The 72,089-nt window shown below is 40.6% G+C and overlaps 2 protein-coding genes across 2 annotated transcripts; both read left to right on the top strand.

The window, feature by feature from the left end:
- Nucleotides 1–16,348: 16,348 nt before the first annotated feature.
- On the top strand, nt 16,349–58,409 carry LOC124134753 (glutamate decarboxylase 1-like). Its single transcript, XM_046499793.2, has 15 exons — nt 16,349–16,490; nt 30,535–30,750; nt 32,020–32,256; nt 34,093–34,183; nt 34,574–34,680; nt 35,140–35,255; nt 37,486–37,565; nt 38,125–38,296; nt 40,339–40,403; nt 44,527–44,605; nt 49,316–49,465; nt 51,010–51,059; nt 53,101–53,155; nt 53,810–53,899; nt 55,127–58,409. Exons 2-15 carry the CDS (start codon nt 30,537–30,539, stop codon nt 55,304–55,306), a joined length of 1,686 nt encoding a protein of 561 aa, XP_046355749.2. The 5' UTR covers nt 16,349–16,490; nt 30,535–30,536; the 3' UTR covers nt 55,307–58,409.
- Nucleotides 58,410–59,367: 958 nt separating this feature from the next.
- Nucleotides 59,368–68,475, top strand: LOC124134702. Its single transcript, XM_046499723.2, has 5 exons — nt 59,368–59,491; nt 59,822–60,010; nt 65,136–65,216; nt 65,404–65,500; nt 67,191–68,475. The coding sequence occupies exons 1-5, from the start codon at nt 59,437–59,439 to the stop codon at nt 67,960–67,962; spliced, it is 1,194 nt and encodes a 397-aa protein (XP_046355679.2). The 5' UTR covers nt 59,368–59,436; the 3' UTR covers nt 67,963–68,475.
- The last annotated feature ends 3,614 nt before the right edge of the window (nt 68,476–72,089 follow it).

Here is a 72,089-nt window from a genome sequence, read left to right as displayed (position 1 = left end):
AGTTTCAGTCAGGTTTCATACATTGCAAGCAGTCCTCAAACACTTCCTAGTCTCTGGTAACACATGTTTCGCGACTGAGCTGTCGTGGGCTGTCGCTAAATGAATTTATATATTAAAGTGCCATTCGCCTAAAATCTCCCCTTAAATTTCACTCTAGTGTGAAATTATCCAAGGATCAAATCACTTCCTCCAGGATATTATCAATCCCCCTAGGATCAAATCACTCCTCTCAAATTTCACGCTGGAGGGATTCTTTCCTAGGATCAAATCACTCCATCTGGATCAAAACACTCCCTTCAGAATATAATCAATCCCCCTTAAGATCGAATCAATCCTCCCAAATTTCACCCTAGAGCGTCTTGTCCTAGGATCAAATCACTCCTCTCAAATTTCACTCTAGAGTGATCTTGTCCTAGGATCAAATCACTCCATCTGGATCAAATCACTCCTCTCAAATTTCACCCAAGAGTGATCTTGTCCTAGGATCAAATCACTTCATCTGTATCAAAACACTCCCTTCAGGATATAATCAATCCCCCTTAAGATCAAATCACTCCTCTCAAATTTCACCCTAAAGCGATCTTGTCTTAGGATCAAATCACTCCTCTCAAATTTCACTCTAGAGTGATCTTGTCCTAGGATCAAATCACTCCATCTTGATCAAATCACTCCTCTCAAATATCACCCAAGAGAGATCTTGTCCTAGGATCAAATCACTTCATCTGGATCAAAACTATCCCTTCAGGATATAATCAATCCCCCTTATGATCAAATCAATCCTCTAAAATTTCATTCTAGAGTGATCTTGTCTTAGGATCAAATCACTCCTCTCAAATTTCACTCTAGAGTGATCTTGGCCTAGGATCAAATCACTCCATCTGGATCAAAACACTCCCTTCATGATAAAATCAATCCCCCTTAAGATCAATTCACTCCTCTCAAATTTCACCCTAGAGTGATCTTGTCTTAGGATCAAATCACTCCTCTCAAATTTCACTCTAGAGTGATCTTGGCCTAGGATCAAATCCCTCCATCTGGATCAAAACACTCCCTTCATGATATAATCAATCCCCCTTAAGATCAAATCAATCCTCCCAAATTTCACCCTAGAGCGTCTTGTCCTAGGATCAAATCACTCCTCTCAAATTTCACTCTAGAGTGATCTTGTCCTAGGATCAAATCACTCCTCTCAAATTTCATCCTTGAGCGATCTTGGCCTAGGATCAAATCCCTCCATCTGGATCAAAACACTCCCTTCATGATAAAATCAATCCCCCTTAAGATCAAATTACTCCTCTCAAATTTCTCCCTAGAGTGATCTTGTCCTAGGATCAAATCACTTCCCCTTCAGGCTAAAATCAATCCCCCTCAGGATCAAATCAGTCCTCTCAAATTTCACTCTAGAGTGATTCTGTCCTAGGATCAAATCACTCTCTCTGGATCAAAACACTCCCTTCAGGATATAATCAGTCCCCCTTAGGATCAAATCACTCCTCTCAAATTTCACTCCAGAGCGATTCTGTCCTAGGATCAAATCATTCCCCTCTCAGGATCAAATCACTTCCCCCGTAAAGAATGCTTAATAAATATTGATTTATTTAGAAATGATATAACTCAAAAGGGGTACTACATGCCACAGTAATTACCAACAGGCGGTTACCGTTGTAGCGCGTGTGTATGTGGTCATTCACATGTTGACGAATAATGTTTTCCTCATATGAAATACATTGTTTTTAAGTTCTAATTTGGAAACTAGCTAAATTAAATTAAAGTAACATTCTTCAGAAAAAAATTGAAAAGTAACTCATCTAAAATATTTACTCATTACATACATATATATTTAAAAGATATCCTTATATATATAAAGTAGTTTACAGTTAAACAAATTATAGACAATGAATTACAGTCCTGCATATTTGAATGGCGGTATGTTACAACTAGTTTTAAACATAAATTTGTAACACTATACTAGTAGTTATACAGTTAAAACAGGCAGAAGTCCGTAAATGGTATTACGCTTAAATTTGACAGCATTGCATATAATCATATATATACTTAAGAATATACTAGTCAAAGTGGGGTCAAATCAAACATTAGAAACATTGGGAGAGTTGGAAAAACAGTTGGGAGTAGTGACCATTTATAGGAAGGATCGCAAGAATCGCAAGCCATCACCTTATTGTTATTCTAAACGACGGACTGATTCGATTTGAACATTTTTTCATTAAACACCACTATACAGTTAACACATAAAATTTAAAAGTAGTTGAATTAGACAACAACTCTCGAGTGGCCCGATCCTCCTACACCGGCATCAACTCGGCCTGCCATCCTCATCACACGCTGTGACACAACTGATTCAGAGCGCTGATATACAAAACTCATTCTTTCGCTCGCTCTTCTTTGCTGATGTCAAATTTGTCCATATATAATTGAACAAACATGAACAAACCCTTTTATGTAAGAAAACCTGCTCAGTTGAAAATTGTATTTGTTTTTACTGATTGACTTGATCTCGATTAAATTTAGCAACATCCTTATGACCAATGATACGGAAAGAATTGTATAATGAAGTAATTTCCTCACACTGTGATAAGGTGATTTTACCAAATTTCAGTTCAGGGCCCACTTGCACAAAGCGATCTTAGCGCTACGACTATTGTAAGCATATGTTACAGTATGGGAGTTACGATCACCTTAGCGCTAAGATCGCTTTGTGCAAGTGGGCCCTAAGTTTATATTTTTACGCGATGTTATCGAATACGGGCCATATAAAGTAATAAACGCTTATTGACCTCTGAATTTGACAAAATATTAAGTTAACTATGGTCCAACTAGCCTGCTGGCTTATACACACAATAATAAATCATGAGTGAGTGATTTTTTGTAACGCCTGTTTTGGTTCAAAATTGTTTCTGTTGCTTCAAAACGTGTCAGCTTGATGTGGGAGGTTACAAACCTAAAACCATTATCAGAGCCAATATGTGATTCGATCCCCGGTCACAGTCTACTGGCGTGCCTAGAGGACGCAACTCTACACAGCGAATCACGTATTTGTGAAATGCGGACTTAAACGTTTCTAACATTTCGCAGTCATTGCATCGTCACTTCTACAGCCATCTTCCTTGCTTAAACACCCGCATTGAAGGTATTTTGTCCATATCCGTATTTAAAATAGCGAGCGAGTCTGACCACCCGATCCCGTTAGTCGCCTCTTACGACAAGCATGGGTTGCTGAAGATCTATTCTAACCCGGTTCTTCAAGGGTCTATTGACATCATGAGCATCAAGCTACGCAATTCGAATACGATGACATGCAGCAACCAAGTCAGCAAGCCTGATCACCCGATCCCGTTGGTCGCCTCTTATGACAAGCAGAGTTATCTTTCACAGAAGGCCTGGGCTACTGAAGACCTATTCTAACCAAGATCTGCACGGGTTTATGGATCCATTAAGTCGCTTCCTACGACGGGCAGAGGTTGGTTGAATCCTCCGGACAATAACTCCTTCTACACCCGCCAATGTTTTGTTCTAACAGAACTCCATCACACAGAAGGCTAAATAGTATACAGAGGGTTATCAGAGATCAAGCAATTGTTGAAAATCCATTCACTTAACACGTTCCATAGTGACTAACTATCAACCCATTACGTTTCCTCACGTAACTCATTGTTGCGTGTATATTATAACACCCCACGTTCGATTGCGTCAAAAGTATGGAATACGATATTCGTCTTAAATCGGACTAGAAGCTGTTGGCAGATCGTTAATTCAGTTGCACACGAAAACCCCGACCCTATCACTAAAGACAGTTGGATTTACAAATTAGATTTCAAATGTATTTGCACACCATGCAACAAAGAAACCACGACATCTAATCTCAGAGCTTTAAGAAAAGCACTCAAAGAAAGATCAAGGTCGTATCAAAGACGGCATCTTCCTCTCTGCGGCCGTCTAACACTAACCCACGCATCGCCTCCTCGCTCCGTTAATCGTCTGCTTCAAAATGCAATATTGGGTATTAATTTTTGACCTAAGAGCGATTTTCGATTTTCTAAGGATCAAGAGGCAAAGTGTCCAAACTCTCAGACTATCCTGGGACTTAATAGACGTTTCAAAAATCAATTGGACGGGCCCCACGATTGTCGCGATCGATTATGTGCAAATTTCGAGCTCGTTACCATCGTCACAGCTGCTGCTAATGGAGAGAAAATGCCCCTTTCCCCCCCCTCACCCGGGCCTTCTGTCATGGGGAAGGATTTAATAAAGCACCTGTCTATTAATTCGATCTTAATACCCCTGTCAATGGAGATCGCTCTACTCAATTAGCTTCTGTGCATACAGCAAAAATAAAGTGACGAAGATTTTCCAATAATCGGTATCTCCATTGTAGGGACAGTCTCAAAATCACAAAACCAATTTGCAAAATATTGCAGTGTCTTACTTTTGATATGAATGTTTAAACGATCGAGTTTTCCTCATGATACAACCATGTATGATTCAAAGAGAACCGCGTGATAATATGCTCAGACACACAAAAATAAAACACAGTTGGGTCGCAACGGATGAGTTTCTGGGATTGTCAGCACCAAACGTGCGCCCGTGCTTCACGAAAGGGGTAAATGTCGAAGACCAGCATCATTTTTGGTTTTTCTCCCAAATCAAGCTGACACGCCGTAATTTAGCTGACATGTTGTTCAAAGCAGCGTTTCAGAACTCATTCACTATTAAATGGGCGATTTCAACCCTGATGTATATGTTTTTGTCTTCCTATGATAAATACTAACTGACAGTCAGTAGACCGTACACTGCCACATCGGCATCTTGAAGACCAATTGCGGTATTTCTGGTTACCAAGGAAATCTTAAGTGGGTTATCTTTAAATTGAAAATGAAATACACTGTATGAACGTTCAATTATATTTAGCGTCCTCTGCATATCTGTAGTTTTTATACGTCCCCTAAATGTCTATTGCCAAAGGACAACGATGTGGTAACATGTGTCTGTGTAAAGTAATTGCGCTAAGAACTTCTAATCTGGGACCTCATTACAGCATCAATTACAAAAAAGAAAATATCTTCTTGCGTTGGCAGTACTTTTCAATAAAAAGGTACATTCTTTCAGCTCAAAGAAGTAGCCCTTTCGACGCTTTTTCGCTCGTCAAAGGAGACCATTTAGTTTTACCGATTACGGTTTACATGTTGGACGTGTGTCATACGTATCTGTGCTATTCCACTGGATGCCCACTTCGATGTCCCTCTAAGTACGAGTGAGTGAGTAAGTTTGGTTTAACGCCGCTTTTAACAGTATTCCAGTTATATCGCGGCGTGTCAGCTTAATGTGGGAGGAAAGCCCGAAGTGATGCAGGTCTCAGACGTTTACCACTTCGGTGAAACCCACGAGCACGGGTATGGTGCTGACAAACCAAGAAACATAATCGGGGCGAACCGGGATTCGAACCCACAATCATAGGTTTCTGGCGTGCCCAAGGGAAGCAACCCTTCACAGCGAATCGCGGCGCCTTGGACGACTGGGCCACAAGTTCCCCCCTCTAAATACGAACACACGCTAGATGATACATGGCCTGCCCTGCACAGCGAATCGCGGCGCCTTAGACGACTGGGCCACAAGTTCCCCCCTCTAAGTACGAACACACGCTAGATGATACATGGCCTGCTACTTTCCCTCACTGGTCATCCCCGATATAAAACCTCACATTACAAACAATGCACAATAGTGTCTCGATGTTTGATAACATTTTGTAATCCACCAATTACAAATATATGTGTCGTACTTAAGTGAAATATTATGTGTTTAGATTTTGAAATAATTAAACGAACCGACCAGCCACTACACACAGATTACACATGTGTGTGCGATATTACACATGTGTGTGCGGGATTATCTTTCGCTTCACTAAACGGATTATCTTTCGCTTCACTAAACCTAGTGCAATAATTTATTGATCATGTATTGGTATTGATATGATTTGCCGGATTCCGGTTATACTTGGTCCACAGCAAGCTATGTTGTAGAGGCGAGACAATGGAATCGGTTGTAATGTATTTGATCACAGTTGTTGTTTGGACCTAAAATTTGCAATGCCCGGCGGTTTATATATGGCATTCTTTTTATAGTGAAACTCGTGTGAATTTTAAGCAATATATTTGATAAACTTAAGCAAAATTGCAATTAACCCAGGGGATAGATATCTGAACACATATCGATTAGTTTGAAAATCGATATAATCCAGACACTAATTGCTAGGTGAAGTCAACACGGAACTTCGCCAAGCAGCCTGTACTCTCTTTGTCAAAAGTCTGATGTTCCTTCAGCATATGTTTCCGTCACTGTTCCAATGTGTCAGTTTCTACCAATGTGACGGTAATTTAAGTGTCCGTTTACAATAGTACTGGTAGCGGCATTCGATAATTGTGATACTACAAATAGGAGAAATACTAATTAGTACAAATCGTCTTCAGGGGCAATGCATCGAGTTGAACGAATGTCGACGTCACCCTGCATTCGTAGTGAAGGTGCATTTAGTGGCGATACTGGATCTAAACTGACACTTGGTAACAAAGATCCAGAAGTGATATTGGATCTGTTATATACACCGGGTCTAGATCATGACACCAGATCTTTGGGGACATGGGATCTTGTAAAGGCTCTCCATCTGGTAGTGGCACTGGAACGCGTTGTTACACGCTGTAACTAGATCTCGAGGTGACCCGTACGTCACTGGATGCTAGAGGCTAAACATGATGTAGAGATATGGACATTAGAATTACATGTAGAAGTGACACTGGATCTTGTAAAGCACTGGAACTAGAGGTGGCACTGTTCTAGAGGTTCCACTGAATATATCAGTGACACTGGATCTTGTAAAGCACTGGAACTAGAGGTGGCACTGTTCCTAGAGGTTCCACTGAATATGTCAGTGTCAATGGATCTAAAAGTGCCCCCGAATACATCAGTGCCACCGAATCTAGAAGTCTCCTTGAATATATATCAGTGCCACCGGACCTACATGTGAAACGAGATCTGAAGGCGACATTGGATGTACATGTAATAGTGATACTTGAGCTTATGAACTCTGGATCTAGATATGCCCCTGAATATATCAGTGCCACTGGATCTACAAGAGCTACTGGAACTAGAAGAGCTACTGCATCTGTCAGTGACACTGGATCCAATAGTAAAGAGGTCTTTGCTTGCCGGAAAAGGCGACAATGATTGTCGTAAGAGGCGACTAACGGGATCAGGTGGTCAGGCTCGCTGACTTGGTTGATGCATTTCATCGTATCCTAATTGCGTGGATCGATGTTCATGATGTCAATCACTTGATTGTCTGGTCCAGACTCGATTATTTACAGACCGCCGTCATATAGCTTGAATATTGTTGAGAGCGCCGTCAAACAACTATCAATAAATCAATCTATCAATCACTACCGAAATAGGAGCGACTTGAATTTTCTTTCAAGCCTTGGCAATCTTCAAGAAGATATTAAGTTGGCTTTCACAATCAAGTCAGCCAATGTTCATATGAGAGTGATTCCCGGGTAGAATAGGTCTTCAGCAACCTATGCTTGCCGTAAAAGGCGACTATGCTTGTCGTAAAAGGCGACTAACGGGATCGGGTGGTCAGGCTGACATGGTTGATGCATGTCATCGATCCCAATTGCATGGATCTATGCTCATGATATTAATCACTGGATTGTCTGGTCTAGACTCAGTTATTTACAGACCGCTGTCATATAGCTGGAATATTGCAGAGTGCGGCGTTAAACAACAAACCAACCAACCAATCATATGAGAGTGATTAGGGTACGAAGGATGGTCGCTGCCATGTGGCTGTAATAAATGTCATGATCCCTGCCGCGTATATCTTTCTTCGCGCCCTTTGTTCTGTCTTTGTCTCAGGTCAGAGGTCATCAGGTTCCTCTTCCTTTTGACCGATATTTTGACATACGCAGACCGCCTCCATAACGATATTATGATTGTGATCCCTTAATTGTAGCAGTCTGTTCGCGATATTTTGGGCCATACTTGAATAACTGTCAACAATGGACATATGGCCAACAGGTTGGTGGCAGTATAATGAGTCCTGGCTACCGCAGTAAGTGGAAGTTACTTCAAGGGATGCTAAGATCTGCAACACGTTCTAACAATTGACTGCCTTGGATGACATGGTGTTCGTATATGAATATGACACTGTAAATGGTTCCTGAAATTTGAAATATGTTGGGACATTTAGGAAACCTGATTTTTGTCTGAGAATGTTACCTAAGTTCAACGCATCAATTCTCTTGTTTGCAAATTCAGGAATCTTTTTTTCTGATTTGGTTGTGGCTGTTTCTGCTTTCTTCTTTATTTCTGGTCAAACGCTACACATCATTAATATTGTCAGGGAACTATGCTCTCTAGTCGATACTGTGAGCTATTATTGTGTGTAGACCTGTCCATCAACACAAGTTGCTTGCGTTGTTTGATTTCTTTCATCAATACAATGTAGAGTCTTCTTCTTACCTTGTGGAGTCCAACTGGTTCCTTGAGGAGGGTCAACAAATCTTCCAAATCAATAGTATCATTTGGCCTTCCTCCTTTCTTGTGACCATGACTGCGGTGGCGTCTTTGGGAAGCCGGAAACTGACTGAATACATTGACGTTAGCAATTTATATCTATATGGCATTTATGTGCACAGTCAAAATCTTATGATTTTCACGGGACATCCTATAAAGTCGACTGCATTTAAGGCTGTTAGATGGAGAACATATTTTTCTCCAATATCCGAACTTTCATGCCAAGGATGTAGTACACTATTAGGTGGTAAGATATTAAGACATTGAATCCTGTAACAGATACTTTGCTGCATCCATGTGACAAGATAATTTATTTTCAAATATAATATACAGAGACAGTGAAAACGCACATTCGATGGTTTTTAAATATTTGTCCAAATAACCACAAATAATTGTTCTTGGTATTTAGGCACAACACAACAGTGTCGTCCTACGGGTTCGAATCTCGAATTATTGGAAGATGGACTTTAACACAAAACCACATCTTTTTATATTTCGAGTTAAAGTTGAATATGCGTTTTCACAGTGTCTCGGTATGTAATGGATAGTGTTATCGATGCAAAAACTACTTCGATAAAATTGGTCTCAGGATCCGATTAATATTCAAATGAGGTCAAGCAGAAATACGTTTTTAAAGCTCCACACATCGATGCAATGTTCGCACTGTCAATAAACTGTTGACTAACATTCCCAAATGAGTTTAGATAGTGGTTCACCATGTGTGTCTGATTCTGCAGACAAACACGGCTGCAACTCATTTGGCACTGTGTGAGAAATGGGGCAGTTCACCCAAACTCTGTATTCATATGCGATTTCTAAAGTTGGGCCACTTTACGTCTTAACCATCGATTTGGTTAAGAATGATCTTATATTAATGATAAAGAGGTTATCACCCCTGGTATGTTTCTGTATCATAAATATCATACATAAAGAATACAATTCTTATTCCTAATATGTGATATTTAAGATACGGAAACACACTCAGCTAATAATATCTATTTATACGCTTAATACAAACAGTGGGAATCGTTAAAGTAGCTTTAATTAGTGTGGATCCCGGGATATTTTCCGCATTAGATACATTAAACTACACAATATCAATTCTGATTTATATTAATATCTCTGAACTTTGAACTTATTTTACAACGTAAAAAAGTGTATGTATGCGTTCTGTATGTAAAGGCTCAGGTTATTTTAATTCTTAGAGAGGATAGTAGATATTCTGGCAATGTCCTATCATGACAGAATTCAACAATAATAATATGTAAAGAATGTCTATATAAATGTTCAGAATTTTTTGGGGATGAAAATTGATTGTGTAATACTTGGCGTTTATTTATCCTCTCGTTGTTGTAATATAGGCATGCGGGACATGTTCTCTGAGGTAAGTGGTGGCATCTTCGAATTCGTTTTCTGGCTGTGTTTGAATTTGAGAAACAGCGAGCACTCACTGCAATGACAATTCCTGACTTTATTTTGACAACTAAAAGAAAAATCAAGGAGTCTATTCGAGACATTATTTCCTGAAACCAGAGAGAGGGACAATAGTAGCCTCTTACTGGTTCTTCTCTGGCGTGACATTATTATATTTTTAGAAGATCAGTACGAAATATAAAAATGACGCGAAATACAAGCTGCAATACACGTTGTTGTCAGTATTCAGATTTTTAGGCACATACTCATTGACAATATTTGTATGAATGCCAGATATATCCTTCCTGATGCATTCACGGTTCGTGTGGTTAAAATGAGACGCTTCAAGACTGTATTTAAACAACTTGAATGACATATAGAACGCACAAAAGAAAGCGACTGTAATTATTGAAGGCGACAGAATTGACAGTTCACCAATCAATGAGTCAAGTTATTCCGCGTTCGCTTCTGCAAACACTCATCAATGATGATCCCCGTTACCAAGAGGTCAAGACGTGTTTTCCACCTCACTTTCCAGTTTTATTGGATGGAATCTTTCAGAACTTTCGATGCAAAACCGGGAAGTTAAATTTACCAACGTTCTTACAATTTTTTAATTATCCCCTAGAGAATTGTAAGATATTTAATCAAAATTGTCAAATCGTGATGAAGAAGGGTTAGGAAATGCCTGCTAGACATAGGCACACAGAATATGAATTCGATCAAAAAATGTGAACGATTCTCGACAATACAATAATGATTGTTAATAATTAAATTATACAAGAAATAATTAATATATCCCTTTCTGATGAAGAATGTGATGCTTCATAGCTTCGTTGTTACAGGTTTAAGGGGTGTGGAACAATAAATACGTTCATACAATGTACCAGCACAAGATAACCTTTGTCATGCATGCCCAAATGATAGCGGTGCTGGAATGGTCTCATTTGGTGCAATAGAGAAATAAACTAAATACGTACAACGTAGACCATGAAGGTTTACGGGACAATAAAAATGTAGCGACACAAACCATTTCTTAGGCATAATCTTTTTCAAAGCAGAGTCCATTGTACCATTCCGACTATATCATGTGCTTGTGATTATGAATCACTATCAAATAGTGATGATGCCAGGTGTTCGCAAAGGCTCTATTGACACACCAAAATTACGAAAATCAGATACATAGTTAACGCACATTCCTTCAGCAGAGTTCTTTTGGACATGGAAAGGGTTTTGTCGCTTTTATTTTCACTTTCGATATAGTTTCGCAATATCATGACTTCGATTAAAACTACATGTACACCCAAGGCCGTTAAAGTTCATCAATCATGTCGGAGAAATGGTTGCATAGATCCTCTTGCTTCTTCAGAAGTGAGTGTCCCCTATTTCACCATCCTCCACCGTCTTTGGATACTCAGCCTCTGTCAAGAGTGATGGTCAGGGGCAACCGATCGGACAATTTATTCAATTAAAGCATCCTACTGACACGCGAGTGACATGCTGGAAATGGCACCTCACCTAGCGTGTAATATACACGTCGCGGCTCTGACAGGGTATGATCAACACACTGTCACTGCACATCACAATCTAGGATTCTTGACAACCTGTATACTGGATACTTTGAATTATATTTAGACTGCGTTTCCTTTTTCCATGGAATATACGTGCAGGCAGTGAATGGTGATTGAATTAGAAAAAAGACTTTGGTAACAAGTTGCACAGTAGTACTTAACACTTTAAGTAATCAATGTGGAATTAAAAGAGATATAATGTGTTTAATGTGTCCCAACTGGGTGGATTCGCTTATCCTAGGTTAAAGACCATGATTATGCTGTTATGATCCTTGTTTTGAAAATTGACATACCTTTGCATGTGTTTGTGACGGATGCCACCTTTTCACGAACACATGCTATCATCACTAACTGATAGTTCTTCATAAACACATGCTTATGATATATTCTGAATCATACACTGGACTCGTTTTGGAGAGATGTCTTATGATTATGAAAATGTTTTTTTATGCTTTTTGTTGTCAACACCTTACCTGGTTTCCCCAATGCGCTATATACGGTTACGATTTTGGACCTGCCTTGACATATGTGACCGAAATACTGTGAAAAGCATCGTTAATGTTACATGACTCACGTTGAACACGGACTTTATCAACAGACCTTTCTCAGATTTATTGCACTAATCCCACGCTGACTTACATAATGTATGCTACCACATACAATTATATGTCACGTAATCTATTACATCCTTAAATGACACTTCACATACTTTCCCTGGTTCTTTTGGACCCCTGAAGATTCCGGGTTAAAATAGGTCTTCAGCAGCCCATGCTTGGCGTAAAAGGTGACTATGCTTGTCGTAAAAGGCGACTAACGGGATCGGGTGGTCAGGCTCGCTGACTTAGTTGATGCATGTCATCGATCCCAATTGCGTGGATCGATGCTCATGATGTCAATCGCTGGATTGTCTGGTCCAGACTCGATTATTTACAGACCGCCGTCATATAGCTTGAATATTGCTGAATGCGGCGTTAAACAACAAACCAACCCTGGTTCTTTCATTGGAGGTTCTCGTCTCACTCCCATAAAGACACCGACCCGTGTAAAACGGATTAGAATAGGTCTTTAGCAACCCATGCTTGTCATAAAAGGCGACTATCCTTGTCGAAGGAGACGACGAACGTCATCCAGTGGTCACCCCCGCTGACTTCTTTGATGCATGTCATCGTTTCCCATTTGCGTAGATCGATGTTCACTGGATTGTATGGTCCAGACTCGATTATTTACAGATTGCCATCTTATAGCTGGAATATTACTGAGTGCGGCGTTAAACAACGAACGAACAAACAAACAAACAAACAATCAAAAAGAAACCGCTTACGAGCATGCATAAACACTCCAATCCCTGTAGATGTCCAAAGAATTTAAGGAATTATTATAACCTCTCTTGTGCTCAAGTTGTAAACACGGGGTGTTTATTACGATACTTTTCATTTAAAACATTAGATATTTTGGAATTATTGACGAAATTAAGGAATCACGCCAATACGTAAGAATTCTTCAGTTTTCAGGGAATCATGATTTTGTACGTTAGGGTAAAATCCTGTCTCCATTGGGTTTCGATTTTTTTTAATTCGAACCAGATCGCGACAATTTCATCAAACATTTGTTAAATAGATGTGAACATTGGTTAAGCGCAACGTATTGGCATTAGAGTTTGACAAATGAATTGGAATGCAGCCAGCATTTGAAGTTAGGTAATTGAATATTTCTCGCTCAAACGAATAACTGGGGGCAAGATTCCGCTTTGAGAACTATGCACTGAAATTAATTATCGAAGAAACCTACACACTATAGGTTCTAGTATGCGAGGAGGACGAGGTCACAGTTGACTCAGATGATCTTATCGATCTGTTACTCTTGATGACTGGGGAGGACAGCAGCCTATGGAAGCCTGGCCGAGACAGATTAAACTGTTGAAAACTATGGGGACGTGTGACGATATCGAAGGCAGGAGAAATCTTTCCGGAAGGTCATGACTTCATTTTCGCAAAACCTTCGTGAAATCTATGTCTTGACCATGCGATTATTATATCACGTCTATACCAGTCTTGGGACTTGCGGACCATACACCACCCTGGCATTTCTTTCAGAAATACGAAACTCAAGCTCTTTCGCATTAATTGAAATAGTTCTGGTTCTGTTTTTTGACATCAGAAATAGGGACATCTGAAAAGGACACCACGAGGGAAAATGAAACCGGCCCTTCTGCAAGACGAGCGTTCACTTTAACCACACTGGACCCTGAGAGATGTCACACCTTGTCAGTTGGTTGGTGAGCTCTATCAGTTAATGGCCTTGGTTCTTGTCCCATTACGGCTCTCCTTGCAAAGTCTATGCCCAGTTGCTGTCACCGGTTGTAGTTTTGTACTGAAGCAAGGTGCAATGGAGCAAGATAGTTGCATGAGTGAGTGAGTGAGTTGGATTTAACGCCGCTTTTAATAGTATTCCAGTTATATTACCTCGTGTCAGTTTAATGTGGGAGGAAAGCCTGAAGCGATGCACTTCGGTGGAACCCACGAGCACGGGCATGGTGCTGACAAATCTAGAAACATAATCGGGACGAACGGGAATTCGAACCCACAATCATAGGTTTCTGGCGTGCCCACGGGATGCAACACGGCACAGCGAATCACGGCGCCTTAGACGGCTGGGCCATCCGTGCCCCTAGTGGCATGAGAACACTGATATTGTGGGTTCGTTTTCTCACATGATTTCTCACAATTTATAAATCCCAAATAATTGTGTCTGGACCAGGCAATCCAGTGATTGACATCATGAGCATCGATCCACGCATTTTGGATACGATGACATGCATCAACCAAGTCAGCGAGCAAGCATAGTCGCCTTTTACGGCAAGCATGGGTTGCTGAAGGCCTATTCTACCCCGGATCTTCAAATAGTAGTAGTAGTAGTAGTAGTAGTAGTAGTAGTAGAAGTAGTAGTTACAGATTAAAATATACATGCATCAGATAGGGTGGGGTATTCTACCCCGGATCTCAAATAGTAGTAGTAGTAGTAGTAGAAGTAGTAGTAGTAGTAGTTACAGATTAAAATATACATGCATCAGATAGGGTGGGGTATTCTACCCCGGATCTCAAATAGTAGTAGTAGTAGTAGTAGAAGTAGAAGTAGTAGTTACAGATTAAAATATACATGCATCAGATAGGGTGGGGTATTCTACCCCGGATCTCAAATAGTAGTAGTTGTAGTAGTAGTAGTAGAAGTAGTAGTAGTAGTTACAGATTAAAATATACATGCATCAGATAGGGTGGGGTATTCTACCCCGGATCTCAAATAGTAGTAGTAGTAGTAGTAGAAGTAGTAGTAGTAGTTACAGATTAAAATATACATGCATCAGATAGGGTGGGGTATTCTACCCCGGATCTCAAATAGTAGTAGTTGTAGTAGTAGTAGTAGAAGTAGTAGTAGTAGTTACAGATTAAAATATACATGCATCAGATAGGGTGGGGTATTCTACCCCGGATTTCAAATAGTAGTAGTTGTAGTAGTAGTAGTAGAAGTAGTAGTAGTAGTTACAGATTAAAATATACATGCATCAGATAGGGTGGGGTATTCTACCCCGGATCTCAAATAGTAGTTGTAGTAGTAGTAGAAGTAGTAGTAGTAGTTACAGATTAAAATATACATGCATCAGATAGGGTGGGGTATTCTACCCCGGATCTCAAATAGTAGTAGTTGTAGTAGTAGAAGTAGAAGTAGTAGTAGTAGTTACAGATTAAAATATACATGCATCAGATAGGGTGGGGTATTCTACCCCGGATCTCAAATAGTAGTAGTAGTAGTAGTAGTAGAAGTAGTAGTAGTAGTAGTAGTTACAGATTAAAATATACATGCATCAGATAGGGTGGGGTATTCTACCCCGGATCTCAAATAGTAGTAGTTGTAGTAGTAGTAGTAGAAGTAGTAGTAGTAGTTACAGATTAAAATATACATGCATCAGATAGGGTGAGGGTGGTCCTGACACCTGATCCTGATTGCACGACTCCGCCTTTATCATGAGCCTGATTCACAATCAAATATATTGCATGAGAAATGCGTCACAATTAGTAAGGCCCTCTACATGTCAACCACAAACCTTTTACAACCTGTTATGTGGCCTTGCATCTTGGTAGAAAGAGCATGCTCGAGTGTTCCTCAAATCCTTTTATTGATATTAGAATCCACATGGAATTAATTCCTATTGTCTTAAATGCTCTTTGTGAATACAAAGAAAGCCCTCCCATGATTGTATTAAGGACAATTGCTAATCTCTGAGACGGGGATTTGGTGGTATAATGCTGGACCTTTAGCATCAACAATGTTACGAGCAGTACACTAAAAGAAATAATCACCAAAACGCCGAAACTATTGATGAGAACGTTTACCATATGATGTAATTTATGTAACACCCCCAATCATCTAATGCTTTAAATGTTACACCGACAACATCAGTATGCCATTATACGACCATTACCAATTGAATCCCACTCTCTGATGAACCAAATTCATAAATATTTATGACTGGATTGAAAAATCGTTTAAGAACAACTAAAGCACGCAGAAAAGATCCATGATATGTGTGAATTTTATTTTTTGTTAAACACATACTTAAATGACATACGTGCTGAATCAATGTGAAAAATATACGATATAATGAGAAAGAACATAACACGTTTTTTTATCATCTCATAGAAATATTGAACGTGTGGGTGTTGCAGCTGACGGCTTTAGGTGTGGCCCCAGTGGATCTCCATACATGAACAAATCGTATGCTGGGATGGTGGTGGGTTCCACTTTATAACGGGAACACAAGCACGATCGAGAAATCGGTTTGAGATTTCGACCCCGACTCCCTCTGGTGTCGCAGAGAGATTAGCACAAACTTTAGCCACGGCACATTGACTGCTTTCGGGGGGAGAGGTAGGTCCGCTTCTTTGTTGTCTGTAGACGGTAGTGTGCATTGACATGTATGTAATTGTTCATCCCTTGATCAGTTGTCAGTTTATGTTCTGATAACTCGTGGGGATGTATTAAAACAAACATTCTCTCACGTTAAACAATGAGTGGTGAGTCTGCCGAAAAGTTCCGGATTTTCTTTATTGATATTATAGAAAATCACTTATTTGTCTTTTTTTATAAATTGGTGAAAAAGCATACTCCACAAATTTTGAACATTTTAATTGCAAACATCTTCACATAAAAGAAATATAGTTAAACTTGTTAAATAGCAGCAGGAAATATGGCGACTACCAGGTCGCCTTTGACCAAATGAATGTCACTTTTTACCAGTTTATTGAACAACAGTTCTTGTTCGGAATTACGTATGCATTACGTATGCATGAATTACATGTGCACTCGATCTGATGTCTGTTGGAACATCTGTTTGTTAATGTAACGAATGAAATTACTTGTGCATTCAGCTCTTTTTATAAGCTGGCCATTTGGCTGTATGTAGAATGTGACGTTTCGGTGTTGAAACATTCCTTGCTTGATAACGGTGTTAATTTTTCCACCGACACGTCGCATTTATTGAAATAAAAAAGATTTATATCCATAGAACTATTCCCCATGTTCATCCTCCCTATGTACTATGACATATAAAGAAGGTCATCATTTTGATGTCATTCCTTGAATGCACTTGGAAAGTTCTTAAGTGAACGTCACTGTTTATTTGTTTCCTCAAATGCAGTGATGTTTGTATGCAATATTCCTTTATCATTTACTTTCAGTTCATATATAAAACTGTTTTTTATGAATACGCAGTGTTCCAAAGGCTGTGGTTGCTGTTCAATATGTTGCAGTATTTGTGTATTATCAAGTGTATTATAAACTACACTTTGGGATTTGTATCAAACCAGTGTGTCAAATATTATAAATGCCATCAGCTGCTGTACCACTGTACCATTGAGGGTACTACTAATCATGATGGTACTAATTTTGCACAATGGGTACCACTGTATATTATATATGATGTTTTGGCACTTTCGTATCCAAACGGTCACAATATCAAGAATTAGCCTGGGGGAATTAGCTCGGGATCGGGCACCACCTCCAAAGAAACCAAACAAAGTGTCTATGGCCAGCTCCTATATTGGGGATTTCTTGACAGTCAATTCACATCTAAAATAAGAAATATTTTTACATATAAAGTACAAAGTGATGAAGAGCATTTACAGTTTTCACAAAAGAAGCAGTTATCACAATAGTGTGTGATATTAAACAATGATTATACATAAGAGTGTAAGTTTCATGATAAGCAAACGTGCCGTGAGCTTAGTGATAAAACAACCAGTTACAAATAACAATATTAAAGTCAGTCTACAAAGAAACCTATGAACAAAGCTTACATAATCTCATGTGACTCTTATTTTCAGCCACTCCTAATTATGATTACGCCTTGCTAAATGGCACTGCCATATGGTATATCTTATTTACGTTTTAACATAGTTAAACCAAAAATCGGTATCAAATGTACGCAGATTTCAACATAAATAACAACGTGTGTTGGCTGTAACTCTGAGCATATATCATTCATTTGTTATGCCGGTATATGTTATACTTAAAGGACATATCTATCATTTATCTAAACTACCGCAACAAACAAAATACATCCGATAGCATCCACATACACCGAGTTAACGGTGTCGTGCCGGGTTAGCGAAAATCCAATTTTCCCTAGTATCAGTAAAGCGAAAACCCAAGTTGGGGTAGTTGTCCTACGAAAGCGAAAAATGAGTAATTGCTATAAAAACACCGGATTACCGTAGTTTAGATTAGCGCCCGTGCTGTTCAAACAGAGGAGAGGAGAGGAGATTTACTAGAGAGTCGTTTCGTAAAAAAATAATACAGTTGGATGTTTAAACACAGAAGAGATGATCAGTATCTTAATTGAATAAACAAATAGTTTCTTGGTTGATATGGGTTATGATACCGATGGGTTTAGAGGAGAGTCGTTTCTTAAGAATACATACAGTATGTATTTGATGGTATATATAAAGAGTGCAACTTATTTATCTATGTGGTGTCACATATACACGGACGGATCTTCAGATCCGACCTCCAAACACACAGGTTTCGGAGTCCATACCACACAACCAACTAAAACCACACAATCCTTCCGACTCCCAAACAACCCCTAAAGCCCCCTCTTGGGTTGCACACACCACTTTCGCCCCCTTCGGAAACACGTTAAATGGCCTGGCCGGGCCCGTGTGCGAAATACGCATCAGTCGGAAAGCGCACGTTAAATCTCCAAAGTAAGTAGGTAAGTAAGTTATCTATGTCCAAAATGGCTAAAGCACAAGTTCGAGTCACCATGGTTGATACCGTGCGAGGTGGTCAGCTCTTGTTAATGCTCTGAAAGACAATCTCGTCAACAACGTCATCGGCGACGTTGAGTACACAGATCACGTTGGTGACCTGATCCACTTGGAGTGAATGACTTGAACACAACTTGTATGCCAGTGCAACCTCAAATTTATTATAGAATGTATTTCTGTATTTACCATTATATTTTAAGATATAGTTATTGTTTTTGTAGAAATTATAATGTACATCTATGAAATATTAAAGTATTAGAGTTATTAAATTTGTTAAATGTAAAGTACTTTTGTGCAACTATACTATACTTCAGCATCTAATAAATTACTACTGTAATTACGGTATACGCATTTCTGTGTTTTTCTTGTAATTTGAGAGTCCCGGTACAGCAATACCCCGTGTTTACTGTAGCGTGACCAGTCTTACTGTAGCTTCACGAAAGCGAAAAGATTTTAGAGTTCAGAACCGAGTTAACGGGCCCATTAACAAATGTCCATTCACATTACTGAATGGGTTCATTCTCAGGACGACGACCCCCTGTGTCGTATGAAAACAAACTAGCAAAAAGTGAGGTCGTCGTCCTGCGATATTTTTTATCCGCAAATATAGTTGAACAATGGGTATCGAGTGTTATTTTAACAACTCGAGCAAGTAAAAAAGTGGAAATGGATTTGAAACGAACGAATGGAAGACAGTAAGGATGGAATATTGATTTATTTACAAATAATTAGAATGTATACTGGGGTAGAATGTACAAGATGACGTAAAAGTCATGGGCAATTAAGACAGTTTGAGAAGATGAGACACTGAGTCAGCAAAGAAAATTACGCTGACTTCATTCTGGATCAGTCTGGTCTTCAGTTGATCGATTCTGCCTTGTATATCACAGAACTTCTTCTTTTTTGGTGGGAGACGCTGGCCGGCCTGGTACTGTAGCAGATTACACTCTGTCTTCTGCTGTTCAGCTCCTAGAAATCTTATCAGCTCAAAGATGTTGGGGTGGGCTTTGCCGATGACTTTCTTTAAGCGTCCATGCCATCCCTCCAGGTGGTTATTGGTGCGAGGGCTGTCGTTGTTGAAATGGTTCCAAGGCTCCTGCTCTGTCTCAACCCATCTTGTTGGCGACGAAGGCGTGGAGGGTGTAGAGCTGGTAGAAGAGACGTGGAGTCGCGTAAAAGGTTCCATCTCCGCAGATGGTGTCGGCTGCACACAGAGATCCAGTCATTCCTCTTCCTTTTTCCAACTCGGTAGGTGTAGCCACCAGTACAAAGGTATCTACTGCCGCGTGCAGTTGGAAGAAACGTGTACTGTACCTGCGCGTTTGCCATATCGAGAATGATGACAGACTACCTTACTTACTTACTTACTTACTTACTTACTTTGGAGATTTAACGTGCGACAGACTACCATTTTTCGGAGATTTATAACAGAGTAACTGTTGAGTCAATCAGTTGAGTAAATGGTACTCACTAGATTATCAAAATCGGAGTTCACCAATTCAGTGAACTCATTTCAGTTTTTGACACTAAAATATAACCAAGGAGTTAATCCCCTCCTAAAACACCACCACACATCAAAAGCGTACCGGTGGTCGTCGTCCTGCGAATGGAAAAATTCGAGGGGTCGTCGTCCTGAGAATACCCAACTGAATGGTATAATATATGGATATATGTACATTTTAGGCATTGCTCGTAATGTTGACATGTTTGCTGAAGCTGTGTTACAAATGCATTATGCTCAGACCTAAATAAGTACAAGAGAGTTACCTATCTTGTTTGGACATCGCTAACAGATTAACTAAATGATTACATGAATATTATTACTGATTTTAGCTCTGCCTTAGTTGTGCTATTAGCATAAATATGTTGGATGTAAATACATCCTATATTAGCTATAGACATTAACGCTTTCTGGCACACTAGTTCCATCAAATAACTCTTATAAACAATGATTTAAAGCTCTCTGGATTATGTTTATTAACAAGTAATACATGCAATGTATGGTTCATCATAATATCCTTAGATTAAAAGATAATGTACATACCTCATGTGATATAAAAAGTGTGATGAAAGTGAGGGAGTTCGTCTACATTTACAAAAAAATTCACATATACAAAATAACTCAATCACACTAAAATATCAACTCGCAGATAAAAATACACAGCCTGCTACAACGACACCCGATTGTTAACACCTTATTTCCGACTCGGAACATGTTTGATATTCAATATATGTTATACCGTGGAGTTAATACTTAAACGATAGTTTTGTCTAAACCTAACACACAAACATTTGACAGATAAGTCCGTGAAATAGATACAACCAACTTAATATATTTGCCCTTATACATGGTCAATAACATAAGATTAAATACCTTTACAGCTGATAATATTGCTTCATATACGATACAATTTATAAAACAATTAACTTATACATTTAGAGAAATAATAAAGTGAAAATGACTTACCTTCAAAGAAACCAAACAAACTGTCTATGGTCAGCTCATTTATTGGAGATTTCTCGACAGTGAGGTACCCCCGGGGCTAGCCAGTATATATATACTCTAGACACCTTGAATGGTCACGAATTAACTGCATGTTCAATTATCAGCTTGATAAGAAAATTTGAGTTCGTGCGCCGAGAATAGGGATTAAGGCTTTCCTAAGAAGTTTGACCAAGTGATGTCCACATAAGTTGAATAATAATTGATGAGTAGTCCGAAAATATTGATATGAGATCAGCAAACGTGTGCCAAGCGTTCCTTGCGATAGAGGCTGAGACGCGTACAGACTTTTATATAAATATTGAGGAAAAAAAGGACCAATTTTACAACTATGACATATACATAAACCACTGACAGTTCCGAACCTGTGCGACGTCTAGACATATAACATTTTCTATGATTTTTCTACTCAAAGGCACCTTTTACCAATGGGAATGCATATTGTTATAATTGTATGTTTCATTATATTGACTCTCAAAACAAACATCTGAATATGTCGGCGTGTCAAATACTTTTGCGTACTCTTTGATCTCCATATAATCAGAAAGACTCCACTAGTTTGTGGAGCCACAAGAAATCTCTGCTAAAGGCACAGTCGAGTGTGCGATTCCGAGAGTATCATAGGTGATAACCCCAGATGTTCGCGAAAAGATGGGCGTATCCTGCCTCACCAGTGGCACCCGTCACAAACACATGCAAAGGGAAGTCAATTGTTCACCTACAAAACACACGGTAACAAAATAGGGAACTGCATCGGACATCATATTTGTCACCGATGAACCAAATTTGAAAAAAGTCTTCCATAAAAGAAATTTAAAAAGCATTACTGAGGCCTTGAAAGTTGTTACCTTTATCAAACACAGTTAGCTATTAACTATATTCACACCTGTGTCTTTCGCAAAATGTCAGCGATACGTCCTATTATAGCACATGGAAATCACACCGCTCATTATAATAATTGGTGTTTAAGAAATCATATTCGCTTTTGGACTATATTTGCAATGAACTCGCCAATGTCTCACGCTGAACTAATTTCTCCAGCGTATATACATTTAAGATGTCTGGTAACTCCATTTGTGTGTCTACATTATCTGATATGGCGTGATCTGAAATCGCAAGAGTTCTATCTAGTTCTTAGATATCATTGGGAAATGTTCCAACATTTTCTCCTTAAATAGAAGCGACAATACCCCTTCTATAATCATAACATATCGTTGTTATTAGCAGAGTCCATTGTGCGATTCCGACTGCGTCATAGACATGTGTCATGGACCACTATGATGTAATGGATACAAAGTCTCCGCGAAGATATGAGCGTGTCCTGCACTACCAGTGGCACTCGTTACAAACACAATCAATTCTCCGACCGAACAAACACGGGAGCATATAGCACAATCTAAAATATGGAACTGCATCAGACATCATTTTTGTTACTGATGGGTCAAGTTTGGAATGATAAAACAGTTTGGCGCTAACAAAGAGACGTAGTGTCAATGGCGACAGAGTTTGCAGGTTTATGTGTTTCAGATATCAGGACATAACTCATGACAGTAGGTTATAGTTCAAGTAGGATATCTGTGTGTAACAGGTTGTATTCAGGTTAATGGTAATGTCTTTGTTCATGTATTTACCGTGCATCTGCGCGTTTCAACCGTAAGCTAGTGTATGCGTTACAGCACTGATGGTATGCATGTGTATATGTGTAACGTGATCTGCATGCAACATGTTTCTAAATAAATTATAAAATAAATTCATTTCTAATATTCTAATTACATATTTGTGACATAAAACACTTTATAGAGGTTATTTCGTGAGTGTGCTTGGAGGTGGTGAATAATATGTATTAGGAATATATATATATATTGCATTTAGCGAACCTTAGCGAGCTTAATACATGGTGTTTGTTCCTAATACGGAATATCAACTATCACCAAACACACAAGCGTGATGACCTCTATATCATATAATGTCATTCTTTAATTCTGTGCTCGAAAACATTCTTCGCATCTCTCACGAACATCACCTGAACATTTCAAATTTTCCTGGAATGTGCACGTTAACGTCAGAAGGTAACTGATGTGTCAGTTGGACAGTGACAGCAGTCAATATCGTTCCAACTGAAACCTGTTTCTTATACAGTGGCGTGACGACATACAGGCAAAACAACTATTGCCTTCACAAATTGTTTCTACTTTCCTTACACGTCAATCCATCAGTCTGCCCGTTAGAGTAACTACCTTACGATGTGCAGTCAGATGGACACATATCGACAAAACGAAAAAGGTAACAATTCGGACATACTTCGCCAACATCCAACTGTTTTAATTTAGTGTCACCTAATGCAGGAGGCACTGTCTGTGTCATGAGGTAGTGTCACTTAATGCAGGAGGCACTGTTTGTGGTCATGAGGTAGTGTCACTTAATGCAGGAGGCACTGTTTGTGGTCATGAGGTAGTGTCACCTAATGCAGGAGGCACTGTCTGTGTCATGAGGTAGTGTCACTTAATGCAGGAGGCACTGTTTGTGTCATGAGGTAGTGTCACTTAATGCAGGAGGCACTGTTTGTGGTCATGAGGCAGTGTCACTTAATGCAGGAGGCACTGTTTGTGGTCATGAGGTAGTGTCACCAAATGCAGGAGGCACTGTCTGTGGTCATGATATAGTGTCACTTAATGCAGGAGGCACTGTTTGTGGTCATGAGGTAGTGTCACCTAATGCAGGAGCCACTGTTTGTGGTCATGAGGTAGTGTCACTTAATGCAGGAGGCACTGTTTGTGGTCATGAGATAGTGTCACTTAATGCAGGAGGCACTGTTTGTGGTCATGAGGTAGTGTCACTTAATGCAGGAGGCACTGTTTGTGGTCATGAGGTAGTGTCTCTTAATGCAAGAGGCACTGTTTGTGGTCATGAGGTAGTGTCACTTAATGCAGGAGTCACTGTTTGTGGTCATGAGGTAGTGTCACCTAATGCAGGAGGCACTGTCTGTGTCATGAGGTAGTGTCACTTAATGCAGGAGGCACTGTCTGTGTCATGAGGTTGTGTCACCTAATGCAGGAGGCACTGTCTGTGTCATAAGATAGTGTCACTTAATGCAGGAGGCACTGTTTGTGGTCATGAGATAGTGTCACTTAGTGCAGGAGGCACTGTTTGTGATCATGAGATAGTGTCACTTAATGCAGGAGGCACTGTCTGTGTCATGAGGTAGTGTCACTTAATGCAGGAGGCACTGTCTGTGTCATGAGGTTGAGTCATCTAATGCAGGAGGCACTGTTTGTGGTCATGAGATAGTGTCACTTAATGCAGGAGGCACTGTTTGTGATCATGAGATAGTGTCACTTAATGCAGGAGGCACGGTTTGTGGTCATGAGGTAGTGTCACCTAATGGAGGAGGCACTGTTTGTTGTCGTGAGGTAGTGTCACCTTATGCAGGAGGCACTGTCTGTGTCATGAGGTAGTGTTACTAAATGCAGGAGGCACTGTCTGTGTCATGAGGTAGTGTCACTAAATGCAGGAGGCACTGTCTGTGTCATGAGGTAGTGTCACCTAATGCATGAGGCACTGTTTGTGGTCATGAGATAGTGTCACCTAATGCAGGAGGCACTGTTTGTGGTCATGAGGTAGTGTCACCTAATGCAGGAGGCACTGTTTGCGGTCATGAGGTAGTGTCACTTAATGCAGGAGGCACTGTTTGTGGTCATGAGGTAGTGTCACTTAATGCAGGAGGCACTGTTTGTGGTCATGAGGTAGTGTCACTTAATGCAGGAGGCACTGTTTGTGGTCATGAGGTAGTGTCACCTAATGCAGGAGGCACTGTCTGTGTCATGAGGTAGTGTCACTTAATGCAGGAGGCACTGTCTGTGTCATGAGGTAGTGTCACTTAATGCAGGAGGCACTGTTTGTGGTCATGAGGTAGTGTCACTTAATGCAAGAGGCACTGTTTGTGGTCATGAGGTAGTGTCACCTAATGCAGGAGGCACTGTCTGTGTCATGAGGTAGTGTCACTTAATGCAGGAGGCACTGTTTGTGGTCATGAGGTAGTGTCACCTAATGGAGGAGGCACTGTCTGTGTCATGAGAAAGTGTCACTTAATGCAGGAGCCACTGTTTGTGGTCATGAGGTAGTGTCGCCTAATGCAGGAGGCACTGTTTGTGGTCATGAGGTAGTGTCACTTAATGCAGGAGGCACTGTCTGTGGTCATAAGATGGTGTCACTTAATGCAGGAGGCACTGTTTGTGGTCATGAGGTAGTGTCACCTAATGCAGGAGGCACTGTTTGTGTCATGAGGTAGTGTCACTTAATGCAGGAGGCACTGTTTGTGGTCATGAGATAGTGTCACTTAATGCAGGAGGCACTGTTTGTGGTCATGAGATAGTGTCACTTAATGCAGGAGGCACTGTTTGTGGTCATGAGGTAGTGTCACCTAATGCAGGAGGCACTGTTTGTGGTCATGAGGTAGTGTCACTTAATGCAGGAGGCACTGTTTGTGGTCATGAGGTAGTGTCACTTAATGCAGGAGGCACTGTCTGTGGTCATGAGATAGTGTCACTTAATGCAGGAGGCACTGTCTATGTCATGAGGTAGTGTCACTTAATGCAGGAGTCACTGTTTGTGGTCATGAGGTAGTGTCACTTAATGCAGGAGGCACTGTTTGTGGTCATGAGGTAGTGTCACTTAATGCAGGAGGCACTGTTTGTGGTCATGAGGTAGTGTCACTTAATGCAGGAGGCACTCTTTGTGGTCATGAGATAGTGTCACTTAATGCAGGAGGCACTGTCTGTGTCATGAGGTAGTGTCACTTAATGCAGGAGGCACTGTCTGTGTCATGAGGTAGTGTCACTTAATGCAGGAGGCACTGTCTGTGTCATGAGGTAGTGTCACCTAATGGAGGAGGCACTGTCTGTGTCATATGATAGTGTCACTTAATGCAGGAGGCACTGTTTGTGGTCATGAGATAGTGTCACTTAGTGCAGGAGGCACTGTTTGTGATCATGAGATAGTGTCACTTAATGCAGGAGGCACTGTTTGTGGTCATGAGGTAGTGTCGCCTAATGCAGGGCGCACTGTTTGTGGTCATGAGGTAGTGTCACTTAATTCAGGAGGCACTGTTTGTGGGCATGAGGTAGTGTCACTTAATGCAGGAGGCACTGTTTGTGGTCATGAGGTAGTGTCACTTAATGCAGGAGGCACTGTCTGTGTCATGAGGTAGTGTCACTTAATGCAGGAGGTACTGTCTGTCATGAGGTAGTGTCACTTAATGCAGGAGGCACTGTCTGTGTCATGAGGTAGTGTCACTTAATGCAGGAGGCACTGTCTGTGTCATGAGGTAGTGTCACCTAATGCAGGAGGCACTGTTTGTGGTCATGAGAAAGTGTCACTTAATGCAGGAGGCACTGTTTGTGTCATGAGGTAGTGTCACTTAATGCAGGAGGCACTGTTTGTGGTCATGAGGTAGTGTCGCTTAATGCAGGAGGCACTGTTTGTGGTCATGAGGTAGTGTCACTTAATGCAGGAGGCACTGTCTGTGGTCATGAGATAGTGTCACTTAATGCAGGAGGCACTGTTTGTGGTCATGAGGTAGTGTCACTTAATGCAGGAGGCACTGTTTGTGGTCATGAGATAGTGTCACTTAATGCAGGAGGCACTGTCTATGTCATGAGGTAGTGTCACTTAATGCAGGAGTCACTGTTTGTGGTCATGAGGTAGTGTCACTTAATGCAGGAGGCACTGTTTGTGGTCATGAGGTAGTGTCACTTAATGCAGGAGGCACTGTTTGTGGTCATGAGGTAGTGTCACTTAATGCAGGAGGCACTGTTTGTGGTCATGAGATAGTGTCACTTAATGCAGGAGGCACTGTCTGTGTCATGAGGTAGTGTCACTTAATGCAGGAGGCACTGTCTGTGTCATGAGGTAGTGTCACTTAATGCAGGAGGCACTGTCTGTGTCATGAGGTAGTGTCACCTAATGGAGGAGGCACTGTCTGTGTCATATGATAGTGTCACTTAATGCAGGAGGCACTGTTTGTGGTCATGAGATAGTGTCACTTAGTGCAGGAGGCACTGTTTGTGATCATGAGATAGTGTCACTTAATGCAGGAGGCACTGTTTGTGGTCATGAGGTAGTGTCGCCTAATGCAGGGCGCACTGTTTGTGGTCATGAGGTAGTGTCACTTAATTCAGGAGGCACTGTTTGTGGGCATGAGGTAGTGTCACTTAATGCAGGAGGCACTGTTTGTGGTCATGAGGTAGTGTCACTTAATGCAGGAGGCACTGTCTGTGTCATGAGGTAGTGTCACTTAAAGCAGGAGGTACTGTCTGTCATGAGGTAGTGTCACTTAATGCAGGAGGCACTGTCTGTGTCATGAGGTAGTGTCACTTAATGCAGGAGGCACTGTCTGTGTCATGAGGTAGTGTCACTTAATGCAGGAGGCACTGTCTGTGTCATGAGGTAGTGTCACTTAATGCAGGAGGCACTGTCTGTGTCATGAGGTAGTGTCACCTAATGCAGGAGGCACTGTCTGTGTCATAAGATAGTGTCACTTAATGCAGGAGGCACTGTTTGTGGTCATGAGATAGTGTCACTTAGTGCAGGAGGCACTGTTTGTGATCATGAGATAGTGTCACTTAATGCAGGAGGCACTGTTTGTGGTCATGAGGTAGTGTCACCTAATGCAGGAGGCACTGTTTGTGGTCATGAGGGAGTGTCACTTAATTCAGGAGGCACTGTTTGTGGTCATGAGGTAGTGTCACTTAATGCAGGAGGCACTGTTTGTGGTCATGAGGTAGTGTCACTTAATGCAGGAGGCACTGTCTGTGTCACGAGGTAGTGTCACTTAATGCAGGAGGTACTGTCTGTCATGAGGTAGTGTCACTTAATGCAAGAGGCACTGTTTGTGATCATGAGGTAGTGTCACTTAATGCAGGAAGCACTGTTTGTGGTCATGAGGTAGTGTCACTTAATGCAGGAGGCATTGTTTGTGGTCATGAGGTTGTGTCACGTGTGCGAAGTGATGTCTATCTATGCAGCTTACTGTCAGAGTTTAACTTCTAAATATATCAATATTATAACAAATAATATAGATCGGACATGTTTGTCTGTGCAATGTTTTCTAATGTTTCTGTTAATAAATGCAAGGGAATTTATAGAGATACATGTTTAAAAGCCAATATGTAAAACTGGCAGATTGGTACATTAACTATTATATAATAATATAATGACAGTCACATTCCTCTTGGTTGAGGAACCACACTGGCATGAACAAAACATTAAGCTGTGTTTAACAGTGTACAGCAAAAATGTCTTATTATATACAAGCTGTGACACTTTAATAATTTAAAGAAGACATTTAATGAGACCTTCGGCAATGTTGATGTTAATGTTTTAGAATAGACAAAATTGTTAGCAAAATCATGTGTGATGTGTAATCAGTTATGTATTTAATTAACATTATACCATATGCCACATAGTACACTTAAACATGGATTACAAATGTAACAATGTAGTGACAACCATATTCAGCAACTCTCTTGATGGGAGGCTTCACTGATAGTTAGTTTTATCATATCCGACTCTATAACATCCTTTGGCAATGAGTAAAATGCCCGTGTCCTTATCCCGGGTGTGGATAACAGAATAGCCCTTGCTTGCCGCTTGAAGTAGAATCAAGAAACATCACGATTAAGAATTTAAAAGGATAGCTGCGTGTTTCCTAATACTTAAAACAAGCCTTTCCTATGATAAAGAATATAACTTGCGTTAATGAGGGGTGGTTTGGTAGCTTAGTGGTCAAAGCGTTGGCTCGTCGCGCCGAAGACCCGGGTTCGATTCCCCAACATGGGTACAATGTGAAGCCCATTTTCCGGTGTCCCCCGCCGTGATATTGCTGAAAGTAGCGTAAAACCTTACGCGTAAAACGTTAATGAGGAACATTGCAAAATGTCCATTGCTAAAGTATCTATTTTGCTAACGATAAACATCATCATTGAGTTTAAAACGAGTGGGACCGCCTCCGTGGTCTAATGGTAGAACGTCCGCCCGGAGAGCTGAAGGTCCAGGGTTCGATCCCTGGCCGCGTCATACCAAAAGAATTTAAACGATACTTGTTGTTACCCTGTCTGACGCTCGGCATTAAGGGGCTGGTCGGCTCGGAGTCAGTATACTGTGTCTGATTGGGTTATCCATGTTCAGTCAGGACAAGCAGCCACACACACACACACACACACACACACACACACACACACACACACACACACACACACACACACACACACACACACACACACACACACGTGCATACACGTCGTTATATAAGTGCAATAATCTTGGACGTGACGTTAAACCCCATTTCACCTCACCTTAATCAAGTGGTTACAATCGGGATAGGGATTCGCAGTCAGGTGACTGCGCGCAGTTAATTAAATCAGTGCGTGCATCTCGGAGCAGTGGATAGGACTTCAGAAGGATTTACAGACACATAGTACATTGTCCGGAGATAGAATTGGTCACATTATTTTTGGTTATGTCTGTTCCTCTAGGGCAGGACATGCTGACCATTTTCGCCAACACCTGATGTAATCGTTGATTTTCGGACCGCCTCCGTGGTCTAGTGGTAGAGCGTCCGCCCGGAGAGAGGAAGGTCCGGGGTTCGATCCCCAGTCGCGTCATACCAAAAGACGTTAAAAGATGGTACTTGTTGTTACCCTGTCTGGCGCTCGGCATTAAGGGGCTAAAACAAGGACTAGTCGGCTCGGAGTTAGTATACTGTGTCTGAATGGGGTATTCATGTTAAACTGCAGCATGGTATCTCAGTGTGCTAGCACTATACATCGGCATCAGTCCGGACTAGTACAAGCAGCCACACACACACACACGTGCATGCACGTCGCTATATAAGTGCAATAATCTTGGACGCGACGTTACACCCCATTTCACCTGACCTCACCTCGTTGATTTTCAGTGATGTACTCATATAATTTTCACTGCGATTGTGTTTTTTACGCCCAATGGAATCTGTTTAATTTCGGCTCTGGCGTTTATGTTTTATAGTTTCTTATTGTACAACTATAAGCTTTATTTAAACTGATTCTCCGTTGTGATGTTTTGAATAGATTCTGAAATACGTCGCGACATACATTATCTTTTGCAGATATGGCATTTGATTGCGGGGTATTTCAAAAGTTAAAGCGAGCAAGAAGCGCCCAAGAGCCTAAACATCTAGAAGGAAACACCATGACAACGGCCAACGATGACGTTACCAAATCAGTGACATCAGAGCTGACGTTTAGACCAACGTCAGAAAACAGAGTTTCCAAGTTTTGCCGCAGCCCTGACTGGTCAGAATTTGAGGGCATGTTTGCAACAGGTAAATATATAGCAAAGCTCTAAAAGTGACGTCACAGTGTAATCACACACACAGTGACATACTTGTCTGTCTCGTCACAATGCTTGGACGTTCTGCATTCCATTATGACGTCATAAATATGGTGGTGTGTATTTTGGAACTTATCTTTGCAAGGGTCGATCCATTTTCTCTAGGGATGACAGTTTCAATAATGGATATCTGCCAGGTGATTTGCTGTGACTTATTGCAATGGCTCAAGTCTTGTGGTGAAACTTTTGATTTGGGTATCTGAATTCAAACATATATGCGTTTTAAACCCAAACATCACTGATTCCTAAATTCGTCAATTCATACTACAGAAAGTATTAAACTCACCTGATGGCTTATTAATCATCACTTGCGCTATTACCAAAGAAGTCGTCATTGCGTCCATGTAAAATTGAGAGAAAATAACTGTGTTTTCAATTTAGAGAAACCTGTGAAAAAAATCAAATTCAAAACCTCACGATATCGCGTTTGGTTTCAATGAGTTTACGGGTTCTGGCAATATTTCTAAGGCGGTTACCAGATGATAATGGGTTGTAAAGCATCACGTACATCGTCTGTATAGATACGTTTGCCGTTTAGTATTCAGCACAACCGCATATATGCGGTATGTTATTACATTCCATATATTATTCCATTGAGCTAAATCTGTTAAATACAAATTAACTTGGTTTATTGTCTCATCTGAAAACAAATTAAATTACACATAAATAATACTGAAGAAAATACTATGTGCCAACGAAGAGAACTCAACCAGTTATTTAAGCTGAAACGTATTGGGCAGATTATAAGCAGTTCTTTGATTATTTTTCTTTTGACTTTAGAACCCCTTGACAGGTTGATCTACTGAAATAAGGCTAAAGGGAGCAGAAAAGCCGAGGTTTCAAACTTTTTGAAAATATATTTTATCGCTTCTCAAAAAAATCAGATTACGTCAAAAACATGTTCAGGAAATATAAACATTGTAAGGCGAACCTAACTGACTTACCTTTACATTTGAAACCCTCGAATATCCATTTGGTTAGAAAGTTAGATTAGATTACATACAGGATGACAGTATTACAGGATGGCGCAAATGTTAATTGGTTTCCATACAATCATTTTTGCAAAAGCTATTAGAAACTTTTAAAAGTGCAAACATGATGTTTTAACGATTTATCTTCAGTTATCATATTACATGTTTGATATTAAGGTCTTTGATCCTAAAATAACATCAATAATAGGACAGCCTATACCTGACAACAGATTTCCTCAAGTCTGGCGGTTCGGAGAAGATGTGTCACTTCCTTCACGAGATAGCTGACGTCCTGCAGCAGTATCTGGTGAAGCAGAAAGACAGGGGAGGGAAGGTCCTTGACTTTCACCACCCTCATCAACTCCGCGAGATGATGGCGCACTGTCTCGATATTCACGAGAGTCCACGAGATCTGGAGCAGATACTTAGCGACTGCAAAGAGACCCTAAAGTACTGCGTGAAATCTGGTGCGTAGGAGAGCTTTATTTTGTCTTCAAATAAATTAAGCGAGTCCAAAACATGGCGCCTGACGAGACGCTCTTACCTGTTGTTGAGCTCGTTCACCTCTCAGATGTGACAGACAAACGACCTTGAACGTGTCTGTGATGTTGACGTTGAAAGTTCTCTTTTTTATAGAAGTGAATAAAGACGATATTAGCAGAATTCAACTCAATTACTCACGTTAAGATACAAATTGTGATGATGCCATTCCACCAATTCCATGAAAAAGAGATATATCTCTGCGTGAAGATCTTACGACACCTGGGGACACTGGTGGCCCAGTCGTCTAGGGCGCCGCGATTCGCTGTGCAGAGTTGCGTCCCTTGGGCACGCCAGAAACCTATGATTGTGGGTTCGAATCCCGGTTCGCCCCGATTATGTTTCTAGGTTTGTCAGCACCATACCCGTGCTCGTGGGTTTCACCGAAGTGGTAAACGTCTGAGACCTGCATCACTTCGGGATTTCCTCCCACATTAAGCTGACACGCCGTGATATAACTGGAATATTGTTAAAAGCGGCGTTAAACCCAACTCACTCACTCACTCTTACGACACCTTCATAGAACTTGCATAGAACCACCAATTCCACGATTCGACCTCATTTTGTTACCACCCCGATTCGGAAATTTTGATTTGTACAAATGAAAAACTACTCTGAAGACTGAATATTCCTTCCCTTGTATTCCTTTTGACTTGAGATGTCATGGCGCTCAGAAACGACAGGGTGTAGAAATATCCACAACAAAATAATGTCGCCGCCTTGTGATTTTACTTTTGGAACATCATCGTTTCTGTTCGCTTTTCGAAATAGAGTGAGTGAGTATGGTTTTACGCCGCTTTTAGCAATATTCCAGCAATATCACGGCGGGGGACACCAGAAATGGGCTTCACACATTGTACCCATGTCGGGAATCGAACCCGGGTCTTCGGCGTGACGAGCGAACGCTTTAACCACAAGGCTACCCGACCGCCCCTTTTCGAAATAGAGAAATCAGACATGCTTGTTTTAATGCTTCATTCACTCGTACCGAGAATTTACAAGACTCCACGCTGATTAGCGAATAGAAGTTCAATATAGAAGTCCCCAATGGAGTTGCTCCCAGCGCTTCACACAGAAGGGTATCGGAGTAAAGGATCTGATTTTAAAGTGATTGGCATTCCACAAGTATGTACATTTTGACAGCAATGCTAAGTCTCAAGACTAATGTCTATGAATACCCTATTCACTGTGCGGAGTGTACGCAGAGTTTATAGCTCCAGTTCTTCCAAAGATAACCTGACCATACCAGAGACACATGTGTGAGGATCCGGGGTCTTCAGCAACCCATGCTTGCCGTAAAAGGCGACTATGCTTGCCCTAAGAGGCGACTAACGGGATCGGGTGGTCAGGTTCGCTGACTTTGCTGATGCATGTCATCGTATCCCAATTGCGTGGATCGATGCTTATAAAGTCAATCACTGGATTGTCTGGTCCAGACTCGATTATGTACAGACCGTTTTCATGTAGCTGGAATATTGCCGAATGCGGTGTTAAGCAACAAACAAACAAACACAGCATTCCAATTATATAAACACGTGTAATGCAATATATGTCAAGATTTCATCCATGTTCACACTTCAGTTGTAGCCGACAGTAAGACGAGTGATAAATTGCAGAATTTCTTTGCATGAAAAAATATTGTTCTTCTTGTCCCATGGGTTAATCGAAAGCATGTTACGTTGTGTAATCGCCCTGTGTTGACGTTTAAGACAGCAGAACGAAGTCACTATTTACAAAAATCAATCCAGGGTATTTTCTTGCAGGTCATCCCCGGTTTCTAAATCAGCTTGGAACTGGAGTGGATGTTATTGGCGTCGCCGGGGAGTGGCTCGCTGCCACAGCTAACAGTAACATGTGAGTACCACCAGGACTGTCACGTTACAGCCCCGTGAGGAGCCCGGGGTAGGAAATGGCGGGTTTGCGTGTCATCGTACCCCGACGGCGTGGAGCGTTCATAGTAACATCAGTTGCTGGATTGCCTGGTCCAGATTCGATAAACAACAGTCCGCCTTCATATAGCTGGAATATTGCTCTGCGGCATAAAACAAAACACCTGTTCTTTCCAAAGTGATAATTATCTTTCTTTGTTTGAAACTGAAATGGAATAACTAGTACTAAGTGTTGACTACCTTGTCTTATATCAAATAAACAATTAAAAAAAATGTTGAACTCGGTAAGTTGTTTTCTAATACACGACATGAGAAAGAGCAATACGACCTTCAAGAAGTATGACTATGTTTTAAGGTTTACGTATGAGGTTGCTCCTGTGTTTACGCTTATGGAGGAAATAATACTGCAGCGCATGCGCAGTCTTGTTGGATGGGAAGAAGGGGACGGAATATTCGCTCCCGGTGAGTAGCGGCCATTTCTTGCCATCCAGTATAAGACTCGATACATATTTAAATGTTGATCAGCTTCAGCTAAATCTTATGAAACAATTATTTCAAATAATTTAATAACTTCGATCTTTTCTTATGTATGACTGTGTCATGTCATAATCTCAAGATATATTAAAAATCAAGACTCGAAATCTTGAAAACCGAAATCTTGGTAATAATCTTGGATCGATTGTTTTCGAGAGCTATATGACATTAACGGTCTCAACCTTCCTTGTTATATCTTTCCCATTAAGGTTCAAAATGCCATCAATTGTAGAAAGGTGATCGCACCAAACAATATTTTCCAGTGTATAGTTTTCTGTAACTCACACAAGCTATCGATATTTGCAGTTTAACTTCATTCTTCATAAGTCACAATATATCATGCCACTATTATCTTGTAAATACATTATCATGCATATCTTCCGTTAGGCGGAGCTGTGTCCAACTTCTATGGAGTTCTTCTGGCGAGACACCAGATGTACCCGGAAGTGAAGAAAGATGGGATGATTGGCATTGCTCAGCCGGTCATGTTTGTGTCTGAACAGGTGACTTTCAGTGAGATTTCTTCTGATTTTGGAAAGGGTTTGTGGCTTTTATTGACATGTTGCTTTTGTTGTCTGTCGTGAGGGTCAGATGACTATAGTTTGTCATGTGTGTCGCATACACGTTTAGATATCTATCAAGGAGAAATCAACTAACACGCCATCCTGATGTCCTTTCAATTACACTGACCCGATACGAGGCCATAGCAACACATGACAATAAAGACTTAATGACATATAGCTCCAGGTGTTTCCTACTGTTCCCCCACAGCCCTATAATAGGTCACTTTGAAGGCATTTGATTCGAAAATAAACAAAGTATTAACCCTGAACATATTTAACACTGGGCTATGTGATATCTGGTAGAGATAAATACGTAATGTTTGTTTAACCGAGGACCTGAGCTCATATCATGTCTACATCACTAAAATGCACCAAGTGACTATTGATAAACTAAATAAGATGCTATATAGATTTATTTCGAGTGATAAACGAGCAATAAAAAGTGCAAACTTAATAAGAAAATATGAAGAGGGTGGTATTCGAATGATTGATATAACGTCTTTTATGGAGTCATTTCAATTATGTTTAAAACCAATCAATGTCAGAAATAATTATTTTCTTAGAAAAAAATGGTTTAATAAGGGTATTCATTGTGCTGAAGATATATGTAATAAAGGGTTTTTTACCATTTGTAGAATTAAATGACAAAAGTTGATTACAGTAGAATGCTGTTAAATATTCCTAAATCATGAAAGGAAATAGTGAATACAGTAAAGTACGTTTATAACGAACACGCTTATAACGAACTGATCGATATAACGAACTTATTTTTTAGTCCCGGCCATTTGTTGCATATATGTTTATAACGAACTACGGTTATTACGAACTAAAATCAGTAGTCCCTTTGAGTTCGTTATAACTGTAGTTTATTGTTATAAAAAGTTGAATACTTAAGTATTTATTAAAAACGGTGTAACTTGCTGTCTTGTACAAAAGATTTAAGAATGTTTTATGATAAGATAATAGCTACAGCAAACACCAACATCTTTATGAAAAATGGCAAAATGATTTGGAATTAAATATATTAGGAAAACCTGTATTCTCCAACTGTAGAAATAGCATTGGGGATGCTAAGCTATTAGAACTTAGTAGAGTGGAGTTGTATATACGAAAAAAGAATTATCGAAGATGACAAGTGCTCCGTTTGTGTATCTGACGCAGAAAGAATTTAGTTGAAAATTTAATTAAATTTGCACTTTGTTGGTAATATTAAATAAAAATAAATCTTATGCAATAATACAAACAGTACTGAAAGACATCATGTTATTCTCGCAAAGAAATATAACCATCATTCAAGTAACTACTGTGAGGACATTGTAATTCTCCTTGTTTACAGAAATATCTACTGATGAGTTTAATGTTGCAAGATATGTTACTCACAAATAACAATTTGAAAGTAGAAAATGACAGAAAATGGAACAAAATATCTCTTCATTTAACAAATCAAAGTTAAAATTTTGTGTGTCATTTAATTTTATCTCTTCTGATATATTTCCTTATATCATAATTTTATTGATACAATGCGTAAACGGGGACATCAACCGAACTCGAAAATAGACAAATAAGGAGACAATTACACAAATGTCGAAATGGAATAATCATGGCATATTTTTAATTTTTTTATACTTAAATCATATGTTGAGATTATTTACAACATTTTAAGTATCACTTAACCGTTAACAGTCAATATGCAGTTTCGAGTCGGTAATATCAAGCGTGTGTTTCATACGACTCTTCCTCAAATTTGGTTTCATCAGGGTTGCAACATTCAAGGCCACAGAATAGCTTTCCAAAACAAATTCTAAAAGACACGTGGAGGGCATTTCTACATTTGATGCTGGATCATATTCGATGCAATTCCTAACATATATGTTTGTTCCCATTTTTCTGGTGAACAATTGATATGCTCTTGCCTGTGTTTCATTGTAGAGTCAATCTTAACAGATCTAAGTTTCCGTTAAAAAGTGAAGTTGGTATTGGCACTTCCTGTGTTTTGGAAGAAAGTCAGTTTACTGTCAATGATGATCGCGAGGTACTTATCCTGTTACGTGATTTCCACTGGTACATTTCCCTCTCTTTTCACTATACCCAGGCTGCATCTTATCCTGTCCCCTCGATGGAATATGTATGAAAGAAAATAATCTGATTCGGTATATTATTATCATTTCAGAGTCATTATTCTCTGAGGAGAGCAGCTGGGCTCTTGGGTATTGGTACCAACAATGTGATATCCGTCAAGTGTGACCACAGGTATGTTCACACGTTCGGAGCAAACACATGCTTGATAATATGTATTGGTGTTTAAGGTCGTTTCGATCGACCATGTAGGGATGAGATTCAAGGGAAAACGATACCCCATTCTTGTCGTAGGAACCGACAAAAGAGGATCTAGTAGCCACTTGGCTGATTGTGAGTCATCGTCCACTGATGTCGTGTGATTGCGAACGGAAAGATTTATACAACGCGCATTTTAGCAAATGAAGGATACAAGCAGCCTGGTGTGGTGGTTTCTCAAGCATGTTCTGAGAAGTGTAGTATGATTTTCAGGGACCCAGAGAGAACCAAGCGTATGCCGCTCATGTTATGTTATTTCTTGGCGTTTTTAAGCGTTAAAATGTTAAGCCGCAATAGTGATGTTTCCTGATTATTTATTGAAGACTCATTCCTTCGTGTTGTCAGCAACTGTCTCAAACTAAACTGACCATTCACTCATTGTCTTCGCTGCTTGTGACCATAACAAATTCGTATGACGATTCGTAAAATGTTGTCGTTTTCGTACGGTTTATACAGGACTTGAATGTTATGACAGGGGTAAGATGATCATTGAGGACCTGGAAAAGAAGATCAGTTTGGCTAAGCAGGCTGGCAAGAAACCTTTGCTTGTCAACGCAACATGTGGGACAACTGTGTTTGGTGCTTATGACCCAGTGGAGGCCATTGCGGACGTTTGTGAAAAAAATGAAATGTGGTTACACGTTGATGTGAGGAACTTTGATACTACATTTAAAATACTTGAGACATTTATTTATAAATCACGACGACACAGTCGTTCATTTTATCGATTATTATTCATTATATAACAAGAAAATATGCTTCGTGATTTATCGAAAGTATCTGCCAATGATAAAACATGACAGGAAGGTAAAGGTTTTGGCAACGCGTAAGATCTTTTGAATCATCTCTGGTCTTTCCGAAAAGTATTGTTGGCAGTTAAAATAAAGAAAAACGTTTTTGAGAGATCTCATAGAACAAAAGTGTGAAAAAAAATTAATATATTTTAATTGGGCAAAAGGTAGCTTCGCTTCCTGTCATAACCTTCTTTTAAGATTAAATCATTAATGGCAATAGCTAAAGGTCTTGATGGGAAAACACAAATTCTCAAAATGATCGTGTTACAAGGGGTGGCTGAACAGTTCTGAGCCTAACTATGATGGAGTGAGTGGGTAAGTTTGGTTATACGCCGCTTTAAGCAATATTCCAGCAATATCACGGCGGGGGACACCAGAAATGGGCTTCACACATTGTACCCATGTCGGGAATCGAACCCGGGTCTTCGGCGTGACGAGCGAACGCTTTAACCACCAGGCTACCCGACCGCCCCCTAACTATGATGGACTGCGTTGATGGTTGCTATTATCTTTCAACATAATCCCCCTCCGAGGTACACACATTGTGCGAACGATTCTAGAGTGCCTGGATCCCGCTGGTGTAGAAAGCTTCCTCCAGGTTGTGTAAAAAGTCAACAGCAGAAATGACGTCAACATCGTTTGCATAGTGCGTGCAAGACAGTTCTTTCTTCAGGTTTGGGGGAAGGTCGATCTGAAAGTGTCAAATCAGTTGAAAACGGAGTTTAAGCCACAGTCATACATTGCAGTCATGGCGACAACAGAGTCTTGTGTTTAGTTGCATTCTCCTGCTGGAACAACACACCTTCAGTGAACTTTCAACGAAGTATACCATTAGTATTCTCACGCAGTTGCCTCAGCAGATTTGCATAATATTGACCATTAATGGTCAGATTATTCGGGAGGTAGTCCACCAGCAGCATTCCTGTGAAATCTCAGACATCCGAAGCCATCAAGCTAGTAGATGGAACGGACCTTGCCTTCTTCGGCGAAGAGGTTAAATGTTTTCTATTGTTTAACTGTTGCTAGTCGCTGGCTGATTGTGGCTGATAAGACTCATCCACGCTGAACAAAAACATCTGGGACCGATTCAAAACTACGTAAAATCCCACGATAGATGATGAATCTGAAGATCAGGACCCAGCGTGCTGAAACCTTTGTCATGCCCAGTTCATTTATCAGAATGTTCTATCTCTCATGATGCCTATTGTATTGGTTATGTGAAGTGTGTCCTCAATGTTCCAGAATCATATCACGTATTATATCAACATGTTCCTTTGTGGTGGTGGAACTTTAAGATCTTCCTGATCTTAGGTTATCTTCGAGGCTGCTCCTTCCCCTCTTCTCTGGCCACCTCGTAACATTGGCAAAGGAAGGAGCACCATCACCTCAAGTGGAGTCCATGTCCGCATGTCTGTTGGAGTAATTTGAGGAAAGCGCGGTAGCCAGTTTTCTCCCTTTTCATCAACAGAGAATACCTTGTTACTTTGGTGCCTTCAATAATATGCTGCCTGCTTGTGTATGGGGTTCAAATGCAGCCAATAAACATGGACAGTATTGTACTAAATACATGCAAACTGTTACGGGTGCACTAAATTCTTCGTAGTCATGCTCAGAACCTTGCAGCCACCTTCGTAATTGTTGAAAGTATGGTTCGTTTGATCCCTGTACCCTTAAGTAATTTACAAAACAGTCGGAGGGGTCGCGGTTGCTGTATAGAATCGATAGTGCAAGTGACCAGCTGGGTGAGAATGGCTTTGTCTTTTTTGTGTTCACAATATTTACTGTTGGTCTTCCGCTACAGGCCTGATGAGGCGTATGGGCTGTAGGAAAGGCTCGGCTGCCTCTGATGTAAAATCAAACAACCACTACATATTGATGTGATCTTCTCTCTTTAGGCAGCGTGGGGAGGATCGGCGTTGCTCTCTCGAAAACACAGACATCTTCTGCAGGGCGTGCACAGGTAAAACATTCATCAGTTTGATCATATCATTATGCGTTAATCAACTCGAATATTCCCGGTCAGACATTTGCTGATTATCCGTTTACATATACGTGTTTATTACACATAACGTCAACAATGATACGCTTTGACGTCATTACCATTGTGACGTCAAAAACATCAAATCATAAACGATGTTTTATTACGTTGTATTGACAGTTTTATTACTCAGAGGATAAGCAACAACCGAGTTCATAAAAATCGTATTTGCACTCGGGCAAATGTCACTTCACACGCACCACTGTATTGTTTACGTCTTCCGGACGGTATTGTTGACGTCATTCGATTCTTATTGGGATGTATGTCGGAATGACGTCATACTAGAAACGATTTCATAGCTGAAGATTGTTGACGTAATTCAACAAATGTGTTTTTTTGAGACGGCGGTATTGATCAGTGCATTTTTCTAAAGGGGAAGATTCAGAAATAATGGGCAATATAGAAAGTTTTACGCTCGTCTTTGTGTGAAACTGATTTACGAAACTCATGTAAGAATTCATGTGTTACCATCGGTCTCGTTCGACACTAGTTTCTTAAAATCAGTATGACACACATGTCCGTATACCAAGATCTATTGGTGTAGTGACGCACTTACGTTCTCATCTCTAGTGTTCATGTCAGGGCCATACCTGTTCACCAAAGTGGTAAACGTCAAGGATCTGCTTCATTATAGGTTTTGCTCCGACATGAAGCTGACACGCCGTGATAGAATAGAATACTGTTTATAGCAGTGTTAAACCAAACAGACTCACTTGTCTGCATTCCAAACATATGTGTGAAAATATGAGTTTCGAGCAAAGGAAAATATTTTTCTCGCCCATCGGCGAAATATTTCAATATCGCTATAAAATCGTTGAATTAAGTTAAAATGAGTTCAATTTTGTGTCATGATGCTTGAAAGAAATACATTTATGTATTTGCGAAACAAAAACATGAGTTTTAAGTATAGGAACATATTCTCGGCCATGGGCCTACAAATGGGCCACTCTTCGCCCATGGGCGACATATTGAGTTTTTGAACAATTTTTTAAAAAGAATTTCTTCCTTGGTATGTTCCCATGAAAACAACATGTTTAATTTTGTAAATACCTTTGACCGAGACTGGGCAAAGACCAAAGTCCAAAGTCCAAAGAGTTTCTGGACTATTGGGTTTCCAGAATTAAAATGGATGTGTTAGAGTAATACCACAGTCTATTGCTCTCTTTGAGACGCGCGCGTATTCCGGAGAACAATATGGTCTAAGGTGCCGCGATTCGCTCTGCAGAGTTGCGTCCCTTGGGCACGCCAGAAACCTATGATTGTGGGTTCGAATCCCGGTTCGCCCCGATTATGTTTCTAGGTTTGTCAGCGCCATACCCGTCCTCGTGGACCATACCTGCATCACTTCGGGCTTTTCTCCCACATTAAGCTGACACGCCGTGATATAACTGGAATACTGTTAAAAGCGGCGTTAAACCCAACTCATTCACTCACTCACTCATAGGCGGCGGTAGGGTAGCTTGGTGGTTAAAGCGTTCATTTGTCACGCCGAAGACCCGTGTTCGTGACCATACATGGGTAGAATGTATTGCTGAAAACAACGTAGAACCATACTCACTCGCTCACTTGTATATACAACGTAAGGATATGAAGGGTTGGTGACTTATCCGTTACACTTGACATTACATGTAACAGGTCAATAATTATGAAAGACGATCAAACATCGCAAACATCGTTGCCGCTGACGTAGTAATCACAGCTGTTCCCGATGTGTTCCAGATCAATAGGTGTCTGTGATGTCGTCTTTAACACCCTTCATGTCTGTTACTAATGTGAACAGTAGTTTCGTGGCCTTCAGGAACCAACCATTGATTCCGAACATCTCTAAGGTCACATATTGCGTGCTATACTTGAACGGTCGTTTCAAGGCTAGTTCCACTCATCTTCGTAGCATATTACCCTGTGCAAAAATCTAGAAAACCACCATTGTTGTCAAATCAACATGGAAAGGACTTTTCGATTCCAATCTCCAATCCAAAATACGAATTATAGAAACAAATTTAAACATAAAAAATGTTGTTTACAACACGCAGTGGACAAACACAAACATGCTAATTTGTAAAACCATTTTCTAAATCTTCATCTCACCTTATTCTTTGATCTGTGATGTTGTGCTTCAGAGACAGGACTGTTTCTGGACACAATGACTAGAAGACACACAATTTCATACTTTCGGTATCTCTATCCCCATAAAGGGGCGGTGGGATAGCCTGGTGGGTAAAGCGTTCGCTCGTCACGCCGAAGAACCGGATTCGATTCCCGGGTACAATGTGTGAAGCCCATTTCTGGTGTCCCCCGCCGTGATTTTGCTGGAATATTGCTAAAAGCGGCGTGATACCATACTCACACACTCACTATTCCCAATGATCAGGACAATATTTAGTACTTGTGGTCATACACGTTTAGCTCAACAGATATGGTCAGCACTTTGACATAAACGGATAAATGCTACATGGAAAATACATTGTCAATGCAAGAGAATAAACAGTCCAGATTATCCGCCGAAACAGATTCAATTTGGCGTCAATTTGGCCAAATAACTATATGAACCCCTTTTTTGCAAACTATTTCAGATTGCGAAGAGCAAACGGCTATAATTCACTTTACCTTTTAGGAAAGCGTGTGTTTACAATTGAGACTAAACTGTATTTGTTTATTTGTTCTTTAACACCGCACTCAGCAATATTCCAGCGATATGACGGCGGCTACATTGTGTATTAAAAGGTACATGACAATGTTAAACTAAACAATGAAAGTGTACGTTTGAAAAGTTCCAATCGAAAGCTCTGAATTCACGCATTGAATGTTCCTTCAGAACACCTTAGCAGCATTACTGGAGGAAAGGCTGGTCGACAATAAATGGATATTACACAATAGCCCCGCACAATAAAGCCGTGCATATAAAAATACTAGAATTATTTTGGACTCCTTTATCACAATTTTATGTGAATCCATTGCAATAACTCAGTATAATGAGCTGTATAACAATTAGCCCCTTCATAACTATAGTAAGAATCACATGTCGTTATTATGACTCCACGGGTCCATATTTGCTTCTCATGCAATCAGCCCTCTATCTGGCAACAGATTAAATCCTGATCGATACGGGTGTAATCGATACCCTCTCCGGAGCGGAAACCGCCTCCTATCCTCTCCCTAACCTCTTTCACAACGATGGGACCATGTTTGGACTTCACTGCCGCACAATCACTTGTGTGGACTTAAACAATTGAAAAACGGTGACATAGGAGATTTCCCCGATAGAAAAGTAATGATCCCCCGCTCCTGAGAAAATTATGCACTACTTTATCATGCCGGAGACAGGTGGTTGTGGAATGTGTGAAGAAAATTGAATAATACAGGCTCAGATCGAATCAACTGTCGATGGGGAATGACAGAATTAACCTTAATATCAATGCTGGCTTTTTACCCTTCTCCTACGTCAGTGACTACCTTTTTGGCGATAAAAACATGGAAATAATAGATGGGAGAGCTTCCGTCGAATCGATTCCTAACTTCCTGCTTTTTCCGTTTGTGATTTACCAAACACCACGCGTATTTTATCGATTGACATTTGACATGGTAAGAAATATTCAATTTCAACTGAGGAAAAATTACTATATATAAAGAGTACAATATTATAGTACACCCACGCGTCGTTTTCAAATGTCAACCAATGCTGAGATGAAAACATACTCGTCGGGGAAATATGTTTTAAAGAAGTTATTTTGTAGTTTAATGTTAGATTTACACGGTCACGACAGGTGCTACGCGAACACCAGGTGTCATTGTAACTCACCTGTTTGTCACTTCCAATATCTTTATTCTCTTTCTTTACGTGTGACAGATATGCGAATGTGAGTCCATGTGTTTAATTAATTAGTTGTATTCTATGGGACTATTTATTTGGCACCGTGTATTTCGTCAAAGGGAAACCCCTGCTGGGTAACCAGTGTCGTGGAATACAAGCGTATACAGTATACAGTGAATCTGTGTGACACAAGCTCCAGTTGCATCCATGTTTACGTTGCTTCTTCTGCTGCAGAGCTGACTCGTTGACATGGAATCCACACAAGATGATGGGCGTGCCCTTACAGTGCTCGGCCATTCTCACGAGGCACAAGGTAACACTCACACACTCCAAGACTAGACACAAGGTAACACTCATTGAATTAGACACAAGGTAACACTCCTACACTGTTTGACTAGACACAAGGTAACACTCATACACTCTTTGACTAGACACAAGGTAACACCCCTTCACTCTTTGACTAGACATAGGGTAACACTTACTGACTAGACACAAGGTAACACTCATTGACTAGACACAAGGTAATACTCCTGCACTGTTTGACTAGACACAAGGTAACACTTATACACTCTTTGACTAGACACAAGGTAACACTCCTTCACTCTTTGACTAGACGTAGGGTAACACTTACTGACTAGACACAAGGTAACACTCATTGACTAGACACAAGGTAACACCTTTTGACTAAACACATGTAACATTTATTGACAAGACATAGGGTAACAATCATACACTCATTGACTAGGCACCGGGTAACACTCTTACACTCATTGACTAGACACAAGGTAACACTCATTGACTAGACACAAGGTAACACTCATTGACAAGAAACAGAGTACCACTCATTGACTAGACAGAAGGTAACGCTCATTAACTAGACTCAAGGTAACACTCTTTGACTAGACACAAGATAACACTCATTGACTAGACACAAGGTAACATTCAGACACTCATTGACCAGACACAAGGTAACATTCAGACACTCATTGACTAGACACAAGGTAACACTCATTAACTAGACATAAGGTAACACTCATACACTCATTGACTAGACACAAGGTAACACTCATTAACTAGACACATGGTAACACTCATTAACTAGACATAAGGTAACACTCATACACTCATTGACTAGACACAAGGTAACACTCATTAACTAGACACAAGGTAACACTCATTGACTAGACACAAGGTAACACTAATTGACTAGACACAAGGTAACACTCATTGACTAGACACAAGGTAACACTCATTGACTAGACACAAGGTAACACTCATTGACTCGACACAAGGTAACACTCATTAACTAGACACAAGGGAACACTAATTGACTAGACATAAGGTAACACTCATTGACTAGACACAAGGTAACACTCATTGACAAGACACAGGGTAACACTCATTGACTAGACACAAGGTAACACTCATACACTCATTGACTAGATACATGGTAACACTCATTAACTAGACACAAGGTAACACTCATTAACTAGACACATGGTAACACTCATTAACTAGACATAAGGTAACACTCATACTCTCATTGACTAGACACAAGGTAACACTCATTAACTAGACACAAGGTAACACTCATTGACTAGACACAAGGTAACACTAATTGACTAGACACAAGGTAACACTCATTGACTAGACACAAGGTAACACTCATTGACTAGACACAAGGTAACACTCATTGACTCGACACAAGGTAACACTCATTAACTAGACACAAGGGAACACTAATTGACTAGACATAAGGTAACACTCATTGACTAGACACAAGGTAACACTCATTGACAAGACACAGGGTAACACTCATTGACTAGACACAAGGTAACACTCATACACTCATTGACTAGATACATGGTAACACTCATTAACTATACACAAGGTAACACTCATTAACTAGACATAAGGTAACACTCATACACTCATTGACTAGATACATGGTTACACTCATTAACTAGACACAGGGTAACACTCATTAACTAGACATAAGGTAACACTCATTGACTATACACAAGGTAACACTCATTAACTAGACATAAGGTAACACTCATACACTCATTGACTAGATACATGGTTACACTCATTGACTAGACATAAGGTAACACTCATTAACTAGACATAAGGTAACACTCATACACTCATTGACTAGATACATGGTTACACTCATTGACAAGATACATGGTAACACTCATTGACTAGACACAAGGTAACACTCATTGACTAGACACAAGGTAACACTCATTAACTAGACATAAGGTAACACTCATACACTCACTGACTAGATACATGGTAACACTCATTAACTAGACACAAGGTAACACTCATTAACTAGACATAAGGTAAACCCTCTTACACTCATTGACTAGATACATGGTAACACTCATTGACTAGACACAAGGTAACACTCATTAACTAGACATAAGGTAACACTCATACACTCATTGACTAGATACATGGTAACACTCATTAACTAGGCACAAGGTAACACTCATTAACTAGACATAAGATAACACTCATACACTCATTGACTAGATACATGGTTATACTCATTAACTAGACACAAGGTAACACTCATTAACTAGACATAAGGTAACACTCATACACTCATTGACTAGACACAAGGTAACACTCATTAACTAGACACAAGGTAACACTCATTAACTAGACATAAGGTAACACTCATACACTCATTGACTAGATACATGGTAACACTCATTGACTAGACACAAGGTAACACTCATTAACTAGACATAAGGTAACACTCATACACTCATTGACTAGATACATGGTTACACTCATTGACAAGATACATGGTAACACTCATTGACTAGACACAAGGTAACACTCATTGACTAGACACAAGGTAACACTCATTAACTAGACATAAGGTAACACACGTACATTCATTGTCTAGACACAAGGTAACACTCATTGACTAGACACAAGGTAACACTCATTGACTAGACACAAGGTAACACTCATTAACTAGACATAAGGTAACACTCATACACTCACTGACTAGATACATGGTAACACTCATTAACTAGACACAAGGTAACACTCATTAACTAGACATAAGGTAAACCCTCTTACACTCATTGACTAGATACATGGTAACACTCATTGACTAGACACAAGGTAACACTCATACACTCATTGACTAGATACATGGTAACACTCATTAACTAGGCACAAGGTAACACTCATTAACTAGACATAAGGTAACACTCATTAACTAGACATAAGGTAAAACTCATACACTCATTGACTAGATACATGGTAACACTCATTAACTAGACATAAGGTAACACTCATACACTCATTGACTAGATACATGGTAACACTCATTAACTAGACATAAGGTAACACTCATACACTCATTGACTAGATACATGGTTACACTCATTAACTAGACACAGGGTAACACTCATTAACTAGACATAAGGTAACACTCATACACTCATTGACTAGACACAAGGTAACACTCATTAACTAGACACAAGGTAACACTCATTAACTAGACATAAGGTAAAACTCATACACTCATTGACTAGATACATGGTAACACTCATTGACTAGACACAAGGTATCACTCATTAACTAGGCACAAGGTAACACTCATTAACTAGACATAAGGTAACACTCATACACTCATTGACTAGATACATGGTAACACTCATTAACTAGACATAAGGTAACACTCATACACTCATTGACTAGATACATGGTTACACTCATTAACTAGACACAAGGTAACACTCATTAACTAGACATAAGGTAACACTCATACACTCATTGACTAGACACAAGGTAACACTCATTAACTAGACATAAGGTAACACTCATACACTCATTGACTAGATACATGGTAACACTCATTGACTAGACACAAGGTATCACTCATTAACTAGACACAAGGTAACACTCATTGACAAGACACAGGGTAACACTCATTGACTAGACACAAGGTAACACACTTATTGACTAGACACAAGGTAACACCCGTTGACTCGACACCAGGTAACACTCATTGACTAGACAAAAGGTAACACTCATTGACAAGACACAAGGTATCACTCATTAACTAGACACAAGGTAACACTCATTGACAAGACACAGGGTAACACTCATTGACTAGACACAAGGTAACACACTTATTGACTAGACACAAGGTAACACCCGTTGACTCGACACCAGGTAACACTCATTGACTAGACAAAAGGTAACACTCATTGACAAGACACAAGGTAACACTCATTGACTAGACACAAGGTAACACACTTATTGACTAGACACAAGGTAACATCCGTTGACTCGACACCAGGTAACACTCATTGACTAGACAAAAGGTAACACTCATTGACAAGACACAAGGTAACACTCATTGACTAGACACAAGGTAACACTAATTGACTAGACACAAGGTAACACTCATTGAATAGACACAAGGTAACACTCATTGACTAGACACAAGGTAACACTCATTGACTAGACACAGGGAAGCACCTGTACACTCAGACATAAAGTAACGTTCAAACACTCATTGACTAGACACACGGTAACACTCATTGACTAGACACAGGGTAACACTCATTGACTAGACACAAGGTAAAACTCATTGACTAGACACAAGGTAACACTCATTGACTAGACACAGGGACGCACCTGTACACTCAGACATAAAGTAACGTTCATACACTCATTGACTAGACACAAGGTAACACTCATTGACTAGACACAAGGTAAAACTCATTGACTAGACACAAGGTAACACTCATTGACTAGACACATGGTAACACTCATTGACTAGACACAGGGAAGCACCTGTACACTCAGACATAAAGCAACGGTCATACACTCATTGGCTTGACACATGGTGTATGATCTATGAAATTTGAAACCCCGGATAGAAGCAAATAACGTTTTAGATAATATTGGTGTTCCGATTAACCGAAGGATTATAGCAAGATCATACATCGTTGTGCCTCGTCACACATTTTAATGTGAATTGCAGGATCTTCTTTTAGCTGCGAACCAATCCAATGCGGCCTACCTGTTCCAAAAGGACAAACTATACGATGTGAGTTACGACACGGGTGACAAGACCGTGCAGTGTGGCCGACACAACGACATCTTTAAACTGTGGCTCATGTGGAGATCCAAGGTACGGTGGCGTCATAGTCCTGGAATCACGCGAAAGGATCATATACGAGTTGATGTTACGATATGTATTTATAATTTACAGTGAGTCAAATCTATCAATAAAATAAATCTCCTGCAGTGTTACAATAATATGGTACCGCCACTCACGAGATCGGTCAGCATATATTCCACTGGTAAAAGTTCATTTGTCGAAGCTGAAGTTGGGATCAGCGCAGCTCCTATACCATTCGTCACCACTCGCCCCTTTCCGTAACCTGCAAGAAGACTCGTCCCCCTATCGATGAATGTTATGTGCGAAAATACGACAAACCAATCGGAATGCGCGTATGATTTCAAGTTCTTTGTCAAATAATCCCTCAGAAATAATTTTTGATTTTCAAATGTCTTGCATCTAAAAATATACCACAGAAACAGTGAAATGTGTTCAATCATACTGCATAATGCCGCACGTCCCGATGTCCTTTAAATTGCATCTGAAATATAACTAATATATGGGGATATATATGTGAACCATTACGCAACGAGTTGATAATTGTTTTAGGTATGCCCGTTTGCGCTAAGACGAAACATAGTCGCAAAAATGACCATAAGAGGGGCACGAGTCGCTATTCGGCTTGTCCCGGAATAACACGAGTTGGTCACGAATGCTGCTATACATCATTGCTTAAAGACTCCTTCCTGATGTTTGTTTAAGATACTTTGCATGACATTTTTGCATTTTCTTGGATCATTTCTACTATCTTTATTATAGGCTTACTCCTATATTGATGACACCCACAAAATGTTGAGCAACAGTTAAAGATGGACTATTGACTTAGACGTACCAGTATCATGATGGAATTGATATGGTCCCAAAAACAGATTTCGTTTCGAGCAGTTAGTTTATAAGTGAAATCATGCAGCTACAGAATATTTCTTTAAAAAAATTAAATTTTGAACGGTTGTTGTAAACAACTTATTTGTCAACCACCCCTTAATGCCCCAGGCACAGTAGTTCGGTGCATCGACCTGATTTAGATCCCCACTTTGATTCAGTGAAGTTGAAGTGTTAAGCTCATTAATGCAATATTGCTGTCATCTGCCGTGATATGACTCGACAAATGGCGTCAAACAATACCCAGTCCATTCAATAATGATACGTATGTTTTTGGATGAACCGTGCATTAAAATACTTGAAGTACTGGCAATGTTTATCTGTCTTCTTGTGAAGAGCCGTTTCAAACAATTCACAAACAAGTTAAAAGAGACAAACAGTAGACTATCAGTTTCTTCTTCTGGGTACACCAGATTTCAATTTCAAATTTAAAAATAAACTAAAATATCATCCTATCTATTGCAGAATATCAGATTGTAGCATGGTTTAAAACTGTAATTGAATTTTCACTTTATTATACAAATATATAAAACATGTCCATTAAACTTTCTTTATTTCAGTTTTCATCACAGGAAATGTTGGTAGGAATATCTGTATTTCAGTTGACGTTCTTCTTCTGTTTATGATGATGTTAGAGTTTTTCAAAAGTTATGTCTTTGAATATGTCACAGGGCGATAAAGGGTTTGAGGATCAAATGGACCGTAACTTTGAACTAGCAAAGTAAGTAAAACAATTTTAATTATTTTAGTAAAGTTATTCGAACCACATGTACGGGAGTTCAGTGATTAGTTCGAAGCCTCAATTGACTGAAGTGTTTGTGGATGTACCTCAGTGGCATCACCTAATGTCACTATTACGAACTTCCTTCCCTGTTAGGCTTATTATTATTGAACCCTCGTATATTATCAACAGAATGTGTTGCGCACATGATACATGAGGTTACAGCTTTGAAGTAAAAGGTAGCTGCACATTTTGATTAAACGTTAACATACAATGGATCAGGTTACAGCTTTGTTGTAAAATGTAGCTGCACTCCTTTATTAAAAGTTAACATACAATTGATTAGGTTACAGCTTTGTAGTAAAATGTAACTGCACTTTTTGATTAAACGTTAACATACAATGGATCAGGTTACAGCTTTGTTGTAAAATGTAGCTGCACTCCTTTATTAAAAGATTAGGTTACAGCTTTGTAGTAAAATGTAGCTGCACTCCTTTATTAAACGTTAACATACAATTGATTAGGTTACAGCTTTGTTGTAAAATGTAGCTGCACTCCTTTATTAAACGTTAACATACAATTGATTAGGTTACAGCTTTGTAGTAAAATGTAACTGCACTTTTTGATTAAACGTTAACATACAATTGATTAGGTTACAGCTTTGTTGTAAAATGTAGCTGCACTCCTTTATTAAACGTTAACATACAATTGATTAGGTTACAGCTTTGTAGTAAAATGTAGATGCACTCCTTTATTAAACGTTAACATACAATTGATTAGGTTACAGCTTTGTAGTAAAATGTAACTGCACTTTTTGATTAAACGTTAACATACAATTGATTAGGTTACAGCTTTGTTGAAAAATGTAGCTGCACTTTTTGATAAACCGTTAACATACAATTGATTAGGTTACAGCTTTGTTGTCAAAGGTAGCTGCACTTTTTGATAAACCGTTAACATACAATTGATTAGGTTACAGCTTTGTAGTGAAAGGTAGCTGCACTTTTTGATTAAACGTTAACATACAGTCGATTAGGTTACAGCTTTGCAATAAAAAGTAGCTGCACTTTTTGATACCAACTTTTGTCGACTATTCATTAAATGTAGACACTGTTTAATACAGGCAGAGATGACGTTTGTGAACGTTGCTTTGTAAAAGCGAATTGTGACATTGTGCCTGATAACTGATAATGGTTAATCCATACAATGAACGAAATAATAATAATTCAAAGGCGTTTCAAAAGTAATATTTTCACAAGGAAAGTTAAATTATTGTCACCTCTTTACTTTGTCAAATGAATATAAGTATCAGTCCATTGTATTCGAATACACTGCCTTCACACGAGCTGTCGCCTTTGTGGACAGGCTTCTAGCAGGCTACTCAAATAACCGCTGTGTTTTGTTTTTCAAAATCATGTGTGCTGCTGCTAGTATTGTAATAACAACTACTTCCCGGTCCAAGACCGTGCTATGAGACAGTTCCAATTCGTTTACCCTATCGCCTATAAAACTGTTGTGCACACATGCCCCTCATCCAACCCCATCCCTGGGTGGGATGCTGCTCATACTATCAACTACTGGCTTGTATGGTCGATGTTTGCTTATTTACAGACTATCACTATATATCTGTTAAAACCTGTCAACGGCACAAAACAACATTCCCACACATTACAAGGTATAAACACTGTTCAAGCATTTAATCCACTGCACGTATTTATGTTCTAACAATACATACAAGAGATCTCAAACTACGGTTAGTTGCTTAATATATTTTGGTTTTATTGCTACTGGTAGTTCTTTCCTTTTAAAGCTCTTTTAAGAAACAATGTTCGAGTACCGGATCATGTCTATTAACGCGACGTTACTACAGGTCAAGATTCGTTTTCATAACTGTTTGTTTGTTTGTTTGTTTGTTAGTTTTCATAATTGAATCGTTGAAATGTGAATGGCAACTAGCCTATTGATTATACTGAATATGGTTTGACTTAATAACTTTTGTTTGTAATGTTACTGATGTTTTGTAATTTCTATTTAATAACAGATATCTTCTTGGGAAAGTGAGAGATCGCGAAGGATTCCACCTTATTCTTGACGAGGTATAAATCGATCCTACATATAATGTATAATTGGAATATTTGTAAAGGAGTAACTCTAGTAGGTTTCATTGATACATTTGATAGTTTACAAATAAATGCAAGTATATATGTAGAGATATAGATAGATATATTATTCTTATAAGTCCGAAAGGTCCGAATAGGTCCCCATGGCCTGTACCCCATATTTGTCTCAAGGCACGATGGCCGCCTCTGTGGTCTAGTGGTAGAGCGTCCGCCCGGAGCGGAAGGTCCGGGTTCGATCCCCGGCCGCGTCATACCAAAAGACGTTCAAAGATGGCACTTGTTGTTACCCTGTCTGGTGCTCGGCATTAAGGGGCTAAAACAATGACTGGTCGGCTCGGAGTCAGTTTTCTGTGTCTGAGTAGGGTATTCATGTTAAACTGCGGCATGGTATCTCAGTGAGCTTGCACTATAAATCGGCATCAGTCCAGACTAGTACAAGCAGCCACAAACCCACACACGAGCATGCACGACGCTATATAAGTGCAATAATCTTGGACGCGACGTTAAACCCCATTTCACCTCACCTCACCTCACCTCAAAGCACGACTACGAAAGATCATAATGATTGTCATCGGGAAGGTGTTTGTGTTCGTACATATACATTACATATATGAAAGTATTCCTTTCCAGATCGAAGGCCCTAATGTTTGTTTCTGGTATATCCCACAAAAATGGCGATCCTTAAAACGCGAGGAAATACCCGATGAAGATCTCCACAAGGTAACCTTCGTGTGTAATAAATATACACCGTTCACATTGGAATATATAACTGTTTTGCATGTATACCATTGTAACAGTATTGCGTTTGGTATAAACGTTGTGACGATACTATTGTACTTGGGGTAGACGTATTGTATTGCATTGTATTGATGAGTATAACGTCAGTGCTGATCACTTCTTGTCTGGCGCTCGGCATTAAGGGGCTAAAACAAGGAGTGGTCGGCTCGGAGTCAGTATACTGTGTCTGAGTGGGGTATTCATGTTAAAACTACGGCATGGTATCTCAGTGGGCTAGCACTATAAATCGGCATCAGTCCGGGCTAGTACAAGCAGCCACACACACACACACACACACACACACACACACACACACACACACACACACACACACACACACACACACACACACACACACACACACACACACACACACACACGCACGCACACACACACGCACGCACACACGTGTGCATACACGTCGCTATATAAGTGCAATAATCTTAGACGCGACGTTAAACCCAATTTCACCTCACTTCCCACATCAGACTGCCGTTTAACCGAGTCCCTGGTGTATTCGACGTAGTTGTTCTATGCTCCGAAGTTTTTCACTCTAATATAAAGTTTTCCCGTGTTCTATATGGATATCGTCCTTTTCATACGTGTTTTCCGAATACTTTTCTTCATCTTGTTGTGTCGATAGCATGTCTTGGTATTGATCTCAACAAAGGATATTTCAGCTTGTTATCGATACATAATTATCGAGACAATTTCAATGCATCTGTAGTACGACCTATCTGAACATTCCTATTGGGAAAACATACATGATAATATAAATATGATTATTGTTGTAGAAAATATGCCTCCTTTAATGATCCGTTCTACGAGCTTGGCCAATCCGCTGACTTTAGGGACCGACCATTGGAATTAAAAAAAAGCTGTTTCTGAAAATCCTTAAAAAAAATTATGCTTTAGAAAAACAAGAAGTTGCCCACCACAAAATTTCACTGTTACAAGGCTGACAGTTATAAAAAAAATTTATCTGCTTTTGCAACTGACGCCGAACAAATATCTAACTCTAATATCAAATGATCAAATGGTCATCCTATATAGTTGAGTAGGAACCAGAACAACTGTCGTTTTTTGTTATGGTGATACAAATTGTGCGCGTTCTATTTTGAAATGTATACGTTCTGTCGATAGTTACCATACACCTCTTCCTCTTCCTAGGTTGCACCAGCCATCAAGGCACGAATGATGGAATCAGGAACAGTGATGGTCCAATATCAACCTTTAAACACGATGCCCAACTTTTTCCGGGTCGCCATTTCCAACATGGCCGTCAGTACACGTGACCTGGACTTCCTGCTTGATGAGATCGAATGTCTTGGGCGAGATCTGAACCTGTGATCTTCTTCCTGCTCCGGGAGCAGGAACTAAACTAAATGCCAATGCAGAAGTTGTGGATGGGAACATATTCACTGAGAGTGTTTTTAGAGAGTTGCATAATGACCCGTTCTGTGTGAGCTCTTGTAATCATGATGCCCGATTAAAGGTCTGGGAGAGAATGTTAGTGTAGGAAATAAAATCCGATTGCGTTGAAAAGCATTCCCTAACTGTATGTGACCTTATAGAATTTATATCGGTATCCGTTGGAGAACCGACAATAAATGATTATGTTTAATTAGAGCGTATAAGAGCCATTAGAAGCATCTCCCATTGGCAGAACAACTTAAACATAGGCGTCACGGCACGAATAGATGTTGTGGGAGGACGATTAACGATCAGTTATTTGAGATTTGTAGTTTGGCGTTATGATGCTGTGGTATTTGTATGGTCTCGCAATTTGAAAGTGGTTGTATTAGTAATATGGGTTGTAAGTTTGCTTGTATTAGGACCTGAGGTTAGGGACATGTACATTGCAAGTATATATATATTCACTGAAACCTATACATTTAAACAGAATTAAGTTCAAACAGCATCAGCTGGCATGCTTAATTATCATTTCTAATATTATTCGAGATTTCGCTGGAAAAGGATACGGCAGCTCCTGACATCACTAACATGAACATAAACACATATAGAGAGTGTTCTTATGCGACGCGACGCGGTGATATAACTGGACTACTGTTCACTCACTCACACATGTATGTACATGTACGTCTGTCGTATTAGTGTTTGGAACAACTGCATAGAATTACCTAAAACAAAGAGAAACAGGGTGAAGCTGGCTTTTTACACTGAATTAACAGGTCCCACTGAAGGGGAAATTTTTTTGCCATTTATTTACTTACTATTTGTTTTTATGTACCTCATATGCAAGGAAGGTAGACATCTAAATCGAATTTGTTATATTATACATTTCTCGAAATGGGAACTTTGCAATTCATCTTGTCATTATTTTAATATTTGGTTGGCATAGCGATTCTGTTACTTTGACCCCGTTACCTCGGTATACCATCTTCTTCGGTGGACCGGCATATACTTGTTATACTAACTATCTTGTTAACTCCTTCACGATTCTTAAGAGATGGTGGCCACTGTGTCACAATGAATGGTGTTTCCCATTGAGGATCTGTCGCCAGTTCTCCAGCGTCTATTCTGCTTTCAGAACTTGCGTGCCATGTCTTTCATAGTTTACTTCAGGTAAAAATCCATCAATTCACAAATAAGGCTTGAATGTTGCTAAGAAGAGTTTAGATGACGATGAATGTTTTACCGTTATGTGTATTTATCGTAAAGTGAGGGGCAAGAACATCTATACCTCTCGGCTTATTGTATCATATGTTTGATGTTTAATTGAATTAGGAGGCACGGGTGGCCAAGTCGAGAGTTGCGTCCCTTCGTACGCTCCAGAAACCTATGATTGTGGGTTCGAATCCCGATTCGCCCCGATTATGTTTCTAGGTTTGTCAGCACCATACCCGTGCTCATGGGTTTCACCGAAGTGGTAAACGTCTGAGACCTGCATCACTTCGGGCGTTCCTCCCACATTAAGCTGACACGCCGCGATATAACCGTAATACTGTTAAAAGCGGCGTTAAACCCAACTCACTCACCCATTAATTGAATTATCTTAGGTTAGCGATGTTTTATACAAAAATGAACTGTACTGGCACCATGTCAGCACTAAAAGAATATTTCCACATGGTTTTATGTGTAAAATATCAAAGATTTAAAACTGATTTTTACTGACGATGTGTATCCTATCAATAAATTGCTTTTTGGAACATAATAGGGTCATACGGTTGCAAAAATCATTTCTTACCCCCGTCTGCATGCAACCAATATCTTTAGTCTTGGCGAAGGCATTTAGGAGTGATACACATAAGGAAGAGAATCTATGGATGTCAACTTCTTTATTATGAGGAACACAACGTTTCTGAGTAAAAGGTTACTCCTTCATCAGGTCATTATGTCCCTCATAATAAAGATTTTGACATCCCTAAATTCTCTTCCTAATATATTCTTACACAACATTACTCAGCTACAGATAACTGTTTACAAACTGTTGCAGGAATAAGTTATTGTTAAATAGACATAATCACATTTAACAATGGCTCAGCGATCTAAGGCCTCGCAATTCGTTCTGCTGAGATGGGTCCCTTTTGGCGCATATGAATCATTTGGTTACAGGTTCGAATCCCAGATTTTCCCTAATCACTATTTACCATCGCCATTCACCAAAGATATAACTGAAATACTGTTCAAGCTGGCGTTAAAACCAACTCATTCCCTCACAGCAACATGAATATGTACCAAGCTGATTGTGGATAAGAATGTATAATACATGAATATATAATCTAGTTATCTATAGAAGTGATCACGTGTGTATTTATGACAAAGATAGAGAGCTATTCAACGTGAAACTGTTTGTTTCTGGACCGCCTCTCTGGGCAAGTGGTAGAGCGTACGCCCGGAGAGCGGAAGTCGGGGGTTCCATACGAGCTCGTCATACCAAAAGACGTTAATAGACGGTACTTGTTGTTACCCTGCCTGGTGCTCGGCGTAAAAGGGTGACGTATTGTTATGTACACATGTTTTTGTTCCCAGCGATCATTGTGATATAGACTCTGTGATTTCATAATGTTACCAGCAGCAATGACAAGATATATTACACATTTTATATATAGTAGTTTTGTTACGGCCTCAGTTGAAGACGGCGTTAATATAGATATATAGATAAGACGTGTAGAACTCATTGCATGTATACAGGAAACGTTAAGTACTTACTCATTTCGTGTACAATTCGGTGGTGAGGAAAAGACGAAAATGACAGAATCGTTGGATGGTTATGTTCATGGTTGTTGAAATCGGTGTTTACACGATCTATACTGAAATCATTCTTTGTTTGTATTTATCAATGTTAACGTTGCATGTATATAATGACAATGTATGGTTATTTTGGAAAATATGTGGATATTTGTGCATTGAAACCCTGATCTCTGTTTAGAAAGAATTTAATAAACATTTTGCTTTTAGACTGAATAAATATCATATTTAGCTAGAGTTACAAACTTGTTTTGTTTTATATTCAGTATCATGCAAATACATACTGGTGTGTACACTATCTACTTATATATACTAAGTACATGAACTTCCACAAAAAGAGCATGGTCATACTCCGAAATGTGCACTGTAGACACGCGACCTTAATATAACATCATAACATCAAAGTAAAAGCGACAAAACAATTTCATAATAATAATATTAATAAGACATTTTGCATGGTTCCGACTTAAGTCATAAGTCTATGAATCGCTGTCAAAAGCGATGATATCTGGAGTTTGCGAAAAGGTTCAAATTCTTTTTCATTTCAATGACCGATGATGTCAATATAAGCATCTACGTCCGTACCTGTTTGATGAAGAGAAACCCTGTCGGTTTCCGGTAGAAGTGTTCCCCACTCACTCACTCACTCACTCACTCACTCACTCATTTACTCACTCACTCATTTACTCACTCACTCACTCACTCACTCCGCCCGGGGAGCGGAAGGTCCGGGGTTCGATCCCCGGATGGGGTATTCATGTTAAACTGTGGCATTGTATCTCAGTGTGCTAGCACTATAAATTGGCATTCGTCCTGACTATTTCAAGCAGCACACACACACGTGCATGCACGTCGGTATATAAGTGCAATAATCTTGGACGTGTGTGTGTGTGTGTGTGTGTGTGTGTGTGTGTGTGTGTGTGTGTGTGTGTGTGTGTGTGTGTGTGTGTGTGTGTGTGTGTGTGTCCGTGCATGCGAGCGTGTGTGTACTTGCTTGGATGCGTATCTTTGTATCATTTAACATCAATCACACAAACAACATTTCCCATGCACTCACAATATTCTGAAATGGGTGAGGCTGAGAATACATATACATACAAACAAGTGAGTGGGCAAATATAGGCAGACCAGTAGATAGATAATTTGCAAATTAAAGTGGGTCGTGGAATAGTAATACTGCCTGCCACTTGAAACCGACAGCTAAGCAGTTAGATATACAGTCACGTGACTACAGACTCCATGCACCGTTTGGGACAGACCAAGAGCCCATGATGGTTGACATAAGAACATGTTTCGTGGTCTGCGGTTTTCTGTACTTTGTGCGTAAGTGATCTCTTTTTAATTTTTATCATTTTCAAACATTAATGCGGTAAGAGAAATTGTTGATTGCATATTAATTGTTTGTTTTTGAATGAGAAATGTTAGATAAATTATGTACTACCAACTACAGGATCTGAATGTTAACATGGACAAAAACAGATACCGTTACACAATATACCGTTTTAAACTATATTCCTTTTTTTAAGCTTTATGAGTAATTGATACACACTGGCTTATTATATAGTTGGAATGGTCGGAATCGCTTTTAGACGAGTTTCTTGTGATTATAAAGGGTTATGTCGCTTTATTAGAAAAAGGCGTCTCACGTTTCAGGTGTTGAGGGATTTCCAATATACGGTGAGCTGTACGTGAATGTGTCTCAGGGAAAAGCGGTCTGGGATGCAGCGGAGAAAGAATGTCGAAAAGATGGATTTCGCCTCACAAACTACGTGACTGTGGAGTCCTTAAAAAATATAGGTAAAGGCGGGGAATACTGGATTGGCGGCGTCAAAGATGAAGAAGGTAAGAAGCCGTGTGTCATGAACTAGCCATCATCTGTACTCACGTATTTACTTTAGAGTTGATGTAACACGCTGAAGCGCAAGGCAAGACGTGTGCGTTGGTTTATTCGTACGTCTTAACAAGTAATCCCGTGACAAAGAGTTCAGACGACCAAGCGATGTTGATACGTAAGATATATTATATACTCTGCAAAAGAAGTAGGGGATAATCGAAAATTACAGATTGAAGAAATACAATTGGGTATCGGGTGATGGTAATGGAGGGTGGGGGGCAAGTCATCAGGATACACAGGTGACTTATAGTTCAGCTTCCATCACAAGTCATCAGGATACACAAGTGACTTATAGTTCAGCTTCCATCACAAGTCATCAGGATACACAAGTGACGTATAGTTCAGCTTTCATCACAAGTCATCAGGATACACAAGTGACTTATAGTTCAGCTTCCATCACAAGTCATCAGGAATCACTAGTGACTTATAGTTCAGCTTCCATCACAAGTCACCAGGATACACAAGTGACTTATAGTTCAGCTTTAATCACAAGTCATCAGGATACACAAGTGACTTATAGTTCAGCTTCCATCACAAGTCATCAGGATACACAAGTGACTGATAGTTCAGCTTCCATCACAAGTCATCAGGATACACAAGTGACTTATAGTTCAGCTTCCATCACAAGTCATACGGATACACAAGTGACGTATAGTTCAGCTTCCATCACAAGTCATCAGGATACACAAGTGACGTATAGTTCACCTTCCATCACAAGTCATACGGATACACAAGTGACGTATAGTTCAGCTTCCATCACAAGTCATCAGGATACACAAGTGACGTATAGTTCAGCTTCCATCACAAGTCATCAGGATACACAAGTGACTTATGGTTCAGCTTCCATCACAAGTCATACGGATACACAAGTGACGTATAGTTCAGCATCCTTCACAAGTCATCAGGATACACTAATGACTTATAGTTCAGCATCCTTTACAAGTCATCAGGATACACTAGTGACTTATAGTTCAGCTTCCATCACAAGTCATCAGGATACACAAGTGACGTATAGTTCAGCATCCTTCACAAGTCATCAGGATACACAAGTGACTTATAGTTCAGCTTCCATCACAAGTCATCAGGATACACAAGTGACTTATAGTTCACCTTCCATCACAAGTCATCAGGATACACAAGTGACTTATAGTTCACCTTCCATCACAAGTCATCAGGATACACCAGTGACTTAAAGTTCAGCTTCCATCACAAGTCATCAGGAAACACTAGTGACGTATAGTTCAGCTTCCATCACAAGTCATCAGGATACACTAGTGACTTATAGTTCAGCTTCCATCACAAGTCATCAGGATACACAAGTGACTTATGATTCAGCATCCATCACAAGTCATCAGGATACACAAGTGACTTATAGTTCAGCTTCTATCACAAGTCATCAGGATACACAAGTGACTTATAGTTCAGCTTCCACCACAAGTCATCAGGATACACAAGTGACTTATGGTTCAGCTTCCATCACAAGTCATCAGGATACACAAGTGACTGATAGTTCAGCTTCCATCACAAGTCATCAGGATACACAAGTGACTTATAGTTCATCTTCCATCACAAGTCATACGGATACACAAGTGACGTATAGTTCAGCTTCCATCACAAGTCATCAGGATACACAAGTGACGTATAGTTCACCTTCCATCACAAGTCATACGGATACACAAGTGACGTATAGTTCAGCTTCCATCACAAGTCATCAGGATACACAAGTGACGTATAGTTCAGCTTCCATCACAAGTCATCAGGATACACAAGTGACTTATGGTTCAGCTTCCATCACAAGTCATACGGATACACAAGTGACGTATAGTTCAGCATCCTTCACAAGTCATCAGGATACACTAGTGACTTATAGTTCAGCTTCCATCACAAGTCATCAGGATACACAAGTGACGTATAGTTCAGCATCCTTCACAAGTCATCAGGATACACAAGTGACTTATAGTTCAGCTTCCATCACAAGTCATCAGGATACACAAGTGACTTATAGTTCACCTTCCATCACAAGTCATCAGGATACACAAGTGACTTATAGTTCACCTTCCATCACAAGTCATCAGGATACACCAGTGACTTAAAGTTCAGCTTCCATCACAAGTCATCAGGAAACACTAGTGACGTATAGTTCAGCTTCCATCACAAGTCATCAGGATACACTAGTGACTTATAGTTCAGCTTCCATCACAAGTCATACGGATACACAAGTGACTTATGATTCAGCATCCATCACAAGTCACCAGGATACACAAGTGACTTATAGTTCAGCTTCTATCACAAGTCATCAGGATACACAAGTGACTTATAGTTCAGCTTCCACCACAAGTCATCAGGATACACAAGTGACTTATGGTTCAGCTTCCATCACAAGTCATCAGGATACACAAGTGACGTATAGTTCAGCATCCTTCACAAGTCATCAGGATAAACTAATGACTTATAGTTCAGCATCCTTTACAAGTCATCAGGATACACTAGTGACTTATAGTTCAGCTTCCATCACAAGTCATCAGGATACACAAGTGACGTATAGTTCAGCATCCTTCACAAGTCATCAGGATACACAAGTGACTTATAGTTCAGCTTCCATCACAAGTCATCAGGATACACTAGTGACTTATAGTTCACCTTCCATCACAAGTCATCAGGATACACAAGTGACTTATAGTTCACCTTCCATCACAGGTCCTCAGGATACACCAGTGACTTAAAGTTCAGCTTCCATTACAAGTCATCAGGAAACACTAGTGACGTATAGTTCAGCTTCCATCACAAGTCATCAGGATACACTAGTGACTTATAGTTCAGCTTCCATCACAAGTCATCAGGATACACAAGTGACTTATGATTCAGCATCCATCACAAGTCATCAGGATACATAAGTGACTTATAGTTCAGCTTCTATCACAAGTCATCAGGATACACAAGTGACTTATAGTTCAGCTTCCACCACAAGTCATCAGGATACACAAGTGACTTATGGTTCAGCTTCCATCACAAGTCATCAGGATACACAAGTGACGTATAGTTCAGCATCCTTCACAAGTCATCAGGATAAACTAATGACTTATAGTTCAGCATCCTTTACAAGTCATCAGGATACACTAGTGACTTATAGTTCAGCTTCCATCACAAGTCATCAGGATACACAAGTGACGTATAGTTCAGCATCCTTCACAAGTCATCAGGATACACAAGTGACTTATAGTTCAGCTTCCATCACAAGTCATCAGGATACACTAGTGACTTATAGTTCACCTTCCATCACAAGTCATCAGGATACACAAGTGACTTATAGTTCACCTTCCATCACAGGTCCTCAGGATACACCAGTGACTTAAAGTTCAGCTTCCATCACAAGTCATCAGGAAACACTAGTGACGTATAGTTCAGCTTCCATCACAAGTCATCAGGATACACTAGTGACTTATAGTTCAGCTTCCATCACAAGTCATCAGGATACACAAGTGACTTATGATTCAGCATCCATCACAAGTCATCAGGATACACAAGTGACTTATAGTTCAGCTTCTATCACAAGTCATCAGGATACACAAGTGACTTATAGTTCAGCTTCCATCACAAGTCATCAGGATACACCAGTGACTTATAGTTCAGGCTCCATCACAAGTCATCAGGATACACAAGTGACGTATAGTTCAGCTTCCACCACAAGTCATCAGGATACACAAGTGACTTATAGTTCAGCTTCCATTACAACCTGCAAGTCATCAGGAGCTGCAGACCGCAGAATTTTTTTTAATTCCGAAGCACTTCTTGCGCAATTCTCAGTTTCAATAATGATCATACTGATCATGCTTTAATATCCCATCTGTTGAACGCCATAATGTAGTGGTGTGTACTTTATAACAAAACATTACAAAAGGTCAAAAGTTTGAATAATGCTTATCTGATATGGCATGGCGTGGCGCGTGGATGTGGTGTGTGTGTTTGTGTGTGTGTGTGTGTGTGTGTGGTCTATTGTGGCGTGGCGTGTGTGTTTGTATGCCGTCGCATGGCGCGTGTGTGTATGTGTGGGACGCGGTGTTGCGTGTATGTGGCGCAATGCGTGGCGAAAGTAACGCGGTGTATTGCGTGTGTGTGCCTGACGTGGTGTGTATCCTGTGTGTGAGTGGCGTGGCATGTGTATGTAAGTGGCGTATTGTGGCGTGGCGTGTGTGTTTGTATGGCATGGCGTGGCGTGGCGTGGCGTGGCGTGGCGTGGCATGGCGTGGCGTGCGCGCGCGTGCGTGCGTGTTTGTGTGTGTGTGTGTGTGTGTGTGTGTGTGTGTGTGTGTGTGTGTGTGTGTGTGTGTGTGTGTGTGTGTGTGTGTGTGTGTGTGTGTGTGTGTGTGTGTGTGTTCGTGTGTGTGACGCGGTGTGTGGCGTACATGTATGTATGTGTGTGACGCGATGTGTGGCGTGTGTTACGCGGTGTGTGGCGTGTGTGTATGTGACGCAGCGTGTGGCGTGTGTTTGTGGCGTGGCGTGGCGAGGCGCGGCGAGGCGTGGTATGAATGGATGGGGAGTGGATGGTTTAGTGTGATGTGGATAGGTGGGTGTGGTTTTGTGTGTTTTGTGGGTATGGATCAATGGACGGATGATGAATGGATGGGTTTGTGTACATGTGGAGTTTATGTGTTCATGTATGTTTGTGAGGTTGTATGTGTGTGGATGGATGTTAGAGTCTTTAGTGGGAAAATATGAAGCAGGTGCGTTTAGGATAACGTGTGTATGCATTTATGCATATTGTATGTTGTTCAAGTGCCTGCGTATTTGTATAAAATAGCCGTGCACATTCAAGTATCTTGGTACGCAACTTTGTGAGTTGAAGGGAGATAGCCATTTTAATGAAGACATTTGAAGCTCTCATAAATCACCCACCGTTTACCATGTGGGATCATGTCTGTGCGCACACTGCTTTTGTTAATGCATATTTGGATTTGTGAACTTTCTGCAATAGGAACACTAATATAGTTTGCATTGGCGGCTATATATTTATCATATTATACATTTGAAGACGGAGAGTTGTCTTTAATCTTGAATATATATTTATTTCAGAGGAATGTCCCATGCTAAATCTGTCTGGAAAAGGAGTAACAAAAGCCGATTGCGCTGTCGAAAAGCATTTCTTATGCAGTCGTAAGTCGAAACATTGGCTTTAATTTCGCTTTGCTTTTAGCACAATAAACACAAACACCATCAGTTGATTGGTAATGATTCATTAAATATTGATCTGTCACAGTGTACAGATCTATGTTTGTATATACCTATCGGTCAACCTTTAATACTTCTTTTAAAATACTAATTCAGCCCTTATTTGTTTCAGCCCCAGAGATAGCGAATATGAATCATGTCATAATGATCGCCGTTGGTGCTTTCACTGTCATCAACATGATTTTAGTCACTATCTGCGTTCTGAGAAGGTACGAGTTTTAATTCTACCTCACGTATAGGCACGTTTGAGCTGAAAGCGCTCGTCAGTTACTGGATTAAGTCTATCCGAGCAAAATGTGTTCATCATTCACTGTTCCGCTCCTTCATATCGAAAGGCCTTCAGCAACATAACGGGATCGGGTAGACAGGCTCGCTGACTTGGTTGATGCATGTTATCGTATCCCAGTTGCGTAGATCGATGCTCATGATGTCAATCACTAAATTGTCTGGTCCAGACCGCCGGCGTATAGCTGGAATACTACTGAATGCGGCGTTAAACAACAAACAAAACATAAATCCCAGTACTTATGTTTCCGTTGGGCCCATGGTCATAATGTAGCACCCCGTTGCTAGTCACTATAGGTAATCAAATCGGAGTGGTCAGCACCCCGTTGCTAGTCACTATAAGTAATCAAATCGGTTTGGTCAGCACCCCGTTGCTAGTCACTATAAGTAATCAAATCGGTTTGGTCAGCACCCCGTTGCTAGTCACTATAAGTAATCAAATCGGTTTGGTCAGCACCCCGTTGCTAGTCACTATAAGTAATCAAATCGGATTGGTCAGCACCCCGTTGCTAGTCATTATGGGTAATCAAATCGGTTTGGTCAGCATCCCGTTGCTAGTCACTATAAGTAATCAAATCGGTTTGGTCAGCACCCCGTTGCTAGTCACTATAAGCAATCAAATCGGATTGGTCAGGACCCCGTTGCCAGTCAGTATGGGTAATCAATTCGGATTGGTCAACACCCCGTTGCTAGTCAGTATGGGCTATCAAATCGCATTGGTCAGCACCCCGTTGCTAGTCAGTATGGGTAATCAAATCGGATTGGTCAGGACCCCGTTGCTAGTCAGTATGGGTAATCAATTCGGATTGGTCAACACCCCGTTGCTAGTCAGTATGGGCTATCAAATCGCATTGGTCAGCACCCCGTTGCTAGTCAGTATGAGCAATCAAATCGGATTGGTCAGCACCCCGTTGCTAGTCATTGTAGGCAATAAAATCGCATTGGTCAGCACCCTGTTGCTAGTCAGTATGGGCTATCAAATCGCATTGGTCAGCACCCCGTTGCTAGTCAGTATGGGCTATCAAATCGGATTGGTCAGCACCCCGTTGCTAGTCAGTATGGGCTATCAAATCGGATTGGTCAGCACCCAGTTGCTAGTCATCATAGGCAATCAAATCGGATTGGTCAGCACCCCGTTGCTAGTCATTATAGGGTATCAAATCGGACGGGGTGGTCAGGCTGTGTGATTGAGCGAATAACGTGTCATCGTGTTTCGATTGCGGAGAACGTTGCTCATGATTTCAGTCATTGGTTTGCCCGGTCCAGACTTCATTGTTTACAGGAGCCTTGATATAGCTGCCATATTACGTTAAGCGGCGTTAAACACCAGTCAGAAAGGTAGTAGCTATATATCCAGTAGATATTAGTATAACGCCCTTTGTCTTGAAATGAAGACGACAAGACCATCGCCACCGAATAATTTTGTATATATAAGACAGGGTGTCTACAGTTGTATAAACTCATTTTAAAAGCAGTTATGTTCATATCCGCTTGTTGAAGTACTTCGGTCCTTCTTTTCGTGTTTCTTTTGAAAATCAGTTACACACATACCCTTCACTCGTTTGTAACTCTAAACAACCGATGAATTTTGTAACGCATCCATTTTTGTCCCAGAGTATGCAAAAGGCGGGCACGTCAACCAAAGGAGAAGAAGCCCAAGTCTACTTCGAAAAAGGATGATGCTAAAGAGGGACGAAAGAAAAAAGACAAACGACAAAAGAAGGACGCAAAGATGACAGATGACTCAAAACAAGAAACTCCCACCGGAGAAACTGGTAAAGCAGAGCCTGAAGAATCGGCCGGTGGCGATGAACAAACTGCAAAAACCACTGCCGTCGTGGAAGGTGGACCGACTGGAACTGCAGATGCTGAACCTACATTGACCACTGCTGCTGCTGCATCATCTGCATCTGCGGATGGAGACGCTGGCAAAGATGAGAAGTTACCTGACCCTCCCGACTTCCTTTTGAAAGACTCGACTTCAGCTGCGGTTACAACTGTTGCAACCGACTCTACTGCAGTATCTGCCATTGTTGTAAGCTCTACAGCTACCGCTGTCTTTACAGCCGGCGTAACTAGTGCTGTTGACACTGGTATTGCGTCAGGCAGCATCACGGCCACGGAAACAAAGGTAGAGGCTGCGAAAGAAGCAGACGAGAAGATGAGCTGTCAGGAAGCGCCTAAGGATGGCCTTGGGCAAACTGATGTCACTTATGCCGAGAATAAACCATCGCTGATGTCTGAAATGGAAGCAATGCTACAGGGGAAAAGCATTGGGAGCAAGCAAGGGGAGGTAACTCCAATCCTACCAACAGGGGAGGTAACTCCAATCCTATCACCAGGGGAGGTAACTCCCATCCCACCACCACCTCCTCCTCCCGAGTAAGCTGTCAAGCAAGATCCCAAAGCAGAGTCTTTAACAACGGGATCATTGTTTTTTCTTAAATTTTCTTGTTCTCATATGCGTTTCCATTTGTCATATTCAATGGCGTCTATATCTAGGCTGAAGAAATAATCGTGCTCACATATGGGGGGAGAGTATCAGTGTCTACATTCAGTCTTTGTTGGCTGCCGTACTTAGAAGTACATTAACTAGCTTTTAGAACGTGAGAACTTGAATTGTAATATGTTGCTTACATCATTTTTTGTTAATGCAAAACGTTTAATAAACAGTTTGAGATCCTTATTTCGAACATTCACATTCTTCTACTTGCAAGTTTATTTTTGTCGATTTGCGCTTCCTTTTCATTGCACATGTATGTTGACATACCTTTTTTATAATCTCGTGTTCCCATTCAAAAGCATGCCCTTATGTTTTCAATGTATACTCAGTCTATTGAAACAATATATTTTGATTGATGAACGGATGATTAATAAAATAAGCACATGATTACGTTCATCTTGTCTTTTGTGATATTTAGGGTAACCATGCTTGTCGTAAGAGGCGACTAACGGGATCGGATAGTCAGGCTCGCGGACTTGGTTGATGCATGTCATCGTATCCCAATTGTGTGGACCGATGCTCATGATGTCAATCACTGGATTGTCTGGTCCAGACTCGATTATTTACAGATCGTCGTCATGTAGCTGTAATATTGCTGTGGCCGGCGTTAAACAACAAACGCAAACGTCACTAACTGAGGGCTTCCAATCGCCTTCACGGTACACTTTATGACAAAAAGTGTTGCACTATTCTGTTATCCCGCGTAAATGTGAAGCACTGATAGTTATTTGTCACACTGTTCGCAACTATTTTAGACGATTAGATTTAGCTTTTATTCCATGTTTAGATCGTTGCTTCCTGCAGTAAGGGTTAATTGCAGGTAACTGGTCCCTATTTTGTGCATACAGTGTGTCTATTTTGTTCCCGTCTAACCACTAAAGATGGTAATTTGCAATCACATATCTTAGTTGGTCAAATCTACACCAAGATTTCGCAAGCAATGTGAAGCCAGAAAGACAAGGGAGACAATTCGTGTTGCTTTATTGAGTTGTGTGGTCCTTCGACTTTATGGTGTTGAAGTGTTGGTAAAATCAGTGTACACCATACGCATTGACTGAATATATGATAGCCTGCCCCTTTCTCGTCCCAATCACCAAAATAAAGCCAATATCATCAAAAACAACGAGAGAATGACAACGAGCATTGTTGCTTGATCATTTAAATCAGCGAAATATATATTTTTGGCTACATACCGAAAATGTTGTCCGGTGCAGCAGACTCTACCCAATCCTTTAAAAAAACACTCGAGCCACTCCCCTCTACCAGGCCCAAAAACTCATTCCAGGCTCAGATCACTCCCCTCTACCAGGCCCAGAACACCCACTCCAGATTCAGATCACTCCCCTCTACCAGGCCCAAAACACCCACTCCAGGCTCAGGTCACTCCCCTCTACCAGGCCCAAAACACCCACTCCAGGCTCAGATCACTCCCCTCTACCAGGCCCATAACCCTCACTCCAGGCTCAGATCACTCCCCTCTACCAGGCCCATAACCCTCACTCCAGGCTCAGATCACTCCCCTCTACCAGGCCCAAAACACTCACTCCTGGCTCAGATCACTCCCCTCTACCAGGCCCATAACACTCACTCCAGGCTCAGATCACTCCCCTCTACCAGGCCCATAACACTCATCCCAGGCTCAGATCACTCCCCTCTACCAGGCCCATAACACTCACTCCAGGCTCAGATCACTCCCCTCTACCAGGCCCAAAACACCCACCCCAGGCTCAGATCACTCCCCTCTACCAGGCCCATAACACTCACTCCAGGCTCAGATCACTCCCCTCTGCCAGGCCCATAACACTCACTCCAGGCTCAGATCACTCCCCTCTACCAGGCCCATAACACTCACTCCAGGCTCAGATCACTCCCCTCTACCAGGCCCATAACACTCACTCCAGGCTCAGATCACTCCCCTCTACCAGGCCCATAACACTCACTCCAGGCTCAGATCACTCCCCTCTGCCAGGCCCATAACACTCACTCCAGGCTCAGATCACTCCCCTCTACCAGGCCCATAACACTCACTCCAGGCTCAGATCACTCCCCTCTACCAGGGCCAAAATACCCACCCCAGGCTCAGATCACTCCCCTCTACCAGGCCCAAAACACCCACTCCAGGCTCAGATCACTCCCCTCTACCAGGCTCAAAACACTCACTCCAGGCTCAGATCACTCCCCTCTACCAGGCCCAAAACACTCACCCCAGTCTCAGATCACTCCCCTCTACCAGGCCCAAAACACTCACTCATGGCTCAGATCACTCCCCTCTACCAGGCCCAAAACACTCACCCACGTCTCAGATCACTCCCCTCTACCAGGCCCAAAACACTCACTCATGGCTCAGATCACTCCCCTCTACCAGGCCCATAACACTCACTCCAGGCTCAGATCACTCCCCTCTACCAGGCCCAAAACACTCACTCCAGGCTCAGATCACTCCCCTCTACCAGGCCCATAACACCCATCCCAGGCTCAGATCACTCCCCTCTACCAGGCCCATAACCCTCACTCCAGGCTCAGATCACTCCCCTCTACCAGGCCGATAACACTCACTCCAGGCTCAGATCACTCCCCTCTACTAGACCCATAACACTCACTCCAGGCTCAGATCACTCCCCTCTTCCAGGCCCATAACACTCACTCAAGGCTCAGATCACTCCCCTCTACCAGGCCCAAAACACTCACTCCTGGCTCAGATCACTTCCCTCTACCAGGCCCAAAACACTCACTGCAGGCTCAGATCACTCCCCGTAAAGCTCAAATCAATCCCCTACACACAGTTTTCTCAAAACGTGAGGCGGAAAACACTTCTGGGCACAAACAGGGCCCGGGTCTCAAATACAATTTTTTATTATCTTTTTTATTTATGAAAAAAAGTAATGTAGTATTTAACGTGACGCGCCAATGGCATAGGAACATGTCGCAGTCAGGTTACAGTTTGAACTACATGATTGTATACGAAGGAGGACATGTATGTATCTACGCTGTCGACGTCGTGAACCACGTTGCAGTTGCAACCCTGATTTTCTTAAATGGAGGACATGGAAAAGGTGGATCAGTCATTGAGGTACCGTAATCCGCAATGCAGAGTTACTTCCCGTTGGCGTCCAAGGATTCTATGATCTTTAGTCCGATTAACATTCTTGATTTGTCAACCCATGGGTTTCGCCAACAACTGAGACCTTCATATTCTCGTACTTCGACAATATTCCTGCTGGTGGACTGGCAATGACTAGGCCGAGCGATAACATAGCCACACCCCAACACCCCCATCCTTCTTCCCTATTTCAAAACGAACATTTTATTAAACGAGTTTTCTTAAACGTTTTTCCTTTACTTATAAGCAGCAGGATCTCTGAACCTGTAAGAGACATAATTAAAAATGAACCTGTCGTATTTAGTTTCAACAAAATCAGTTTCCATCACTTCATTGTCTGGTCTGTTTTTATACCGCCGTCGGCAGGAGTACTACTGCTGAGCGGTGTAAAAGTACACGCGCATCTTATGCAAATTGTGTGAATGGCGAGTGTTACCGGCAGGGCAGGACATGCTTACCCTTTTCGCGAACACCTGGTGTTATCACTTATTTTGAATGATCCATTCATATTTGTTTCATCGCTATTTTGCCTTTACACCAGTTGGAAGCTGTGTCGTCAGATGATCCAGACTGGATATTCTCTGGTTTTGATGTTTTACATTTCTTCCGCCATAATTGTGACACGTCGTGACATAACATTATTCAATTCGGTTCAAAGCGGATTTCGATGTTATACGAGTAAAGTTACAATTAGTTTAAAAGTACTGAACACACGATCAAGGCTAGGATGATATATGATATGACATCATCTCAACTCGTGATATGCAATTTCCGGACACTTCACACGAAGGGTATTTATAATTGAAACACATTCAACATGATATAATAGAATTTCCGGAACACTTAACTCAAGTGTGTGAGTTAGGTTTTAATGCACGGGAATGGTGCGGACAGTCCGATCGGATTCAAA

This window comes from Haliotis rufescens, unplaced genomic scaffold (genome assembly GCF_023055435.1).
Source record: "Haliotis rufescens isolate VD_foot unplaced genomic scaffold, xgHalRufe1.0.p SCAF_4, whole genome shotgun sequence".
NCBI classification, from domain to species: Eukaryota; Metazoa; Mollusca; class Gastropoda; order Lepetellida; family Haliotidae; genus Haliotis; species Haliotis rufescens.
This window is presented reverse-complemented; position numbering and strand designations above follow the sequence as displayed.

Bases quoted from the DNA above. Each gene is read 5' to 3' on its own strand.
- LOC124134702 (XM_046499723.2), top strand. From the start codon at position 59,437: ATGATGGTTGACATAAGAACATGTTTCGTGGTCTGCGGTTTTCTGTAC. The intron at 59,492-59,821 runs GTAAGTGATCTC...CTCACGTTTCAG, and splicing joins CGGTTTTCTGTACTTTGTGC to GTGTTGAGGGATTTCCAATA. The intron at 65,501-67,190 runs GTACGAGTTTTA...TTTTTGTCCCAG, and splicing joins ACTATCTGCGTTCTGAGAAG to AGTATGCAAAAGGCGGGCAC.
- LOC124134753 (XM_046499793.2), top strand. From the start codon at position 30,537: ATGGCATTTGATTGCGGGGTATTTCAAAAGTTAAAGCGAGCAAGAAGC. The intron at 35,256-37,485 runs GTGACTTTCAGT...TTATCATTTCAG, and splicing joins TCATGTTTGTGTCTGAACAG to AGTCATTATTCTCTGAGGAG. The intron at 38,297-40,338 runs GTGAGGAACTTT...TTCTCTCTTTAG, and splicing joins AAATGTGGTTACACGTTGAT to GCAGCGTGGGGAGGATCGGC.